General features: G+C 41.8%; 1 protein-coding gene across 1 annotated transcript; it reads left to right on the top strand.

The window, feature by feature from the left end:
- Window positions 1-6,527: 6,527 nt before the first annotated feature.
- Window positions 6,528-49,898, top strand: Etnk1 (ethanolamine kinase 1). Its single transcript, XM_036180439.1, has 8 exons — window positions 6,528-6,973; window positions 20,496-20,755; window positions 25,362-25,502; window positions 27,350-27,492; window positions 36,136-36,219; window positions 38,125-38,285; window positions 44,383-44,456; window positions 44,727-49,898. The coding sequence occupies exons 1-8, from the start codon at window positions 6,818-6,820 to the stop codon at window positions 44,797-44,799; spliced, it is 1,092 nt and encodes a 363-aa protein (XP_036036332.1). The 5' UTR covers window positions 6,528-6,817; the 3' UTR covers window positions 44,800-49,898.
- The last annotated feature ends 22,191 nt before the right edge of the window (window positions 49,899-72,089 follow it).

Here is a 72,089-nt window from a genome sequence, read left to right on the forward strand (position 1 = left end):
ATCCCATTATCCTCTCTCTTTCTCCTTCCCTTATCTTCTCTTTCCCTCTTATGATCTTACAGTTCACACACACACACACACACACACACACACACAAAGAAAGAGAGAGGAGAGAGACAGAGACAAACACAGAGACAGAGAGAGACAGAGAGAACACTGACTATGTCTCATTCTGGCTTATTTTGCTCAACACAATGATCTCCAGTTCTATGTTTTTCTCCAAATATTACAATTTCATTTTTCATTAGAGCTAAGCAAAATGGGTTGTGTATGTCTCCATATTTTCTTCACTCATTTGTCTTTTTGTCCCTATTTATTTATTTGGAGACAGGGCCTCACTTTGTAGCTCTGGCTGTCCTTGAACTTACTATGTAGATAGGCTCTTCCTTGAACTCACAGAGATCTTCCATTTGTCTTTTGATGGCCATCTAGGCTGGTTCCACTTCTCAGTATTGAGATTAGCTCAGCAATAAACATCAATGTGTGAGCGCCTCTGTGGTATGTTGATTCTGAATCCTCTGGGTAATAACCAATTAAACATGTTTTCAATTGGGCAGATGATGCAGCTGTTAGACATGCCTGCATAATTTGATTTCACAGAGTATTTTCTTCAGTAGATGCTTTATGTTGTTTCTATGGGAATGAAATCAGACTCCATTATAATAAAAATATTTATCACTGGAGCCTCTAGGTTTACTTGGTCATCCATTCCTTCCCTCATACAGAGTGCTTATTACATAGCAAGCTTTAAATACTTTCCCTCATCTCTTTTTGTTTGTTTGTTTGTTTGTTTGTTTGTTGTTGTTGTTGTTGTTTTTCAAGACAGGGTTTCTCTGTGTAGCTTTGTGCCTGTCCTGGAACTCACTCTGTAGCCCAGGCTGGCCCTGAACTCACAGAGATCCGCCTGCCTCTGCCTCTGCCTCCCTAGTGCTGGGATTAAAGGAGTGCACCCCCACCCGGCTCCCTCATCTCTTATATGTGGTATAATTGTTATGACTTAACAACACAATGTAGGTGTCACAAAAGCAGTTTTTAAGGATGTTTTAACATGTGTAAAAGCAAGAAACAGAAACAGGGCCAGCAATATGGTTCAGCAGGCAAAGGTATTTGCTACCAGGCTTTATGAATGGAGTTCCAACCCTAGGTTCCACATGTGAGAAGGAGAGGACAGACATCTACAAATTGTCCTCTGCTACGAGCACTTCATCCCCTCACAAAATAAATATGATGTAATAAAACAATTCAAAGCAAGGCACCAGGATTATCGGAAACTCATAAAGTGTTTGCCCAGGGTGCACCTGAGGTTGCCCCTGACACCAACAGCAGCAGCAGCAGCAGCAGCAATTGAGAAGGAAAAAAAGAAATGAGTTTGCCACAGAAGAACCAGAATAAGTCTCATGATGAATATTGCTGGAGCACTAGTCCTTGAAGTGAGATTGAATTGGGTGAGATTTCAAGGAACAGAGGAGGAGGCAGTGATTCCAGGAACTGGGAGACAGACCTATGCCACACGACACACAGAAAGCAACTAGTGAGAACTGGATGCTTCCTAGTGATGTGTGTTTCGACAACTGTCTTATAAGGTGCTACACAGTTTTACTGACACACTGGAACTAAGACCAGCCCAAAGGTAAGTGAGCTAGCCACCAAAGCATTCAGTATCATCTACAGGGATCAGACAATACAATCCTTGGCAAAGGCTGTCCTTACATCGGGCTGGCAGAGTTTCAAGAACTAACTAGCTTGGCTTACAGGTTGATTAGCATCATTTATGTCATGGCTGCTATTTTAAGCAGTGGAAATGTGGCAATAGATAAGATAAGCTGTACCTTTTTTTCTCCTGGGGCCAGCTTTCTAGTACAAAAGATGAACTTGCAAGAGGTAAACACACGGACTCCACGTGAGGAGGTAGAGACAGAGAGACGGGGGATAACTGCACGTTCAAGATCAGCCCCCCTCAGCTAGGGCTACATAGCAAGACTGGCTCAAACAAACCAACCGACTGACAACCCCACAGATTTCTGTGATGGAAGCAGTGGGAACAGCATCTGGGAACAAGTTGTGTGTAAGGTCTTCCTGATGAGCTGAGCAGATGCAACCAAGAAACCAGCAGGCAGAGATCATGAGGGAAAAACCAAAACCCACACCAAGCTGAAAGAAAAGGCACAGACATGAGTTTGCCAACTGAGGTTTTTTTTTTTCCCCTTGGTTTTTTGAGGCAGGGTTTCTCTGTGTAGCTTTGCACCTTTCCTGGAACTCGCTTTGGAGACCAGGCTGGCCTCGAATTCACAGAGATCCACCTGCCTCTGCTGGGATTAAAAGCGTACGCCACCACCGCCCTGCTGCCAACTGAGTTTTAGTTCATGGATATAGCACTTTTTTTTCATTCATATGTTGAAAGACATCTTGATTGCTTTCCAACTTATGCATAAAGGTTCCTATACACACTCATAATCCAGTTATGTGGACATAACTTTCCACCTCATTTAGGTAAGTATCAAGGAGTGGCATCCTACCTTTAATGGATACATGCTGCCTGTCCCACCAACATTTGGTCTTTTCAGTCTTTTGAATTTAGCTGCATCTCATTGTTTAAAGTTATAATCCTCAGTGACGAGGATGCCGCACATACTCTCAGCAGATGCTTGCAGTCCATGTATCTTCTTGGTAAGTGTTCACTATGCTCCTCTGCACATTTTTCCTAGGTGTGGTAGCACGTTTTAAATCCCAGCACTCAGGAGCCAGAGGCCAATGGATCTCTGTGAGTTCCACGCTAGCTTGATCTACCTAGTGAATTCCAGGCCACTTAGGGCTGAATAGGGAGAATTCTTCTTCTTCTTGTTCTTGTTCTTCTTCCTCTTCTTCTTCATATATATATATATATATATAGAGAGAGAGAGAGAGAGAGGTTTGTTTTCTATGGAGTTTGCTGGGAATCTGAAAACTGCGTCTATGAACTCACAAGTGCTAGGCAGGTGCTCTATCACTACAGTATGGAGTTTGAAGACTACACAGTGTATTTTAGAGACAAGTATCTTATTAGATATATGTTTTGTACGTATTTTCCTTTAGTCTGAGACTTACTTTTTCACTCTTTTTTTGTTTTGTTTTGTTTTGTTGTTGTTGTTATTGTTGATACGGGGTTTCTCTGCATAGTTTTGGTGCCTGTCCTGGAACTCACTCTGTAGCCTAGGCTGGCCTCAAACTCACAGAGATCCATCTGTCTTAGCGCCGCTACCACCGCCCGGCCCTTTTTCACTGTCTTAATGAGATTTATAGAGTAAAAGTTTTCAGTTGTTATGAAGTACAACATAACAATATTTCATGAATTGTGCTTTTGAGTAATAGGGTTTTTTTTTTTAATAGATTCTGATTTTGATTTCTTACATCTAAAATGTCATGGTCAATCCCAAACATAGCTAGATTTTCAACTCTGTTACTTTCTAAGAGCACATATGTGCATATGCATATGCTCATACATGTGCACACACAGACACAAACACAGGCATGTCCACACATGAATGCACACACACAGACCTGTGCTAATACATGTGCACACACACAGGCACATAGGTAGGCACGTACACAGACATGTATACACACAGACATGCATAAACACATTTATATTCTGTAGTGCTGGGGATCAACCCAAGGCCTCACACAACCTATTACAAATCTTGTCTTATGTGTTCTCTTTAGATCTATGATCCAGTCAGTTAATTTTTGTGAAGGTTGTTAAGTCTGTATCTAGACTCCTTTGTACAGGGACAAGCCCAGTCATCCATCACTAGCCACTGGAGAGATGGCCCTTTCTCTGTTAAGCTCCTTGGCTCTTTGTCTGTCTTCAGGTAACTGAACCGTACAGTTCTATTTCTCCACTATGATTTCATTTCTCTATCCATTTAACAACACCATATTCTCTCAGTTACTATTACCGTACAGGAAATCTGGTAGCTGTGTACTGTCTGTCTTTTAACTTAAAAAAAAAAAAAAATGTTCTTTTGGCTGTTGGTGTCCTGTCTTTGCATCTAGCTGGGCAATTGTTTCAGTTTAAAAAAGGATTTATTTTTAATTGTGTATATTTGTATACTTCTGTGCCCACGACTGCAGTGCCCATGGAGGCTGGAAGAGGGTGTCAATCCCCTGGCTCTACAGTTGTGAGCCATCTGCTGTGGGTGCCGGGACCTGAACTTGTCCTCTATGGAGGTCTTCCACAAGGGCAGTGCAGGCTCTTAACCTGAGACTTCTTTTCAGCACTGGCAATTAGTTTCTTGATATTCATAAAATAACTTATTGAGATTTTGATAGGAAGTGCATTGTATCTCTAGATGTAAGTCAGTAAGAATTGGTCTTAGGCTGGGTGTGGTGGTGTATGCCTTTAATTCCAGCACTCAGGAGGCAAAGGCAGGAAGATCTCTGTGAGTTCCAGCCCAGCCTGATCTCAAAAGAATTGGCATTGTTTTTTGTTTTTATTTGAAATCGGTTCTCATATAGCCCGTGTAGCTGAGGCTGACTTTGAATTCCTGATCCCTCTGCACCTCCTCCCAAGCCCTCCCAGGCATGTGTGCCAACATGCCAGAATTTTTAAATACTTTTTAAAGTTTTATTTTTAATTGTTAAATTGTTGATAATTTAGTTATAAATTTTTCCCATATAATTCTTAAAATGTCATGGTTTAATAAAACATCCAAGAGTTACTACTTAAAACATGGACTATTAGTGTGTTCTGTTTTTTATCAACTAAATGGAATGCATAATCTAGTGTTTCCTGTAATACTTTTCCCCTTTTCGTGGGAGCGCGTGTGCTTGGGTGTGTGTGTGTGTGTGTGTGTGTGTGTGTGTGTGTGTGTGTGTGTGTAACAGGATACTGAAAACTGGGCCTTCCATAGTGATTTTTTTTTTTTTTTTTTTTTCGAGACAGGGTTTCTCTGTGTAGCTTCGTGCCTTTCCTGGAACTCACTTGGTAGCCCAGGCTGGCCTCGAACTCACAGAGATCTGCCTGGCTCTGCCTCCCAAGTGCTGGGATTAAAGGCGTTAGCCACCACCGGCTGGCCCATAGTGATTTTTAAAACAACATACCTGGCCAGGTGGCCCTGGTGCACTCCTTTAATCCCAGCACTCGGGAGGCAGAAACAGGCGGATCTCTGAGTTTGAGGCCAGCCTGGTCTACAGCGCGAGATCCAGGACAGGTATCAAAACTACACAGAGAAACCCTGTCTCGAGAAAACCAAAACAAACAAACAAACAAAAAGCCAACAACGTAACTGTCTGGAAAATGTTCAGTAAATTATGTTGCAAAACTGCAAAAGTGGATTTCCTTTTAGGAAGTTTATCATTATTTCTGACGCATTTGTTTTGTGACTTACAAAGGTAAGTAGGCTCATTCAAAACAATGAGAATAGGAATGTATCCTAATAGGTAATAAAACATTTTGACCATTTACGAACAAACGTGTTCATTTTGTTCTCAGCCCCAGGAAAGCCAGAAGCCTGGGTGAAACTCCTCCTTTGTTTCCGTCATAAAAGGAAACTGGGAAGTGCAGACCAAATAGTTGTAGATGATGCGGTTTCCCACGACATTCTTCCAACAGACACGAGGGTTCACGCAGCCCGCCCAGTCCTAGGGCCCCCTGTGACTTATCCTATGGTAGTTAATTTTCTTTCCTCTCCATCTCTCTCCCAGTCTCTACCTTGTTTTTACAGGCTGTGAGTAATTCTCAGCAAGGTCAAGTATCTGACCCTTAAAGTGAGTGTTGCAGTTGTCTTACTTTATTTGATGGTTAAGTAGCCCTGGCAGACCTGGAACTCACTATACAGCTCAGGCTGGCTTCAAACTCGTGGCAATCCTCCTGCCTTAGCCTTCTGGGAGCTAGGATAACAGGTGTACGTCATCACACCCACCATCGTCAGTTTACTCTTATTAAAGTTATCCTAAATACTGTGATCTCTATGTACCGCCTGGGAATTTGGTTGCTAAACCTAGCATGTGGGTTTCGTGTACACAGCTTCAGGAATAAGACGAACAAATTAATCCAGCTTGGCCGGACTGTGCCCAAGCTCACAGTCTAAGTTTAGGGTTATTTCCGGACATGCCCTCTGCACCCCGCAAAAACCTCAGCCCTAAGTAAGGCCGGAGCCCATGACCCTATTGATCTAGAAATGTGTCGCTCTATTAGCGCCAGACAGGGCTGGGTATCGCTCCACAGGACATCAGTAGAGTTCGGCAGGGCTCGGCAAAGCTCGACGGTACTCCGGCAGGGCTCGGCTGAGTTCGGCAGGACCCCGGGAGGGCTCGGGCAAGGCTCGTTAGAGCTCCGGCAGGGTTCGGCACAGTTCGGCCAGGCTCGTTAGCGCTCCGGCAGGGCTCGGCAACATTCGGGCTCCTTCGGGTGCAGAAGCCCAGCCTGCCCCCCAGTAGCGGAGCGCCTGGCAGTGCGCGCTCCCCGAGACCCCAATCCCCGAGAGCCCCGCGGCCCGCCCATTGTGCCGCGGGGTTCGCCACCCCGCCGACCGCCTGACGCAGCCGAGGCTCCGCCCCCGGCGTGACGCCAGCGTCAGGCCAGTCCCGGCATGCTCCGCGGCTGCCCGCGGACGAGAGCACTGAGGCATCTTCCCGAGAGCGGCCGGTCCTCCGCGTCGCTGCACTGCGCACCCCGGCCGTCCGCCCCGTCGCCTCCGCCGCCCGCCCGTGCGTCCGAGCGGCCGCAGCCCTCCGCCGAGGGCGCCCCGGGACGGAAGGGTCCAGCAGCCTGCCGGCGCCCGTCGCGCTCGTGGTCGCCGTCGCCGTGGTCGTGGTCGTGTCCGCCGTCGCCTGGGCCATGGCCAATTACATCCACGTCCCGCCCGGCTCGCCCGAGGTGCCGAAGCTCGACGTGACGGTGCAGGACCAGGAGGAGCAGCGCTGCCGCGACGGCGCCCTGAGCCTGCTGCGGCACCTGCGGCCGCACTGGGACCCCCGCGAGGTGACCCTGCAGGTGAGGCCGGGCGGGTACCGCGTTTCCTCCCGGAGCCGCCGCGTCAGCGACGCCTGCCCGGCCCCCGGGAGAGGCTCCCGGGGATGGCTGCCCCTGCCCTTGTCGTGAGGGCTCCTTCCTCTCCTCCCCAGACCCCGCTGCCCATCCGCCTCCCGCGGTCCTCACGGCGCTGCCCTCCCTCCCCTGCGCTTCCCTCCCATCCCTGCCTTATCCAGCCTGGGATCTTCCCACATCCTCCGAGCAGAGGGAGAACCCCATTCCAAAGCGGAGTGACCGTGGACCTGCTGCCCACGCCAAGGATGCTAGGGAACGCTGTTCTGTACGTTTATTTGAAGGCTTGAGTTGGTGTTTCTAAATTTGTAAAGTCTTAGTAAAATTAAAGCCTTAGGTTAGAGTGACCTGGGGATATTTTCGTGAGCCAGTGTGTTTAAAGACAAAAATTCTCAGGAGAAAAATCCCGAAAACTCTAGGATTAAAACAAGAACAACAACAAAACACTTGTAAGTTATAATTCCTCATACCCAGAGTTTATTTGATGTGATTTGGTTTTAGTTTTTGCAGTACACTTCTTTAGGAATTACCAAGATGAACTTCCTTTTTTTCTTGCAAACAGACAGAAAACCAAATTAGTATTTTTTTTTTTTTTAACGGCTTGTTTTAGATTTGAGCAATAATGGGGGAACATTTATTTGGATTATTCGAGTCATCTGCTTTATTTTCATGACTCCAATAAATTGTGGGGTTTATACAAGGTTTATTAATTTAATTTTGTTGAATTATTTTTAGTATATTTAAAACATGAGCAGTATCTAGGGTTCAGAGGAGTTCCTGACACTTGGGACTTTCATGAGTTTTAGTTTCGGTTCTTGCTAGAAGAGTTCTGAGCAGATTAAAGGGACCCATATGTTGTGGGGAAGAAACTTGTTAGACAGAAGACTTTGAATTTTAAGGCAAGCTTGTTAGCTAAGTATAGAAGAAATAGTGGATTCAAAATGATTTTTTTTAAAAATTGTGTTTTGCCTACGTATTTTTTGGGGGGGAGGTAGATCTTGGAGTTACAGACAGTTGTTAGTTGCCATGTGGGTGCTAGGAATTGAACCCCAGATCCTCTAGAAGAGCAGGCGACGCTCCCAACCACTGAGCCATCTCTCCTGCCCCTCTAAATGATTTTTATATATAACTTGGAAAATTATTACATTTCCTTCAAGGAAGTGCTTTTCAAATGGAAACGTGTTTATGTGTGTATTTTTTGCAGTGCTGGGAATGCAGAGGCTGTTTGAGTTCCCAGGCAAATGCCACTGAGCTGGTCTGTAGCCCACATGCTGCACTATAGTGCGTATTCACTTGAATACTATAGTGCGTATTCACTTGTTTGAGAGGGTTTTAAAATGTAATGAAATTTACTTCTGGAAAATATTTTACTAATTAAAAGCAGTGCTGCTTCCTGGTAAACTGCAGTGCTGGCAACTGTTATTTTTCATCAGTGACTTCTAAAGTTTGAAACTTTGAAGCTTGGAATTTCCTTTGATTTCCTTGTGTGTAGAATAGTGGTAATAGCTATTGGATGGAGTGCTGTGTGCCAGATTGAGCTATATTCTTTTAAATCGTTGCCTAGGAAACCATATTAGGTAGGTGCCTTCTCTTAGTTCATGTGAAATTTAGTGAAGGAAAGCAGGGTACATGTAAAAAAAAAAAAAAAAAAGTGGGGGGGCGGGAGACATAAAACTATTTTGGTTATTGTACAGGAAATCAGGTTAAGTAATTTATATGTAGCAATTTTATTTTTTTATTTATTTTTTATTTTTTTTAATTTTTTTTTGAGACAAGGTGGCTAGATTGTTCACTCAGCTGGCAATCCTGTTTCAGGCTTCCATTGTCGTGAGATGTAGGTTTTTGCCACTGTTATTGGCCTGTGTTGTGACTATTAACTTTAACCTTTGGGTTCATAACCTGAACATGTAACCTGTATATTTGAGAGTGACATCACTCACTTCTCTCTAGAATTGATAATTAGAAATTCATTTCCTCCTGTGCAAGCAGAACTCATGGATCAGAAGCTGAGCCATTAGTAAGCCAAGGTTATGGTTATTTATTTACCTCCCAGCTCAATAGAGTGGACTTTACACATACTAGGGCATTATAAACTAATGATGCCTTGGGGCTTTGTTTAGTAATTCTGTTTTTGTTGTTTCTATCTGGTCTGGAAACTGGCCCTGTAGACCAGGCTGGCTTTGGCTTCCTGAGTGTTGGGCTTAAAGGTTTTTGTCACTACAGCCTGCCTGTATTTCTTAATGGTTATAGTTCTTTTTGACATTTTATGTCTCTTGCACTGTAAAGATGATAATCCTACCTCACTTCAGAAAGGGAAGCATGTATGCTGTAGCCAAAAAAAAGTCTAATTTCTGGTCAGCTGGAATCAATAATAGCCTTTTTTGGTATGTTCCCCCCTCCCCTTTCTGTGTCTGCTTATGGGAATGAAGCCTAGTACATACTACATAAGCTTTCTACCACTGGCCTATGCCCCCAAGTTCTCACCTGTTTTTTCCCCCCCAAACTAACATTTTTCTTGGCTGCATGTAGTGGAGACTGGATCAGGAGTTCAAGGTTGTTCCTAAGGCTTTACATTAGGAGTTCCAGGCCAGCATGAGCTACTTGAGACTCTGTCTTACCACCACCACCACCCCAGAAAAAAACATACTAAAAATATTCTCTAAATATATTTTAGAAGCTTTTTTTTTTTTTTTTTTTTGACAACCCTTATCTTTCCTGGGAGTTACTCCTATAATAGCAACATGTAGAATAGGAAAACATGTAGAAACAGGCCAAGATCCAAGAAGAGTTAGATGCGGTCCCAGTGATAGAGTTAGTCTCCACTCGGAACTCACTGGGTTTTAGATGAAGCTGTCCTCATTAGAAGTAACAACACACTATAAGGAGGGCTTTCATGTGTTTTTGGGAGTTAGATTTCTGCATAGGTAGAGTAGTTCTGTTTCATACTGCCTTGTCTAAAAAGCCCTTCCCCCTGCATTCTCCAACTGTCCTGTGAGGGTATTATAGTGAAACTGAGCCCTGTGTAGGTGACAGATCTGGAGGGACTTATCTTAGGAATTACTGCTCCTTGACCTAGAAAGGTTATGTGTATATGTGGTGATTGAGGCAGGGAAGCCATGCCTGTGCAAGATTAATTTCTTAAACAACTGCCATAGTTCAGAGGAAGACTGCTTTGAGCTCTCCTGAACACATTTGCATTTCCTTTCACATATGCTACAGTTTTAGAAAAAGGCAGGAACTCCTTTTGTTATGCAGCATCTCCCTCATTTGACTGTGGCTTTTTCATGTGTCTACATTTTGGGAGATAGTTATTATGTCTAAAGGAACAGAGACTTAATTGTTTTTTCTTTCTATTGTTATTTTCTTAGATCTTCCTGCCTCAGCCTTAGAAATTGACAAGTTACCATGCACAGCCAGTTTTTTTTTTTTTGAGCTGAGGATCGAACCCAGGGCCTTGAGCTTGCTAGGCAAGTACTCTACCACTGAGCTAAATCCCCAACCCCTCAGTTTTTTTTCCCCTTTGAAAAAGCTGGCTTAGTGTCTTGAATGTTCACTGGGTCACTTTAGGGCTTCCTGAGTGCAGTGTTTGAGCAGCGTTAAGTTCTTCCTTAGTTTGTAGCTAACGATGTACTAGCAAAGGCTTGATAGGCTAGGGAGACCATTTTAGTTACAGAGGTTGTAGTGAACATCTCTCTTCCCCAGCACTTGGAGGCAGAGAGAGAGGATTCCTGGAGCATCCAGCTCAGGGTTCAGTGAGGGATCCTGGTTTAATGAATACAGTGGAGCTTGATTGAAGTAGACACCTGATGTCAATTCCGGGCTTCCCTACACACTTGCGTCATGCCTGTACATGTTTCTACCCTCGCACATATGTGAGCTCATACATAATGATGATGTAGTTGTGGTGGACACACACCTAACCACCCCCCAACATCTGTCTGCTATAGCATCTCAGGAAACTTGCTTGGGAATTGTTTCCTCTAGTAGCTGGCTGTTGTGAAGATGGGGTTGTGTCTGTGCCCTCACTTTATTAGCTTGTTTCACTGCTCAAGTTTTGTTCTATTTCTTTCTGAGACAGTCTCATTCAATTGCCCAGGCTAGACAGGAACTTACAAGGCAGTCCTTCAGCCTCTGAAATGTTGGTATTATAGGTATGAGTTACAAAACTTGCCTTCTGGCCAGCTTTCTTAACCTTTCTAAGCTTTATTATCCTTAGCTGTAAAATGGATCCAATAAACAATTCCCTTACCCCTGAGGCTTGTGAGGGTGAAATAAATGCTAGTTCATGATAATTAACGCTGCTGAGCACAGGCTGTGTAGGGCCTAAATCAAAAACATCTGCTCTTTGAAATTCCCAACCCGAGACAAATCAGAATATGTATGTGATGTTTTTGAATGACTATTCAAATGGTTTCACATGCAAAGACGAGACAAGAACACAAGGAAGCGACTCCTGTGACACAAGTCTGTGCCTCCCTGTGCTGCTGAGATCAGTGTTTGCTGTTAAGCTCTTCCATTAAGCTGCACCCCCAGCCTTGTCCATATTTCTCTATGTGTTTGAAATCTCTGACTTTGAAGCATAAGCCAGATTTATAATTCCAGCACACAAAATTATTGTTTTATTGTGGTTTTCCATTTATACATTTTTTTTTAAAACCTTGCTCATTTTTCTGCCTTTACTCAAGTTCAATTGTTTGTTTCCTATTTGTTTCCCCCCCCCCCCCCCCCCTGGTTTTTCGAGACAGGGTTTCTCTGTCTTAACAGTCCTGGCTGTCCTGGAACTCAACTTTGTAGCCCAGGCTGGCCTTGAACTCACAGAGATCAGCCTGCCTCTGCCTCCCGAGTCCCGGGATTAAAGGCGTCTACTACCATCACCTAGCTTCCTATTCTGTTTTTAATCTTAGAAAAATAATGTACAAAGGTGGGAGAGATAGGTGCAATTGATTTTTTTTTCTTTTCGGTTTTTCAAGACAGGGTTTCTCTGTGTAGCTTTACACCTTTCCTGGATCTTGCTCTGTAGACCAGGCTGACCTCGAACTCACAGAGTTCTGTCTCTGCCTCCTGAGTGCTGGGATTAAAGGTGTGTGCCACCACTGCCCTGCTTTGATTTGTTTTTTAAAAACTATCCATGCATTTTTGATGTAATGATTTAACTGTGGTTAGGGGACTTAATTACTAGTGACTTCTCAGATACTAACACCTGTGATCTGGCTCAAGCAAACCGTGTCCTCTCCTTGGGTCATCACTGTTGGTGGTGGATAGGGGATGATGTTGTAATCTTCGGCAAGTATTTTAATCTATATAAAATGAATTGTTTGGAGAGGTGATACATGTCTGTGATCCCAGCATATAGCAGCTCTAGGTGGTAGGATTTTGACTTCCGTGTCAGTTTGGATTACAGGGTTAAGACCCAGCCCCCAAAACCTAAAAGAAACCCAAATGAAAACAACAAAACACAACATAAGTAGTACTGTGTATCTTAGAAAGCACTCAGGAAAGTGAATACAAAATTCTAAAAATAAGTGTGTTTCAGTATGGTATTTTCTATTTCATCTCCTACTCCCTTCATTGGTAAATGGGAGATTGAACAGAAGGAATCATGTTTCAGGGATCAGTAGGTAGCTCATAGTAGAGTACTTGCCTATTGTGTGCTGCCTAGGGGTCAGTTCCCAGTACCACAAAAAGATTAAAGACCTAAGTTCCTAAAATTCAGTAATTGATAGTATACTTTTTTTTGTTTGTTTGTTTTTTTCGAGACAGGGTTTCTCTGTGTAGCTTTGTGCCTTTCCTGGATCTCGATTGGTAGACCAGGCTGGCCTCGAACTGACAGAGATCCGCCTGCCTCTGCCTTCCTAGTGCTGGGATTAAAGGTGTGCGCCACCAATGCCTGGCTGATAGTGTACTTGTAAAGTAAAGATAATGTTAAGTTTTAGCTGGGCTCCTTTGTGCTGTGAGCTGGAGTACAAAGCAGGCCCAGGAGAATTTTAGGAAGATGCTTCATAGATGTGGGGGAACCCAGTCTCAGCCTTTGTGGGGTGTGTGTATGTGGGGTGCCAGGCATTGGAGATTGAACCCATGGTCTTGTGCATATTAGGCAAACCCTGTGCTTTGAGCTACCCTCAACCCCTGAGCTAAGCTTTGAAGGAAAGATGTGATTTTAGACAAGCAAGCAGTATTTCACAAGGACATTTAAGCTAGGCCCTAAGTAGTTTGGGGCAGAGTAGAGGAAGCGGGAGTTTTTCTGGAAGGAGAGGTGGGCACTTAGGATCTGTGCCTCACTAGGCACACCAGGAAATTACTGAATTATCTCTAGCAGGTGAGTTCTACCCTCTTCTTTGTTAAGAGAAGTGTCACATTACAGTGCAGAGAAACATTGGTTGAGAAAAATTTGTATGGCTTTAAAGCAAAATACCAGAGAGGGGTGTGCCTTGGGTTACCTATGTCCTGAGTAGCATGCATACCTGTGTGCCCATGCGAAGTATGTATCGACAGACTGGGAAGTTAACTCTGCCCAACACTTGAGAACTTCAGCTTAATAGAAAACTATTTGTGTGCTGGTAGGTTATTCCTTCTCAAGTCTTTGAAAAGCGTCATATTTCTCCATCCTGGAGAAACATGCTACCATTAGAGGCTTCAGACACCGAAGTCTTCCTCCTGCCACATATGGTCGTGATGGATTGTATCTAACAGTTGTCATACTTAGGGAGTATGACCCTGAGTAGTTTATTTTAGGCCTATTTAAGCACAGGACAATTTGGAGAAAACTTTCCTGGTGATGATTAACTCAATCCCATGTGCACAATAAAGCACAAAGTAAGCCAAATAAAGATCAGACATGACTTCATCCAGATTGTTTGTAAACTATATACGATACCTCTATAGAGGTAGGCTCTATAGATTGGTTACATGTGACAACTATAAAGATGGGCTCTGTAGATTGAACACATGTGACACCTATAAAGATGTGTTCTGTAGATTGACTGAGAAGAACAAGTTTACAGTAATGGTCTGGGGGAGGATCCGGTGTGGTCCAATAGCACTGAAGTCACTAGGCTGTTAACCAAGGCAAGCCAGCCTTCTGGGTGGATAACAGGTTATGCATCCCTTCCTTTGAAGGAACAACCCCATGTGTTTAACATTCCTTTTCCCTAGTGCTTACCTGTGAGCACAAGACCTCTGTGCCTCCTACACACTGAGGCTGCAGGATAAATGTGACTTGGGGAATAAGTGATTACTGTGGATGGATTTAGGGTCCTATGACTATCATACACTGATAGAATGTCGAGTAGATATTGTGGCTGAGACAAATTTAATTTTATTTACGTGTGCATGTTTCTGTGTGCGTAATGGCATGTGTGTACAGGTACCTGTGGAGGGCAGAAGATGGTGTTGCATCCCTGGAGCTGTGTGGCTTCTGGGAACCAGACTGTTCAGTGGAAGAACAGCTTTTAACTGCTGAGCAGTCTCCAGTCCTGACAGCTACAGTATGCAAATTTTGTTAAGGACTGGTAAGGTGCCTCAGCTGGTAAAGAAGGCACTTACTTGCTGCCAAGCCTCATGAACTGAGTTCAGTCCCAGAATCCATGCTGGCTAGAAGGGGAGGACTGCTGAGTCCTGCAAACTGGTCTATGACAGTTACATGTGTGTGTTCGTGTGCGTGCACACACACAGACAGATAATTATAAAAATCGTTTTTGAAAAAAATTGAGTTACAGTAAGATAGATAAGAGCGGTTGGATAGATGGCTCAGCTGTTAGGAGCACATGTTTTTTTGTTTTGTTTTTTCTTTTTTTCCCAGAGGTCCTGTGTTTGGTTTCCAGCACCCACACTGCACCTCACAGCTGTCTGTAACTCTAATCTCAGAGGATCTGAAACTTTTCTTCTGGCCTCCTATGGGCACAAGGTACACATGTGCACAGACAGTCACAGCAGAATGCATTTTTAAAACGAAGAGAACATAGTATAAGATCAGGGCTGAGAAGAAGGCTCAGCAGGTAAAATGGCTAAAATGCTTGCTCTGTAAGTGACCCCCAGTACCAATAGAAATGTTGAGTGCATATGTAGGGCTGCTTGTGCTCCTAGCAATCAGAAGGTTGAGATGGATTCCTGGGACAAGTTAGCCAGCTAGACTACCTGTATGGGCTAGTTCTTGGTTCAGTTGAGAGATGCCGCCTCAGTGAACTAAGGGGGAGTGGCCGAGGAAGACAATCAGTCTCCATGTGACGCACACATGTACATGGCTCATGCAACAAAAGAAGGTGCATCTGGAAACTTCATATAATGTTAGGTATTTTGCCCTGAGAGGCTTGTTTTATATTTAAATAAAAGTATATGCTTCATTAGGTAGTGTCTTTGTATATATGTCATTGAAAGTAAGCTTAGCACATGGCCATGCTCACCTATAGGGTTAAACTCAGGGATGGGAGGGTGGGGAGGTTGCTTGAGTTCAGGAGTCCAAGGCCTGCCTACGCCACACAGCAAAATTCTTTCTCAAAAATAAGTTTGAGAAAAATTCATGAAACAAATTTACTTATGTAGCCCCAGCACTTCCTCTTTCCCCCCCTTCTTCCGGAAAATGGACTGTTTTGGATTAGTCCTTTTTCACAAGTGAAGCTCGTAGAGAAAATAGTAAGCCCGATGTGTATCATTTTCTAAGAGTCTGCATGAACATGCCATCTCACTAAAGAGACCCAGTGTTAAACCATGAGAGTAGGGGAAGGAGGCCTACTTTCTGCATTCCTACACCACTAATCTTTCTTTGCTGTTTTTTTTTTTTTTTAAACTGTGGTCTACTCAAACATTTTATAGAGTTAAACTCTATACTCATGTATACAATTTCATATATATACATATACATATATATAAAAAAGAAAAACCCTCTGGGCGGTTGTGTCAGGTCTTTAATCCCAGCATTTGGGAAGCAGAGGCAGGTGGATCTCTGAGTTCGAGGCCAGCCCTGGTCTATAGAGTGAGTTCTAGGACAGCCAGGGCTGTTATACAGAGAAACCCTGTCTTCAGAAACAAAAATAAAACAACTATAAGAAAAAACAGTCAATGACATTGAATTTATTTGTATGAGGGGAAGGGAAGAGTATCAGTTCTTTCCTGCTATCATGTGGTTCCTGGGGATTGAATTTAGGTCCTCAGGCTTGGCAGCAAGTACCTTTACCCACTGAGTCATCTTGTCATTCCCTTGGCCTTTTCACAAGAAGTCACTCATGAGTGATAGCTGCAAACTTTTTTTTTCCCCCTCGAGACAGGATTTTTCCGTGTTGTTTTGATGCCTGTCCTGGATCTTGCTCTATAAACCAGGCTAGCCTCGAACTCACAGAGATCCACCTGGCTGTGCCTCCCGAGTGCTGGGATTAAAGGCATGCGTCACCACTGCTTGATTTAGCTGCAAACATTTGATCATGTAAAAAACATGTGATTTGCCAAGTGTGGTTGGTGTATGCCTTTAATCCCAACACTTGAGGCAGAGGCTGTGAGTCTGAGGCCAGCCTGGTCTACATAGTGAGTTCCAGGACAACCAGGGTTATGTAGAGAGACCCTTTCTCAAAAAATGGGGGTGGGGTGGGTGACTAAGTGTGTAATTTATGTTTTCTTGTGACAGGTCTTATGTAGGCCATACTGCCCTTGAACGTAAGATCCCCTTGCCTCTCCCTCCCAAATGTTGGGATCACAAGCATTTGATCCATGACTTGTCCTTTCATTTATTTATTTTTCCTTTAATATCGTTGAAGCTGTTTCAGCTTTTTGGCAGTTAAAACAGTATTCTAGCTGACTACTTAGATGTATATTTATGTGATTTGGATAAATGTTCTGAGTATTTCCATAGGGTAAGTTCTTATTGGAATGGGAAAGATGATAAACTATGTGTTGGGGATCTCTGGATTCCTTGATGAAGTAGCTTATGTGACGACTGGCAGGTCTGTAGTCCCTAAGATGGCAGCATGAAGCTTAGGTGTGGGTTGGTAGTGCAGTCTCAAAGCAGAATTTCTTTAGGGATGTTGGTTTTTTGTTTTTATGGCCCTTCAGCTGATTAGATGAGATCCATCCATGTTACATAGAATAGTAAGTCCACTAATTGTGTGTCCCCCCCATGAACAGAGAGCGTTTCACAGTGGCACCAAAAGATGGGTGGCGTTTGATCCCTGCCAAGATGTGGCCATAGTAAACCACTGAATTTTTGTTCTTATGAGGCCCAGCTGACACCTGTGTACACAGCTCAGCTACTTCACCTAGACAGGGTGTTCCATATTGTGTGCACAGAAGCAGCAGCACAGGTAGGTCCCTTTCCAAAATCTGGCCAATCCTATTCATTTTACCAGCTCGCAGTTCTGGGAATGACATTGCAGCATGCTGCCGTGTCACAGCTGTCAGACTCTTCAGTAGTGAGTTTTAGACTCCCCGTTATCCCAGCCATAACTGACTTGTTACATATGTGTATATTATACGCATCCATGTATGTGTGTGGAATTGATCTGACTCTGTCGTTCAGGCTTGCCAGTAGCTCACTGTAGCTTAGGCTGGCCTCAGTCTTGTGTCACTTCCCTTGTCCCAGCGGATGTAGAGAGAGGCAGCTCCTTTACCCTGGGTTGCCTGTTCTCTAGTGACACCCCTCCCTCCCAGATGTAGTCTTCATAGCAGGGAGCTGTCAGCCAAGTGCAGTTTTTCTCCATTGTGATGGTTCTGAGATTAGCAGCCCCAGATTATGTTTGGCTAAGTCCCCATCCATTCCTGCTTTACCTTTCGTGTCTATTCCTAGTCAGCCTTTGTCCTTTTTCTTAGTTGTTTGGCTAACAGCCAGGGAGTCAAGCACTTTGTCAGTGCTGTGAACATTTTGTAGATGCAGTGACCCAACTCTTGTGGAGTTGGAGTTGGTCCTGTCACTGCTGGATTCTGCTCACCTTGAAATCTGTTAGCAGTTTCAGTGTTCCGACAGTACAGCCTCGGTGCTCAGGATCCGCGCTCTCTGCCCGCTTGCCCAGGTAAGGGCTGGTCTTGTGTTGCTGACCTAGACATTTGACTCAGCAGCAGGCTTCCATGGGTTCCATTACTCTCTGGTTTAGATAAATAGGGCAGCTTTACCAGTAACGTGGTTTTCTCTTCATACAAATTGATCATTTCCAAGGTTGTGTTCAGAATCACAAACCATTGAAATAGTGAAAAATTTCTGCCCTTCAGGAATGAAGCTTTCCTCCTTTCATACATCCTCCAATTTTTGTGGGGATGTTCCAGGGTTCCTCAGATGTCTAAAGATCTTGCGTGTAATGGACTTCCTCTCCTACTTTAACTGACCTAGGTTACTCTTGTCTAGTATAGTGTAATGCTGTCATGTGCAGGGAATGATGCCCTACAACGTCTATTGAGTGTGGGTGTGGTTTCTTTTCTTCAGATACTTTTGATCTAGGTTGTTTGAGGTCACAGATAGGTAACTCATAGATGCAGACTGCTCTATCTGTGTAAATTATATACAAGTACATATGTTTGTGTACACATGTATTTTCCTTCTTTAAAATAGTAAGATGTGGCTAGAGTGATGGCTTAGTGATCCAGAGCTCTTGTTGCCCTTCCAGAGGACCCAGGTTCAGTTCTCAGCACCCACATGGTAACTCACAACCGTCTGTAACTCCAGTTCCAGGGGATTTGATGTCCTCTTCTGGTCTCTACAGGCACTAGGCACATACATGGTGCATAGACATACATGTAGACAGAATATTTATACATATAAAATAACTAAAAATAAGGAAACCAGAGACAGCTAGGCATGATGACATGTCTGTAATCTCAACACTGATGAAACAGAAGTGGCATGATGGAGTTCAAGGTCATCCTCAACTACATAGTGCAAGGCTACATTAGACCTTGTCTTAAACACAGAGAAACTTAATATATTCAGTACATTCATACTTTGTTATTTTGGTGTATGCATCAATTTTGAAAATTTGAAGATTAAACCATCTTTACATTCCTAGAGTAAATCAAATTTAGTTGAGATGTCATATTATTTTGAAATGTCTCTGTATTGGTTATTAATACTTTTAAGATTTTTGGTTTTGTGTTGTTTTTTTCTATTGAGACAAGGTCAGCACAGGTTGGCCTTCCCAGTCATTTTGCTTGCCGTGGTGACACCAATACCAGCATACAGTGGACTAACCCTCAGACTTCTGCTCCTGATGATTGGAGACACATGCCACTTGCTTGACAATGTGTTTATTGCTGCTCAGTTTGACATGTTTCTTAATTATAGGGTAGGTGGGAGACTGGACACTTTCACTCTGCCTATGTAACCCAGGCTAGCCTTGAACTCAAGATTTTCCTGGGTGCTGTTATTACAGTGTGAGTCATCACACCTGGACTTTATTAGGTATCTGAGGCAATAACTCTTTATTATATTTTGTGGTGATATTTTGTTTGCGCTCTTAGCAAATAAAGTTTACCTGAAGATCACAGGACAGAGCCAGCCATAGAGGTCAGGCAGTGGTGGCACACTACTTTAATCATAGCACTTGAAGGCAGAGGCAGAGATCTGTCTGGATTTCTGTGAGTTCAAGGCCACACTGGCTACATAAGATTAATCCAGTCTAAAAGAGAAACAGAGCCAGGCAGTGGTGGCACACATCTTTAATTCCAGCACTAGAAAGCTTGAAACAGGAAGTGATATGGCTAGACAGAGAAAGGAATATAAGGCAAGAGGAGACAGGAGTTCATTCTCTTTCAGGCTACTATTTCAGGCGGAGTAGTTGGTGAAGTAAGAGGTGGTAGCTGTGGCTTGCTCAGCTTCTCTGGTCTTTCACCTTGATATCTGGCTCTGGGTTTTTATTAAGACCAGTTAGGATTCATATAACAATATTTTTTTGTGTATATATGTGGGTACAGACATGCTGTCACCCATGAGCAGAGGTCAGGGGCAGCTGTCAGTATGCTCTCCTTTCCCTACTAGCTTCTGGGATTGAACTCTGCTGTCAGGACGTGCTGTTAAATGTTCTCACCCTCTGAGCCATCTTGCTGACTGGAGCCATATATATTTTTTTTCTTTAATCAATATTTTAAGCTTCTAAGCACCGAGTCTTCTTCCCCCTCCTTTGTCTTGTCATATTGCTATACATGCATATCAAGCTTGTCTGTCTTCTGCAAGTGAGCTCACTCACTGGTGCTTCTTAGGCTCTTTCCCCAGTGGTGCTAGGGATCAAAGAAGGACTTACCTGCTAAGGAAGCACTTTACTTCTAAGCTATGGTCTCTTGTTCTCCAAAAGAATCTTTGATAATTAAAAAGTAGGTGTTTTTCTTATGGTGTTCCTGGGTTTGGGAGATTGAGCCCATGATCTGGTGTATGCCATCTACACTAAGCTATACCCAAACCTCTGGTGTTTCCAATTGCCATTTTACTCACATACCAAGTTATCTTCAGTCCCATCCTTATAAATGTATAATTGAATTTTTCTGTCTTTTCTGTGTTCCCTGGCAGCTCTTCACAGATGGGATCACAAACAAGCTCATTGCCTGCTATGTGGGTGACACCATGGAAGATGTGGTTCTGGTGAGAATTTACGGCAACAAGACTGAACTGTTAGTCGACCGAGATGAAGAAGTGAAGAGTTTCCGTGTGTTGCAGGCTCATGGCTGTGCACCTCAACTCTATTGTACCTTTAATAATGGACTGTGCTATGAGTTTATACAAGGTGAAGCTTTGGACCCACAGCATGTCTGCAACCCAGCCATTTTCAGGTCATTCCTTTTCCAAAAAAAAATTTTTTTTTTTTTGGGTTTTTCGAGACAGGGTTTCTCTATAACAGTCTTGGCTGTCCTGGAACTCTGTGTAGACCATACTGGCTTTGAACTCATTGGGATCTGCTTGCCTCTCCCTCCCAAGTGCTGGGATTAATGGTGTGTGCCATCATTGCCTGGCACTTTTCTAAATTTTTCCCTTAGAAAAGAATATTATGTGCGCTGAGGAAATAATACTAAATTTTTTTAAAAATTACATTTGTATGTGTGTGGAGGGGAGAAGTGTGTGTGTATATGAGTTTGGTTGTTTTTGTGCCACAGCACATTTTTAGTGGTCAGAGGACAACTTGCTGGAGTGGGTTCTCTCCTTCACTGTGGATTTCTGGAGTCAGATCCAGGCCATTTGCTGGCCTCTTACAAGTTTTTAACAGCTGGGTATGGTAGTCCACACTTGTAATCCCAGGAGGATCTGTTCAGGGTCATCCTCAGCCACTTAGAGAGTTTGATGTCAGCCTGGGCTACATGAAACCCTGTGTACTTCCCCTTGAAGAAAGAAAGTTTTTGAACACCCTGCAGACTTGTTTTATTGTCTGATCTATTTTTCTCAATATCTATATTAGAAGTCGAAACACTTTAGAATATTAAGAATATCAGGTGGACATCTTGTTTTAGCCGTCAATATGGTGATTGGCAGGTAGACTCAACTGCACTTGAGAACAAGAGTGGGCATGGTAAATAATGTCTCATGAAAGAGCTTTACAATGGAGCCTTCCTGAAAGGAATCCGTGGATTGTATTTTAAACAGTTTGAAGTGAAAACTGATTAGAAATGAAGTGTGCCAAATCATTTGCCTGTGCTGAAATTCTGTTAAAAAATATAGAAAAAAATTTCTTTTTTTTTTTGCTTATTGTTTTTTGAGACAGGGTTTCTCTATGTAACTGCCCTGCCTGTCCTGGAACTCACTCTGTAGACCAGGTTGGCTTTGAATTCACAGAGTTCTACCTGCTTCTGCCTCCCAAATACTGGGATTAAAGGTATGCGACACCACTCCCAGCTTTGTTCTTGTTTTTTTAATTAAAAATAAATCTTCACAGAGGATACTATGAGATTTAAATTTATTTAAATTTTATTTTGTAATAGTATAAAATTTGTAACAGGTAGATTACAATTCTAAAAATGTCAGAATGCAGTTACTAAAATTGGAACTTTGTAGTGCTTAAATCTAATTTAATAAAATTGATGCAGAATAACCCTAAGGAATAGATGTTACTAAGCCTGCTTAAGTAAATGAAGAACTAAGGTATAAAGACAATTCAGTTATTAACCTTTGATCCACATGGCTAATACAAGTAGATGATGAAAAAATACCATTGATGGGTGACTGAGTCCTTATATAGTAAAATAGAATATAAAGGAAAATAGGGCTCTGTTGTATGTACTGCTTAGAAATTACACTGTTAGACTTAAAGTGACTAGAGGAAATGAAAGTAGACCATTCTGTTACTGTCTTAGAGTTTATAATTATGTAATAATTGAGCCTGCTTATAGTTTCTTTTTTACCAAGGAAACATTGTAATCTTTGTGAGCAACCTCTTGGAAAGAGTTGAATGTTTACATAGTTGTTCCTTTATGTCCTTGAGAGACTCATTTCAAGATTTCCTCCTCTCCACTGGTTCTAAGTCTGGATGCTCAGTTGAGTCCCTTGTGTGAGATGATAGGTATCTAGAACATGTGTGCCTCCCAGTACAGTCATCTCTGTGAGTGCAAACACTCCAAAGCTGTTAAGCTTTACTTAATAGATGTTTTCAGCATCTGAGAACAAGGTAGCTCCACGGTCAGTCCAGAGCTGCCAGCGTGGATCAGTCCAGTGTACAGTATGTGACAGTGACAGCAGTGCCTGGAGGACAGAGACGGAGCAGCTGGGATGGGGGACAGCTCCATCACCGCACTCCGAGCAGTAGTGTTTTGTGGAGATTATGTAGGACTTGGTGTGTAGCAAGGTGTGACATGGTGAGATTGTTTTCTCAGTCATTTTGGTTGTGCCTGGTTGGATCCGTGGACCTACATAGATAGAGGGGCTGATTACAATTTTTACTCAGTAAAGGTTTGTCAAAGCACATTTTGGCATTTATTTATAATTATGTTTGACTAAAATGGTCTTACACTTTTAGTTAGACCTACTCATTTAGAATATATGTGAATGATACTAGAGAGGTCATGTCCTCAGCACGAAGGTAAATTGTGTACTGGTAGAAACTAGATATCAGCCAGGCAATGGTGGCACATGCCTGTAATCCCAGCACTTGGGAAGCAGAGGCAGGTGAATCTCTTGAGTTCGAGGCCAGCCTGGTCTACAGAGTGAGTTCCAGGACAGCCAGAGCAGTTACATAGAAAAACCATGTCTCAGAAAGAAACCAGATATCAACTTGACTCTTTGAAGTATACTGTGTGACAACTGACTTGCAGTAAGTGACATATTGAATTGATTGACTTTTTTTGAAAAGGAGGGTAAAAGAGCAAAAGAACCTGGTTTGCTATTCAGTTTATTTCAGATAGTGTTGTAACTTTTTAATGGCATTTTTAAGTGCTTATCAGGTTTTCTTTTTTCTTCTTTTTTCCCCCTGAGCTGAGGATCGAACCCAGGGCCTTGCGCTTGCTAGGCAAGTGCTCTACCACTGAGCTAAATCCCCAACTCCTCTTACCAGGTTTTCTTAAGCACTAGAAAAAAAGAAACTACCAAAATCAGAAAAGACATGTTTGAATCACTAATAATGTCTGAACCATAAATTATTTTGAAAAAGATTATGGATGGGAAGTTTTGCTCATCTTTACTGAACTTGAAAGAAATGAAGGATAAGCCAAATTCCCTCACCCAGCAGAAGAGAACAAATAACAGCTAGTGAGGATGACCCAACCTCCTCACCCAACAAGAGAAGAAATAGAATAGGAATGATTCCTTGCTGGCATGGAGCACACCTGTGCTTGGGAGGTGGCACCAGGAGGTCAGGAGTTCAGAGATCATCCTCAGCTACATAGGAAGTTCCAGGCCTGTCTATACTTCTTCCACCTGAAATGCATACATGCACACATATGACGCACATGAACATCAACAACAAAATACATAATTTTTTAAAGCTGTTTGGTGCTGGAGATGATGACTCAATAGTTAAAGGCATGTACCTTTTGCAGAGGGACCTGAGTTTGGTTCCTAGCACCCATGTCAGGCAGCTCACAACTGCCTGTAACTCCAGCTCCAGGGGATACAATGCCTCTGGCCTCTGGGCACTCACAGGCACATAGCCACACATATGCATATACATATACAGATAATTAAACTTTAAAAAAAAAATCAGAAAACTGAGCAAGGTGGCTCATGCCTGTTTTGCCAGTGGGCAGAGACAGGAGGATTGCACCAAGTTCAAGGCCAATCTGGGTTACAGTTGAGTTCTAAGTCAACCATTATAACAGTGTGTGGTCTGTCTCAAAAAAAAATCAGAAAAAATTGAGGGTGTAGGAATATTTGCCTAGGTTTGGTCACTAGCATGAAAATAAGTCAAAAACTGCAGCAAAAGAGGGTTATGCTTTATTGCTTTGAAAAGTATACTATGATACACTTGGATCCTGCTTCTTCATACATCCTGGGCAAGTACTATACCACTGAGCTGTGTTCCTCCCACAGGCTTGAGTCAGTCTGTGCTCCTAAATTTGGCGATGCGCATGGGTTAGAGTTTTAGGATTAAGATCAGCATTATATAAGCCACATGAATAAAACTCAAGAATATTCATGATAGAGGGCTGGGGATGTAGCTCAGTTTGTAAAGTGCTTGCGGAACATGGGTGAAGCCCTGGGTTGGTTCCCTAACACTGCTAAACTGGGCATGGTGGCACTTGTCTGTAGTCCCATTAGGTGGCACAAAAAGGTCGGAAGTTCAATAACATCCTCTGCTACATAGTCCAAGGCCCACCTAGGGTACAGGGCACTCCATCTCAAAAAAATCAGACAAGAACAATAAATGTAGTAGAAACTTCTAGTTAAAGTGTTTAATCGTACGCTTATGACAATTGTTTCTCTGTTTCTTAGTTTGAGTTCTCAAATATTTTTGTATGTTAAGATTATCAGGGAAGCTTTTAAATTCTCATTCATTGGCTAGATCCCAGCCAAGACCATTAAATCAGATTTTGTGGGGATAATATTTTTTTTTCCCCGAAATAACCATTGGTGAGGATAGCTTTTACTTCTGGGATCATATTACTGTAGTATCTTACTGTAACAAGTATCTTGACTGTGGTGATGTTATTTTTCAGAGGGAGAAGAGAAACTGGGTTTAACATGAATGGAAGTGTGCCAGTGGGAATTTGTAGCCAAGGAGCAGGATGTGATGTTAATAGGTCAGACATTTCTGTAGTGTAGCATCAGGAGGCAGGGATGTTGGCGCTGCAGCAAGGGTGCAGGCCAGCCAGTCTGGCAGAGTCACTGTTACATTGAGAACTCAGAAGGAAATGCCACAGAGATGTGGAGACAGTTGTGATACCTGACTAACGGTGATAAGTGAGGGTCAGCTTTATTACACTTATAACATTTTTGTGCTGTTTTGTTTTTGAACAGGCTAATAGCTCGTCAGCTTGCTAAAATCCATGCTATCCATGCACACAATGGCTGGATCCCCAAATCTAACCTATGGCTAAAGATGGGAAAATACTTCTCTCTCATTCCCACAGGATTTGCTGATGAAGACATTAATAAAAGGTAAATTACTAAGGTATTTCATTAAGTACTTATTTCAGTAAGTGCTGCAAGATCACAAAGCCTATATAAAATCTGGTTTGCTTTCCTCTCTGCAGTAAAGTGAACAAAAGCATTGACCCTGTGGCTCTCTGAACACATTGCAGAAATGGCCTCCCTATCATTTTGAAGGTCCCTACCCCTGAAAAAATGTCCCTACATTAAAGGGAGGGTGGAGAGGAGACAAATACTAAATATTTATGAATAATTACAAAGAATACTGTGAAAGGGTATGGTGGTACCAATTATGCTTGACCATAGAGACCTTTTAAGTGTTTCCATTTATAAACATCTAGGGATGTATATTGGGACTGTAAAAACGTAGGTTATCTTACTTTACTGTGTTTATTTAAATGACAGATTGTCAGGTTGAAAATTCTCTTTCTGGGATCTTAGCTTTTCCAGTTTGACTCCCACGTTCAAACTGCCTAGGTGTTTTATTATTTTTTATATAAGATTTTTAAAGATTAGTCTTTAGAATTTAAATCATGAATATTGTGATTATTACTAATATAAAAGTGGAAAATTTTATTATGTCTTATCTAAAGTGTGTTAAGGCTGCATCTTTGTGTAGGAAGTCTGTTTCTAGAATGACAGAGGCAAACTATCTGAAGTTCACAGTGTGCTTGAACATGGACACACACACACACACACACACACACACACACACACAATCTATAAATTTACAGTGTGTCACATGCATATGCACACAGAAAGAATAAATGTAAGTAAGTGGAGCAGGGGGCAGCAGACTCTGGGTCCAGACTAGCTGGGTTACCAGGTCCTGTTCCTGTCATGTCCCCTTGGCAAGTGCTCGGCTCTATGTGATTGTCTGTGTAAAGGGAATACTGTAGGTTATTAGCTGGGTGTTCTGGTGATCTCCCCATGTAGATAATTTGTGGGAAGTAAGGAGTCATTGATAGACTTTGGATGAAGAACCAAGAGAACAGGTAGCTCTTTGGCAAGGAGTACTTGACTACCAGTTTGAGTTTTGGTGTGGTGCTCTTAGTAAGCTGGGGGAGTAGCTCATTGTATTTGTATCATTTTATTTTCCATCAAATTTATACAAATAGATCACCCACACCCATACTTTTGGGTTCTTTTCCCCAGGCACCTTTTTATTAACCCTTGTGCTTAAAATCTGTGTTAAAGGGTCTTAAAAAAAACTCTATCCCCACTGCACTAAGGCAAACTGTAGAGCTTTGCTGTTAAGATAACTAGGCAATGTGAGTGTGCCATCTCCATTTCAGACCCTGGTCTGGGATTTTCTGAAAACGGAACTCTTTTGTTGCATTCATCTTTCTGTGCTTACAATAAGTATTTTCTTCAGTCTGTAACTTTACACACTACACTTAACCCTCTTAACGCATTCATTGTGTCCCAGTCCCTTACCTGTACAAAGTGACAGTAAAGTGAGGTGTTCAGAAGGGTGCATCATAGCTGGTCACGACTCACATCATCCCTCCCCCAACTTTGAAGTGGCAGAGTTTTTCTTTTTTGCTCTGCATTTTTGTTTTTTTGAGGCAGGGTTTCTCTGTGTAGCCCTGGCTGTCCTGTCACTCATTCTGTAGACCAGGTTGGCTTCAAACTTAGAGATCCACTTGCTTCTGCTTCCAAAGTGCTGGGATTAAAGGGTGACTTATGTTTAAATTATTATAAAGGTTTCCTTTATTCAAGTTTTGGAACACATTGATCTGTTGTTGAATTCACGAATATATGCTTATTCAGTGGAAACCTTTGAAGTAGATTTTTAACTTGAAAGAAGTTTCAGTTACATAAACAAGCTCTAACTCTTCTTTTAAAATGGAAAGGTTCCTAAGCGATATCCCAAGCCCTCAGCTTCTTCAGGAGGAGATGACTTGGATGAAGGAGATTCTGTCCAACCTGGGCTCCCCTGTGGTGCTTTGCCATAATGACCTGTTGTGTAAGAATATAATCTACAACGAGAAACAAGGTAGGCATTTGACCTTAGCAGTAAGGAAGTTGATTGCTCGTATGCTCTTAATGGTTCCTTGTCTTTGTATCAGTAAATAAGGATTAAAAACATACACAGAGATTTTTTTCTTGAAGTTATAAAAATCATTGTAATTGCTATGAGGGATATATACATAAATGGATAAAATATCTTCATCAGATTTATTAGAAACAGTTGATGGTTCTTGTTTTTTAAGTGTAAAATGATGAAATGATTGTGTGTACATATATATATTTATAAATATATATATGTAAATGTATATATTTTTAAAAGCTGTTTGGGTATTTGAGTTGAAAGCATGTCTGCTGTAATGGGGAGGAGTGTGGGATCAACAGATTGCTGCTGCACTGCCGGTTTCTGTGGGAACCCTCTCAGTGCCGTGAGCTTAGCAGCAGTAATACCTCCAGGCTTTTGAATTCCTGTGTATATGCTGATGTAGGAGAGAGGCTTAGATGTTGAAAATACTGCCTTTGTTCATATTTATAGCAAGTGAAGTAACAAAAAAGAAAATAGCCTTGGTAAATAGATTTAAAATATTCGGAGGCAAAAGTTGATACTTTTGGTGTAACTTTTTGTGTGACTGTTCATATCTTGATTCTCTGTGTTCATATCAAATTCACTGGTTGCATTATTAGCTCATTGGATAAAGTGGTTTGAGGTTTGGTTGCTAAACAATAAACACCTTTAAATTTAAAAAAATTAAAAGTACAATTTGTGTTAAAAAATAAATATTTGAAGAGTATCCTTAAAACTGTGAAGCTGCTACTTTTCACAGGAAACCCATTTTGAAACAAGTCATATTTGGAAGACCATATTTTAAAATAAAAAAAAAGTGCTTTTGTGAATATGCTAAAGCCAAAGAATTACTATCGATATTGTCATCAATATATTAAATTCACCATTAGTGACCTTCTATTCAAAGTTGGAACTGTTCTAATAAAAGAATTATTAGTAATTATGGCTAACTTACCCAGAAACCCAACTAAAGGGTCAAGGATGGTAGCCTTATATTTTCAAAAACATTTGTCTTTCATATTTGATATTTTAATGTGTGGAGATTGTTTGAAAAATACTGAGCTAAAGTCTTTGTTTTGGATCATGTTAATTCTTGTGTGGAATCACTTTTTTTAAACCTTAGGTATGCCCTAAAGCATGAACTCTGACAGTTTCTTTTAATGGGTTACTGTCCTGATTATGCAGTTGTTACAGTAAATAGTGGTGACCAAATCTCAATGCCATAAGAGACAGGAACGTTAGGTATGCCAAAGAGTGTGCTAACTTAAGTTCAGTGCGAGACCTGAGAACACATTATGTAATGGAGTTTGAAGAAGGGACTTCATCTTACATTTGAAGTGGACACTCAGCTTTATCTTTAACTGCAACTTAAAGGGAATTTGTTACTTCTTTGGAATATAATTTTAACTTGTCATATTTTTATTTTTATGTTTCTTTTGCATATTCATTTCATAGAACAAACTTGTTTATAAAACTAAAAAATAAGGGACCAAAAAAATCAGATTACTCTGTTATAGGTGCTTTCTTATCATTTAAACAGCTGTCAGTCTCTGCTGTTGATAACTCACATGTGAAGTGCTGTGTTTCAAAGAGAACAAACAGTTCAACTTTAATTTGGCATTGGAGGTCAAAGTGCCCCTCTATGTTTCTCTGTTCTTCTCTTTTTAGTAGGAGTCCATGTTGTATTGCTTGCTCCTTGTCTTTGTGGGTGTTTGAGTGTTCGTTTTCCCTTTATCAGTAAAGTTGTTTTATGTCTAATAGGAAGGCTATTTGGATCTTGTGGCATCCTTTTGTAAGATTTCTGTTAATATTTGATGCATAAACACTAAGACACACACTGTGGTTGAACTGTTCAGATAATCCCTAAAATTTATGAACATCTGACCAGAAGTTATACTGTTACTATCCTTTGATGGTGTTTCAGGTGAAGAGCTGGTAGTTTTGAGATAATGAAACCATAATGACCTGTTTGAATCTATAGTTGCAAATAGAAGATACCATGCCTTGCTCCAACAATTTGTAAGCTTAATGCATAAGAAATGGTGCGATTGCCCCTGGAGCATTCTTTTGACACTCCAGAGGTGATCTTAGAAAGGGCAGTGTGGGAGCCAGGTGTGTGTAGTGGTGCACATCTCTAATCAAATCACTTGGGAGGCAGAAACAGGCATATCTCTGAGTTTGAGGCCAGCCTGGTCTCCTTAGTTCTGTGATAGCCAGGGCTACATAGTGAGTCTCCATCTCTAGGATATGTGCGTATATTTACACACACACACACACACACACACACACACACACACACACACACACACACAGCAGGAGAGATGGCTCAGCCATTAAAGTCTAGGCTCACAGGCAAAAAGAAAGAGTACTGAGTGGACTACACATCTTAGCTGTCTGCTTCCTGTGCTGTAGCAAATGAAAGCTAAGCTGAGCTTTTTGAAGGGAGGATAACTTACACATACAATAATGAATTAAAATTTGCATTTATATTCACATACACATTTGATCTGTTGCTCTAAGGTCATTCATATAACTTGAGTTCAGGCCCTCACTGTTTTCTGGTTATCTTATGAGATACAAATAGATAAAAATAATGGATGAAGTGAAGGGACTGGCCTTGATGTCATCAAGCTGTCTTGGTCATATGCTTTAACTTAATTTCTCAGAAGTGTACATTTGAAGCTAACTTAGTAAATTTGTACAGTATCATCTTGAGGTGCCTATATACATTTAAAAATAATAATGCGATGAGCTGGCTTTTGCATTAATATGCATACATAGTTTGCCAGCCCTTATATCTGTTTGTAGCATGCATTTTATACAATGTATCTCATCAAAAGAATGAAGGATAGTTTTTAAGCACTGTGGCCTGTGTGTCTGAGATGACACTCAGTTTTTAAGCGCGCCCAATGTTTATTTGGCATTCTCCTGTGTAAATGTTAGAGGAATGCATAGGTATTATAGCAAAAAAATTTGCACACTTAACATCCTTAAAGAGAGCCTCATGTTCTTTTGAAGAGTAATTCTAACCCTGTATTGATGCTTTCCCTGTCAGAAGACAACACTTAGGGGACACAAGACAAGGTAGGTGTCCTCCTGGGATGAATTGGTATGGGGATTTTGAAAAGTTAGCCCCAGAGTTCAGATGTTTGTTAAGCAATGATGAGATAGAATTTGGAATAAATAAGATGGAAAGCAGTCATTCTTCTTCCAGAGCTACAGGCAGCATTATGTATTTATCTGTTAATTTGTTTATTGACTGGCTTCCAATGTAATATTTTGATCCTAATTCTTTAGTTGCTGACATGTCAGCTTTGAGATTGCTTTCATGTCTCTACTTCTGTCAGATGACGTTCTTTGGTTTGACGATGACTTCTGGTAGTTCATTCATTTCTTTCTTCATTCCCATTTCTTCCTAAGAGCCTACATATGAGGCTTACATATCTTTAGTAATCATTGTCCGTTTTCTCTTGAGTAAAACAAAAGAAGTTGGTTGGTAAGCATTTAGGCAGTTCAGAGGAATAGGAGAAAAGACCTTTTCTTGGAATTTCTTTAGTTGTGCACACTGCAGGTAGGAAAGTCACCACTACTCTGCGTTACCTGATCGGCTCTAAGCCAGATCCTTTCTGCTGTTACTAATGCAGACCTTTGTTGTTTTAATGACTTAGAAGATAGTTTTCTGTTGATTTTATTTTAAAATTTCAACAAAGATCTGACTTGTTAGGAGAGTTGTAGAGATTTCTTTTAGTACCTTCTTGCTAGACTGAGACAGCCCTCCATGGCCTCCTTATGAAAACTGTCACTGTAGATGTCGTTCAGTTGGTATATTGCTGGCATAATATGCTTAAAGCTGGGTGCCGTCCTCAGTATTGCATATATGGGTGTGACGGCCCTCTAATCCAGTATTTGGAGGGTAGAGGAAAGGGGATGGGAAATTCAAGGCCATTATCCTGAGGGCCACTTGAGTTTCTATATTTTTAAAAAATAACAGAAGCAAAACAAATCCTGTCTTCATTTGAAAGATAATCTCATATACAGACAAATATAAACATCTATTGATGAAACAACTAGAAATAGGTATATAGTCATATAAACATGTTTGCTTATAAAAACCAATATATTATACATATACAGCTTTGCTTACCCGCTTGGAGTACCACTGTACTCATTAAAATAAAAGCTGTTTATATATTATTTTATTTAAATATTTACAAATACAGATATAAAAGTCATTTTTTCTAGTAAATAGCACATATCTGAATGTATAGTGACTACCCGTGTAATCTGCCACCTAGAATCTAGAATTGACAAGTTTGTGCTTTCTCACCCCACTTCATCTGTCCATCCATCAGTTCATCTTACTTTCTTTTATATGTATTAATGAGTTGCAGATATGATTGCTCTTCATGCTTAAGCTCTTTAGCAGCATAGCATCTCTAGAGCCCGGTCTTTCACTGAAGTGTTTTGTGCCAATCTTAGCACATTGAGTTGGGTGTGATGATGTGTACCTAGAATTGCAGCCATTTAGGAAACTGAGGTGTAGGAGCCTGAGAAGTTTAGGGCCAACCTAAGCAACATAGTGGAATCCTGCCTTTAAAAACAAAAGGGAGTTTTAAGCATGCTACTTGGTTTACACTCCCACAACTGGAACGCCTTAAGTGTAGAACATTTCTACCATCTTGGAGAGAGCCTTGTGTTCCTGTGACGAGTAATACTCACCCTGTAGTGATTTGTTCTAGACTACTGCATAGGGAGAGAAACCACCCCAAAGTCAGGCAAGCAGCCTGACTCAACCCTAGCCAGGTGCCTAGCTCTCAGAAGGCAAAGGCATGAAGATTGCCATGTGAGGCTTGTGTGGTCTATATTGTGAATACCAGGCCAGTCAGGACTGCATAGCAAGACCCTGTTTAAAAACCAGCCAAACCATTCCTGAACTGTTAAGGAACAATGACTAAGATATTACTAGATCTTTGTTTTCAGTGTCTGTTTTACTCTTAGTTTCATACTTGTTTATAATGTACTTTGGTCATTTCCCTCTCAATTATTCTCTCATTCTCTTACCATTCCTGCTGAATCCTTTCTTCAGCCTTCCCCTCCTCTTTGTGTGTGGCCCACCAAATTTAATAAGGGTTGTTTGCATGCACACAGGCAGAGGCTTAGAGCTTTTTTACAGCCTGTGTATTCAGGTCCACTATATTGATTCATACTTGAATGAGAATGTTAGAAATACCATCTTTTTCTTCTGTTAATGCTCTTTTGCAACCCCTCCTCATTTGTTCCTGTGTCTCGGTGTTCTCTGTAGACTCCACTTCTCTCCTAGCATTTGACTCCTTCTCATATGCCAGGAAGGCCCTTCTGGCCCTTCTGTCCCTTCCTCCAGGCTCTGTGTCACATAGCAATTGCCACTCCCTAGCCCTTGACTTTAGAGTGATTTATGCTCTGAGGGAGGTGATACAGAGCAGAACTGGATGTTTCCCATCATAGATTTTCCTGTCTGGGTCTGTGTGAGACAGACAATGTTTTTGCAGAATTCCTGTGAAGATCATTACTTTTCCTTATAGATGTTGCTATGTGTCTAACAGCAGAGCAGGTGCAGTGAGCTGGAAGGGTATTCACATTCTCATATTGATAACTTTATTTCTTGTTTTTTATCTTTTTATTTTTAACAAAATAAGGTCGAGACAAATGTGTCTTGCTATTATTAAATAGCCTTGGGTAGTTATCCAGTTTTGGCTTTAAAGTGCTTTGCGTTTATTATTAGAAGACTTTTTCTTGTATTGAGATTTGAACAGTATAACTTGATTTTTCCTGTAGTATTGAAGGGCTTCAAATAAGTAAAAAACAAAAATATAGCTTTAAAATTTTAAATTCATCCATCATTTGCTTTATGTGTGTCGCTGATGTAATTATCTAAGGTAATTAAATCAATGCTAGCCCTTAAGCCGGTTGTTGTTTTTAAAGGTTAAGGATGTCTTGAGAATCTGGATGATCGAGAAGCCTCTCCGTAGGAAGTGAGTGTGCACATACAGTTCTAGGGAATATTCTCATTATCTGTCTACCCCTGAGACCCCAATAAGAAATTTTTATCTTAAAGAATTATTTATCAATAGTGATATGAACATTCTTAATATTAGGAAGTATTAGAAATAAGAATTAAACTTACTGGATAAAGAAATTGCATGTTCATGTTTCTTTTGCTAGGAGAGCAATTTCCAATACCGTAATTTGATTTTTCTGGCACCCTAAAATAGACATCTGTAATTTTATGTTATTGCAGAATTTTAAATTTAAGGTTGAGTTCCACTTTGTATAACTTGAAAAGAATAGTTAATGCAGATTTTTAAAAATTTCTTTCCTTTAAAGCTTTGTGTCTTGTACAATGTGAGTTTGCCAAATTCTCTTCATCTGCTACAGATTAGGTATGCCATTGCTGCTGCCATGTGGCGGCGCACCCGTGCTTCTTAAACGCACTGACTGGAGCTTTGTCGCCTCACTTGTTCACATGCACGGAGCCTGGTAACAGCCCCATCTGTACTTTGTTAGCTTCATTTTCTTATCTTTAGATTTCATTATAAACTCAACATAGCATTTAAACATAAAGGCCAGTGTTAATGAGTTAACGCTACTACAAAAGTCACTGCTAAAACTTTTCATGCTGAAACAGATTTTAACTTTTCTTAAAATGATTTATGTTATAATTAAATTATGTGTATAAGCAGGTCTGTTTTTACCTGCCATTTTAACTATTTGCCAAATTCTAAATGTAATTTTGAAAATTGAAGCTGTTTTGTATGTGGAACAGTAAGCTTCGGGACTGGGCTGTGTATTTTATTGGCATTTAACTGTAACATGAGCTCTACAAGGAGTTGTGCTAACGAATCAGAGCCATCAACAGCTGCATGTAAAGCTATGTGTGTTAAACACGTTTGCTGGGTTCAGGTAGGAACCCTGGGAAGTGTATTTTGTTCTTAGAAGGCTTGTGGAGGAATAGGCGTGTTCTGGACCATTCTGTTCAGTTTTCTTTGTTGGCAGTTTCGTATAGAATATCCATAGAAGAATATTTTTCCTTCAGAAATCCTCATTGTAAAGAAGTTAAAAAAAATAGTTAAAGGGAATATCACTTGTCTATCACCTGTAGTAAAAGGAGCTGAACATTTTGTTAGGGTTTATTTCAATTCATCTTTGCCCTGTATTCAGCATACTCTTCTTGTTCTAGACATATTTTAATCAATTGTATCACAGTGTAATGGTTGATTCAGTATCCATATTCATTACTCTTATATTTTGACTATTAGTTTTGAAAGCTGTTTAACGCCTTTGTGTGAGTCAAAGGCTTGCCATGGTACTTGTCTGCAGCCTCTCATTGCCAGCTTGTCCTGGTTCCCTTCTGTTGCTCAGTGAAGTCCTTCAGTGAGGGTGTGCTTGTCCAGTAGTGCTGGGCTTGCAGCAGGCCACTCGAGGCTAAATTGCAGTGTGATTTATTCTCACTAATATTTAAGAAACCTTCTATTTATTGTAACAATATATGTCCAGTTTTGCACACTGAAATATTCTTTGATCATTGTAATTTTTTGCAATAGAGCTTTCTCTCCCTAGTATTGGGCATCAACCCCAGGCGCACCCCACCACCAAGCTATTCCCCAGCCCCTTGCCATTCTCAGAGTTTTAGAGTTATATTAAATATAGTTGTTGCCCCCAAAATTTTACATTTGCCACAACATTTTTGGTCATATGTTTTTGGTTTTCTTATGATTGAATATGTTCAATATACTTTTTTGGCTTAACTGTACAAATCTCTATTAAGACCTTAACATTCAGATGCCGTTTTATTTAGGAAATGCCACTGTGTGTAGACCAAGAGTCTGTTTTGTCACCAGTGCTCACTGGGGTGTCTCTCTCTCTCTGTCTCTCTCTCTGTCTCTCTCTCTGTCTCTCTCTCTCTCTCACTCACACACACACACACACACACACACACACACACACACAAAATCTTAATTTAACTCATATAAAAATAAATTTTTTAAATGTTAGAAACTGTATCATTACTCGTTTTAAAAGGTGAAAGCACTACTGTAATATCCCTAAGACATGGAAAACTCAGTTGTGTAATTATGCCAAAAATAAGAATTTGATAGCAACTCACGTCTTATACTGTTCAGTCACAGAATTCAGGTTTTCAGAGTTTGTTTGATTTTTATATGTAGTTAAGCTTGCTATACAGTGTGTCATAGGTGATATTTCGTTAAGATAGGCTCTTAACAATTTCCAAAGAATTATTTCTAATTAAACATGAATTTTTAAGTTACTGATGCCCCCATGTGGCGAAAAACATCTTCCTTCTATTAGAACTTGGAAATGACTATATTTTCATTTAAACAAAAGTGAACAGTAGTGTTTTTGAAATGCTGTTGATCAAGAGACATATTTGAATTTTGTAAAGCTCATTGCCATAAAATTCACAGCCTCACCCTGTGTTGTCTCAGAAGTGCATGTAACCAAGCACACGCATTGAGACAAAGTATGAGAAGGATTGAATTACAGATAGCATAGGGGTCTTCAGATCATGTATATGATTTCTTATCTGCTTTGTTTTTGTGTCTCACATAGGTGACGTACAGTTCATCGATTATGAGTATTCTGGATACAACTACCTGGCATATGATATTGGAAATCATTTCAATGAATTTGCAGGTGAGACCCACACGTCACTGTTGGGGCTCCTACTCACAGTGTTGTTTTAAAGGATGAGTACCTGGATAGGAGTGGCACACCTGCCCACCAGCTTGACCTGCTGGCTTTGTTTACTTGGAGAAAAGAGCTTTTCCTTTAGTTGCCATCAGAAAATACTGCACAAGAGGGAGATGGTCATGGCTTGTGTGAGAAGACACTAATACTGCAGGGAAAGAGCCCAGGTTTTGATCCTGTGACGACCTCTGTTGGGACTGGGCTTTCAGCTCTGCTTCCATATCACATGTGCACGTGAATTTTATTCTGTCATTACTTAAAGAATGGAAGGTGCTTTCTATATAAATTAATAGATAATTAACATGACTGTATTTGGAATTTTCCTAAAAGTAAAGATTAGAAAATGCTTTGGGTGTTCTTTCCTAGTGAGGATATTTCATCACTGAACTTGCACTTGTAACAGATTCCTGTCTTTTTACATATTTCAGGTTACCAGGCTAGGTGAAAGTTTGGTTTCTAGTTACTTAGTTCCACCAAATTTACCATACATGTATGTGCCAGTGCTTATGTATGTGCTGCACATATCTTCACATGTCCCATAGGCAGGAATGGGTTTGTGTAGGATAAGAATCCACCCTTTCAAGCCAGCACTTAGGAGGCAGAGGCAGGTGGATCTCTTGAGTTCAAGGCCAGCCTGCTCTACAAAGTAAGTTCCAGGGCTACACAGAGAAACCCTGTCTTAAATCCCTCCCCCCCGCCCCCCCTCCCCCCGACTTCACCCATAAAAAAGAATTCACCTTTCATGACAAACACAGTGTTGTAGCTATGAAGGAGGAAGCCAAAATTGTCTTAGAACTTCTGTGGGGAAAAGCTGAATTAAAACCTGAATGTTAGGTAGTATTTGGATGTGCAAATGGAAGAGGAGGGAGGCAGCATTAAGATGAGTGTCTTAGTTAGGGTTTTTCTTGCTGTGAAGAGACACCATGACCACAACTCCCACAAAAAAAAACAAAAAATGAACAAAAATATTTAACTGAGGAGGCAGCTTACAGTTTCAGGTTTAGTCCATTATCATCATGGTGGGACATGGCAGCATGCAGGAAGACATGGTTCTGGAGAAGCAGCTGAGAGTTCTACATCTTTGAGGCAACAGGAAGTGGTCTGAGACACTGGGCGGTATCTTGAGCATATATGAGACCTCAAATCCTGCCTTCCCAAACAAGACCACACCTCCTAATAGTGCTATTCCCTTTGAGGGCTGCTTTTTTCTTTTTTCTTTTTTTCCAACCACCACAGTGAGATTGCTGTCTGTAGGATAGAAAGCTCTGGAAGGAGAAGCAAAGGTTACATTAGAGAGAGAGGTGGGTTTAGAGTGTTTATGAAGAGCCTGAATGCCAGTTAGGAATAGTGGAAGCTTTAGGTAGGTCATGAGACTGTAATAATTAATGGCCCACCTAACTTCCTTATTCCTTTCTTCTCCCCCATCCTCCTTTCAAACAAAATGGAAAAGGTAGAAATAGAAAATATCAGAGTGGGATGATAAATGGGAGCAAATATATTGTTTTCTGAAACTTTATAGCAGTTTAACATAGGGATATGTTCACCCTGAGTGTGGTCAAAAACTGAAGAGAGACAGGGCTTGTACCTCTGTTCACCTCATTGTACTTACAGTCACCCAGGGCCTTATTCAAATGTAGATTGGGGCTACTGCTGAGAACTCCATCAGTTTCCTAAGATGAGCAGCAGCTGTGTGCCTTAGATTTAAGCTGGGATTCTGAACGCCTAGTCCATTGTTGAGTGATAAGGTTTTGCTAGCTGAAGTGAAAGTTTTCGTTACTTTCCAGTTAGAAAGTTGGCTGGTAGTACTTAGGCCTTCGTAAGGGTGTTTCTCAATAGTCTGTCTCTCCTCAGGTGTCAGTGATGTAGACTATAGTCTTTATCCAGATAGAGAACTCCAGGGCCAGTGGTTGCGCTCTTACCTTGAAGCCTACAAGGAGTTTAAGGGCTTTGGCAGTGAAGTCACTGAAAAGGAAGTAGAGACACTCTTCATTCAAGTCAACCAGTTTGCATTGGTAAGTTCAAATAGAATCAGTGACCATTTTCTAATGCACCTAACTAAATTTTGACCATTGTATAACTCAGTTTTTAGTTTTGTCAATTCTGTTTTAAATAATGAAAAAACATGATTGCTTACAGCTTGCCTCTTAGTTTATTACCTTGCTTTAAGGACATACTGGTTGTTGTTTTATCCACTTATTTATCTTAACATGCGTTTAGTTTGAAAATATTTCATCTTCTGAGAATATTGTAGTTCATTAGCATAGCTTGCAGCTAATGTGTTAAAGCATTCCTGAGTAACTAGATCAATTCCTTCAGCTACGTTATAGGCTTTAATATGACTGTAAAATTGGCTTTGGGAGCATTGGCCATCTTGTTTTTTTCAGTGATGGCCCCCAGCTAGACTGTTGATAGTTTTGTGCAGCACAGATTCCACAGATAGACTCAGAGCACTCAAATGAGAGGATGTGTTCAGATGTGGTAGCTGCTGTCTGATGCTCATGTAGTAGAGCTGCTGGGCAGCTAAAGAGGCTGCCATTGGAGTCCTTGATGTCTGTGTAACGATACTCACCCGCAGACTTCCTGCAGTGTTTACATGCTTTTTTTGATTCTGGAATTGTGTCTGTATATGGTTCATTAATCACATGCCAAGCATTTACTGCTATGCTAGTTTAGGAGGATTGGAAGTGTACTATTAAAGTCCTTCAAAATGCTTATAGCTTAAAATGAAAAGATAACATATTTTGGTAAAACTTAGCACCCATATCTATTTAAAATTCCTAGCAAAGGGATTAGAAATACACTTAAATGTGATTTAAGGGGAAAACACCTTCATGGTGGTGCATGCCTCCAGTTCCAGCTCTTGAGAAGCAGATGCAGTAGCATCTAGAGTTCACTACCAGGCTGGCCAACACAGCAAGGAAGGCTAGCCTGGATTATATTACCTTAAAATACTAAACCAAACCAAAGTAAACAAAAAGCTTACTGTACTTTAAACATATTTATTTGGACCCATGTGTCCCCTAGCCTTGTTGTCCAGGCCCCTTGTGTTAGGATTACAGGTGCAGTTGGCCACGGTGGCTACAGCAGACAGAATGTCATTTATATGAGAACTGCAGAGATGGCTCAGTGAGCAGAGTGCTTGTTGTGCGAGAGGACTTGAGTTTGGATCCTTCACACCCATGTAAAAGTGGGTGTGGCGTACACTTGTCACCCCAGTGCTAGAGAGAGGACGCAGGTGACTCTCTGGGCTGCTGGCCAGACAGCCAATCTTGGTGGTTAGCTCCTGTCTTCAAGAAATGTCTCAGTGAGTAAAGTGCTCACTGTGTAAGCATTAGGACCAGAGTTAGGATCCACAGAAGCCAGTGGAAAAAGCTAGGTGGGTATGGTAGCCCTGCAGTAACCCAGTGCATGGGATTCCTGGAACCATCTAGACTAGCTCAGTTGGTGAGCTCTGGGTTCAGAGAGCTGGGAAGACACCGTAGACAATGGCGTCCACACACATGCATCCGCGTACACATATGCCCACACACCTGTATTCACAGATACATACAAAGAAATGAGGTGGAGAATCTTAGCATCTCCTTGTGTACATTGCCCCCACATCATTTATTACGTTCTGATAGAAAAAAGTTAAAGGACAAATGATAGAAACATCAAACTTCAAAATTATTTTTGAAAATATTTTATTGTGTATGTGTGTGCGTGTATGTATGCATGCATACCTGCCACACATGGTACACATGTGGAGATCAGAGGATAACTTGCAGGTATGAGTTCTCACCACCACATGGGACCAGGCATTGAACTCAGGTCCTCAGGCATGATGGCAAACACCTTTGTTCACTGAGCCATCTCATTGGTTAGTTGTTCTAATAATGTTACTCATTTAGCATTTCCTCTAAATTTATGTGTGTTTTTCAAAAAACAAAAGAGTGTATAGTAAGTTTATATATTGTGAGGTCTAATACCAACTTCTGGTGGTTTGTGAATAAAACTTGTTCTGAATTCCTTTTTTTTTTTAACCAAAATTCTGATGACCTCTTATGTGAATTTTTTTCTTTCATTTCTTGCTTTCTGCAGAATAGAAAGACTTGTGGTAGGACCTGTATAGAAGTGTGCACAGATATGTCCAGGCACACACTCCACTTTCCCTTTAAGACTTTGCTAGCTTCCTTTCTTTTTGTCTTTGTTTGTTTGTATTTTTTTTTTTTTTTTTAATTGTGTTTTTAGACCAGGCTGGTCTTGAACTCATGGAGATCTTCCTACCTCTGCCTCTCAAGTGCTGGGATTAAAGGCATGGGTACCACTGCCCCGCTGCTAGCTTCCTTTTAGCCAGATTGCTTTGCTTTTAGAGACTCTCATTTCCTCTTGCTCATACCTGAAGTATTTATCACATTTTACATGTGTGAATGGATGAGTGACCTTCTCAGTTCTTCTTGCCTTAGAGTTTAAGGTCTTTCTCCAGGTGTCTTTTTCATCATTGGTGCAGAACCAAGAGTCCTGCATAGGGTTTCTAGTAACAGTGATGATCAGTCTCATCTCCTTAGCCCCTGTTTCGCAGAATCCCCGTGACTTGCTATAAGGATCTGAATGGTGAAAATAATGTTGAGGCTTATTTCATGAATCACAAATAAGAGCCCTTCTCTTTGGGATCACAGGACTTTAAGAGAGGGGGAATGAGAGGAGATCTCACAGGGAATGTGCCTTATAGATGAGATAAAGATCAACATGGTGAGTGAGTTTGAAGGTGATTAATCTTCAGTTAGGATTAAAACATCAGTGGAAATTAGTCATTAAATAGTCATTAAAGACTTCTGATGTTCCTTTCTTACCAATGGCATCTTTGGAGAAACTGGATTGATCTGTGCCTTAGTGTTAGTGGCACTGGGAGGTCCAGTGGCTTGTGAGGCTTGAGAGTCCCATGGCCTGTCACAGCCTGTGCTCTGGAGTGTGTGTGGAAGCAGCCAGGATGAGCATGGCCTGTCACAGTCTGAGGGCTCATGATGAGTATTTTTCTCGTTGCTGCCACAAAGGGCCTGACAGAAATGACCTAAGGAAGGTTAATTGTAACCCCTGGTTTTAATGGTGCACCATTCTATCATCTTTGGGAGAGACAGTGCCTGTGAGGTGTTACATAGGAAGCAGAGCGCTCAGGCCAGAACCTTGGAAGGTTTACCCGTAGTCACTGTCAGAAGAATGGTGTGCTCACTGCATGCATGGCCAAACATAAGTTATCTGGCTGACCTGAGTCAGGCCAGAGAGTCCTCAAAGTTAAAGACTTGATTTTGTCCATGTATTCTGAAGTACTATACTGAAAGTTAGTAATCCACCTGTAGAATATAATAAGGTGTTCCTTATCCCAAGAGTGAGAGAAGTCTTCACATGTGGGACCACTAGGACTTAACATTCTTTTGATTGGGGGGGCGGTGGCGGGAATGGGTGGGTGGTGGGGGTGGATGGTATGGGGGTAGTGGACTTTGTCTTAACTCTGACTCAAGCTGTCCTGGAACTTGGCCAAATTCACTTGGAATTTGTAGTAATCCTCCTGTCTCAGCCTCTCAATTTTTAATTTAAATTTAAACTTTAATTTTTTAAGTTTAGATTTTTACTTATTTTTTAAATTTTTTAAATTTTTTTGAGACAGGGTTTCTCTGTGTAGTTTTGGTGCCTTTCCTGGAACTCACTCTGTAGCCCAGGCTGGCCTCGAACTCAGAGATCCACCTGCCTCTGCCTCCTGAGTGCTGGGATTAAAGGCGTGTGCCACCACTGCCTGGCCCAATTTTTTTTATTTTATGTGTTGAGTATTTTGCCTGCATATATGCATGTGTACCATGTGTGTTGCAGTGCCCATGGGGGCCAGAAGAGGGCATCAGAAGCCTTAGAATTGGGAGTTACAGGTTGTGAGCTACCATGTAGGTGCTGCAATAGAACTAACTGGTCCTCTACAAGAACAATACGGGTTATTAACATTGAAACATTTTCCCAGCCCCAGTTTTTAAAAAGAAATATTTTTAATATACAGGGTTACATAAGGCTATTACATGCGTGTATACAGTGTGCTTGGAGTGTGTTAACATCCCTCTTCCCTTCATCACCCTTCCATTAGTCCTTTGTTTTGTAAACAGTGTTGCTTCTATTTTTATGTCGTCAATACATAATGATTTTATGTTCCTATAAAATCTAGGACCTACACATGAGAGAAAACATGCAGGATTTGTCTTCGTAAGACTGGCTTAATGCATTTAACATGATGATCTCTACTGACTCAGTTCTCCTGCATCTGATGGAACTTCACCCTTTATGATTGCAGAAATACCATTGATACTCTGTCTGTCCATCCTCTGTTGTTGGACACCTAGATTGGTTCCATAATTTGGCTGCTGTGAGTCTTGTTGTATGGAACATGGGATCTTGGGTTGACTACTGAGAAGTAGTATACATAGCTGGGCCATATAGTAGACCAATTTGTAACTTTTTGAGAAACCTCCATGCTGATTTCCATACTGGCTTGGCAAATTTACACTCCCACCAGTAATACAGAAGGGTTCCTTCTGTCTCGCAGGTTCTCTGGCATTTGCTGTCATTTGCTTTTAGATAACTGCACTGTGACTTAGTGAGGATCTCTGTTGTGTTTATTTGCATTTCTCTATGGCTGTTGATGTTGACAGGTGCTGAAAATTTGAGGAGAGTTCGCCATCACCATTACACCATGCCTGGCTAACACTGCACACTAAAACAATTGTTACATGTATCTATTTACTTTGTGTGGGCATGAACATGCTCATGCTACAGGACCTGTGGATTCGGAGGACAACCTACTAGAATTATTTCCTTCTGCCATATAGGTCCTGGATATTTAAACTTAGATTGTCAGACGTGGTTAGTAGCAAGCTACTTTACTCTGTGAGCAAGCGGTCCTCAACACCTAATGCTGTGACCCTTTACTACAGTTCCTCATGTTATGGTGACCACCACCCATAAAATTATTTTCGTTGCTACTTTATAACTATAGTTTTACTACTGTTATAAATCATAATGCAAATGTCTATGATTCCTGATGGTCTTAGGTGATTCCTGTGAAAGGGTAGTTCTACCTATCCCAAAGTGGTCTTGATACGTAGGTTCAGAACGACTGCTCTGAGCAATCTCATTGACCCTTTTGTCTTTTGTCTTATAGGATATACCAGAAATAAAACCTGGTTCTTAACATTGTTTTTCTAGAGCATCTCTAGTAAAAGTAGAATATTTCTGGGAAAGTAAAACTTTATTTTTGTAACCTGCATTAAAAAAAAAAGTGTGTATGAGTGTTTTGCCTGTGCCACTTGTATGCCTGGTGCCCACAGAAGCAGGGAGAAGACATCAGATCCCCTGAGTTACAGATGGCTATGAGCTTCTGTCTGTGTGGGTAGGTGGTAGGTGCTGGGAATCTCATCTGGGTCCTCTGGAAGAACATCCCCATGTTACCAGAATTTACATTCTAAGTTATCGTGTGTGTGTGTGTGTGTGTGTGTGTGTGTGTGTGTGTGTGTGTGTACACACGTGCGCATGTGCGCACACACTCAAGAGTCATTCAAACAAACATGTAAAACAAAAATGCTAATCATTTAAAAAATAGTTGTAAGGCATGCATACAATTACGTTTCAGTTTCTAATCACATTAGTTTTAAGTTCTAGGATCTAGTTTTCCCTGATAAACTTGTTAATCAGTGTTGTAAATTTGTGTGTATAATGGAACCAATAAAATAGAGGGGTGTGAGCCACTACTCGTGTCTGTATGCTATGTGGAGTCCTAAATTCTACATTGGGCAAAGGCTATAGAAACTGCTAGACTTCAGTTTTCAAGTCATTCTGACTGTCATTTCCTATATAGATAGTCATCAGTGGTGATCCAGTAACTACCCTGCTTCCGCATGTTCTCTTCTGGCTGTGTTGTGTAAAATTAACAGAAGAAGATGCTTGTGGGGCTAGAGATTGTTGGAACTCAGTAGTCCTAAGCTCAGTGTTTACCAAGAAAATACCTTGCATGTAACTGATGAAAAGCATAGAATTAACAATTTTGTATTGTGTACAAAAATTTGTTTCATAATTCTTTCTTTTTTTCTCTTTAAGGCTTCTCATTTCTTCTGGGGACTCTGGGCTTTGATCCAAGCCAAGTACTCCACAATTGAGTTTGATTTCCTTGGGTAAGATGATGTGTTGACTGTGAGGTGCTATCTGTCTCTTCTTGGTTGAACTAGTGTGTAGAAATGACAGGAGCATCACATTCTTGTTCTCAGGCAGCGCTTTAAGGCCACATCCATTTAAGCCATATGGAAGCTTCTAGGCTGGCAGGTGCTCAGCATAGGAAGTGTCCAGTAGGTGGCGCAGCAGGCTAAATGTGCACTTTGAAATCTTAAACTTCTGGAAGTAGGGACTGAGTCAGCTCTGAGTTTTCCTTGTTCTTTGCTCACTAGGTATGCCGTTGTTCGTTTTAAGCAGTACTTTAAAATGAAGCCCGAGGTCACAGCACTAAAGATGCCTGAGTAAAGAAGAGGCCTCCTTGTTCTCCAGGAGCTGAGCAGTGCTTGTGGATGTTTCCTGAGAAGTTCCAAAAGCCAGGATTTGTTAACACTCATTTAATTTGGTTATCTTGCTTTATAAATCATGCCTCTAAACAACCAATTTATTTCTAAATAGAATGATGTTAAAAAATATGCTTACCATTGTGAGTATGCTGCAGGCTAGAGATTTGTCCATCAGCAGAAAGAGTAGAGTCGGCTTTAGCCTTTGGCAATACAGTCCATGTTACATGTGAATTATTTATTATAGATTTGACATGACTGACTACTTTCATCTTTTCATTTGTTGGTTCAGTGTATGCAACGAGAATGTTGTAGAAATCTTTTAAAAGTTTTGTTAATAGGGTTAATTTTAGAAAAACATTCTTGTTCATTGTAACCTTTGTAAAATGAATCATTTACTCTGGAGATGGCAGTCATTGCCTGGGTAGTAACTTAGGTTGTTCTAGAGTTTTCTAGAGAAGTGTCCGTTGAGGAGGGAGCAAGGCAGTCACTGTCTCTAGGAGGTATACTTCTTTTAATTGGAAATTGGAAATAATTTCTTTGAAGAATACAACTTAGAATTAAATTGTCTCTTTACATAGCCTGACAATATAAAATATATTTACTGTATAATCCTGGAATATAAGTATAACAATTTAATGTTAAAATCTGTATTAAGTCATGTTTTAAAATACTAGATATGGTCATTTAAGGTAATAGTCTCAGTTTTTAGAATTTACCTATCAAATTGTTTCTAACTCAAAATTTTGTTTAACTTGAGAGACTCTGTTTTTCTTCATTAAATAATAGCTTATATTGTTAGTATTTGAAACATACAGAGTTCATCATACTTGGAAGCAAGGAATATCATTTAGATGCTTTCTGTTCAGATTCATTCCTTAGGTTGGTTTTCTGTCTGTAGAGTCAGCAAATGATTGCTTATACATGTAATTTCAGAGTAATATTGTTAAAGCAGTTAGAAGAATCAGTAAGGAACATTTAGGTAGGTCATTGAGCTTGAATACTTAAACTCTTAACCAATAAGGAAATGTGAATTAAATAGTAGTCGTGGTAGGAGGACTTGTTTATCTTGTTTTTTGTAAGTCTAGTTTTTATTTTTGTATAGGTGGAAGAGGGAGGCAACTGTTATATAGAAGGAAGTTAGGTCTTTGAGGTAGACAAGAAGGCTTTAGTCTTTGAAGACTGTGGGCTTGAGCAGTCACGGCTAACTTAGATTAGGCAGACAGGCTTTGCACTTTGGTCACTTAAGTGCTTTTGTACAAAGTTGGCTCCATGGATCTGCGTATGTAAAGTATGCAATGCAGATCTAAGACATCGTCTGGTATATTGTCCACATGACTTATGTTCTCAGACAAGTGCTTTAAAATACTTGGATTGTCTCAACGTGTTCAAAGTTAATAAAGTAAGTAGGAACACTTACAGCCATGGCCATTTGAGATGGTAAATTCTAGCCACATAAATAGACTCCTAAGTATGTGTCTCTAACAGTGTTAGACCTGGATTTGGTTTCTACCTCCCCAATGTTGTAATGTTGTTTTGCTTTTATGAACCACATTACTGTAAGATCATTACAGTTCTGCCGACTTCCTTGAATGGAAATAATGACTAGCTCTTTTCAACGTTAGAGCAAACCTACAGAAAGTGGCCTAGTGGAATTTTCATCCGTGGTTGGAACATTGCCATAGAATGATAAAAGATGTGAGCCTCCTGATTCTTTGCTTTCCTTCTCTCAAAATCCACGAGTATGTGTCACGTGAGAACACTGGAGAAGACAGTGTTTGCTAGTCTGTTCCTGTTCTTACTTGAGAGTGCTTTGAATGGAGGCTCACCAGCTGCGGCTGCTGGTGGACTGCATAGCAGCCGGCTGAGACACAGCTGCCGAAGACTCCTGTGGCAGTGACTGCAGCGAGGCTTCCTGGGTCACCCTGCCAGCATGCAAGAGATCTTGGGAAAAGACTAGCACATGTAAACTGTTGTCCCCATTCCTTGGCCAGATTTGGGTGCTCTGATGCGCCTGCTTCCCATATAGCTTTTGGGGATCATGGTGTAGACTATCAACAGGATTCAAAATGTCTTTCCTTTGTATTGACCATGTAAGGGATTCTAAAGAGGGTGCATTGGGACAGCTCTGAAGAGCATCCCTCTAAAATGTGTCCTGTGGCTTGCTAGGATATCAGTTGCCTTCTTTTGTTAAGCTAAGGAACTTGAATGCCTTACCTAATCACTCAACTGGTGGTAAGCTCATTTTGTAAATAGGAAAGTGAATGTTAGAAGTGGCATTCATGGATGTTCAATGTTAATCAATAGACCGTAGTGGCCTGGATGCTGTAACAAGCAAAATTCCTCATTTCTGCCCTCTACCCCGATCCTGTCTCCCTGGCACACCTGTATGATCTTGAACCTGACCAATGATATTTGATTTCCCTCCCTCTTCTAATCCTGCACTACCACCATTTTCCGGAAATGAGATGTGGTGGCCACATCTTACTGTTGACATGATCTGCCTGAGATCAACATGAGCACAAACCTCATCAACTAGGTCTGCCTGGAGTGTAAATAGGACAGTGTAAATAAGCAGCTGTAATTAGTGTGAGTTGTGTCCTGCATCCAAGAGTGTGTCGTTCTGCATTCTCCTTTGTGGAAGTTTTTCTGTCATTAGGTGATCCAGCCTGTTGATGTTGGGCTGGGAACAGTGCACCTCTAGCTGTGTGGTGAGATAGCAAGAACTGGAAGGAAGGTTTATTTGGTTTAGTTAATGTTGCTCTTTATTTATTTAGCCTCTCAGTGCCTAATAAGACTTTCTTCCAATTTTTACTTAGTTATTAATTTCTTGTGGATTAGATTCTGGGAAGCAGTGAATTTGTAAAGCTCATTCTTTGAGTCATAATTTGAAGATAAAGGAAACTAAAAATATTATTTGGTGTTTATAAACGGAAGTGTGGTCCCCTTTTCTATTTTCAGAGTTTGTTGACACTTTCAACAAAAACTTGAAATTCAATGTGAATGTAAATCCCATCCATACAAGTCATAGGGCAAATGATGTCTCTTAGTTTGTCGGGTGGTTTCTCTGGAGTGGTTCACTTTGGGATTGTGAGAAAAAAGGTGTCTTTTGTGACACCCTCCCCCATGTTTGTTTTAACTTCACGAGTTTAGACTTTAGACTTAAAGAATTCCCCAAACACTCTAAAGACAAGTTAGAAACCTCTACTTTGAACAGTACTCAGTTCTCTGCATTAAGCAGAAGCCACCTGTACCTCTTGATCTCACTAGCTGATGTATAAAGGGCAGTGTGTCAGGTTGATTTTTCCCCCCCTCTTACTTGCTTTTAAGCATTTTATACTGCATTCCAGAGTACTGTAGACTTAGCTGTTTCCATATGAATCTGTCATCCTGTTGACAAAGTGGACAGTGCTTTGTCTTAGGGTTTTCCTAGTGGCAGCAGCGTGTGCTACCTCACACAGAAGGTGAGCGCAGGTGGAGACAAGCCTCTTGAGTGTCTCTCCCTTCAGGGCTGGTGGCTGTGGGTTTTCTTCTCCATCACATTTCATGATGGCCTTTACTGTGAAGCTGAGCGCCATCTTCAGGCACGTTTCTGTTCTGAAACGCAAGATGAAGGATGGTGTGCTGCCTTCCTCATAGTGAGGGCAGTGTTAAATCTTGGGTTTGACAGATGTTATCAGCTGATCCAGATAAAACATCCCTGTTTGGAACTTCAGCCCTTGTTTCTGTAAAAGAAAATACTTGAGGTTTTTGTATTACCTTGAATTCTTGCAGGCTAAATTCAGTGACATGTTACAAAATGAGTTAGATTTGTTTGAATAGTTTTTATGCTGAAAATTTTCAATTTTGGCTCAATTTGATATGGGAAGAAACCCAAAGTATTTGGATTAGAAACAAATCTGATGCTTCACTCATAAGCACTTTAAACTCCTGTGTTGAAGTCTTCTCTCCTGGACTGTGTGCTATGGTACCAACACATCTTTGTCCATTGTGCATTGTATGGCCTATGTACTTGCAAAACACTTTTAAAATAGTTATAATTTTATCTCTCAGTTATCTTACCCCTGTGGTAATTTGGATCCCATTAATATGTTAATAAAACACTAGATACTTACAGAACTGAAACATTACATTGTATTTTGACTAGTTTGTGGAAGTGGAGCAGGAAATTACAGGCTTCCTAGCCAGGAACTTTGAGAGCTGGGTTGAAACCCAGTGACACCTGCCGAGCAGTGGAGGGACAGAGTACCTGCTCGACATGCCTGCACTGTGGCATGCTGCTGCTTGTTTGTAGGTAGTGTTCATTGTCAATAATCTAAAGTTGTCCTCTGTATTTACCTGTACTAAAGTAACTGTAAACTAAGGGAACCTACAAGAACTTTTCTGTATTTAGGAGCTTTTGTACAGCAAGGTCAAATGTCCTGAGTGAAGATAGAAGACATGGTGTTACCCATAACACAAGGGAAAAAAGCTGAAATGAGTTAACTGTTGTTGCATTTAGCTGTCTGTTGAATTGGGAAGCTGTGGCATAGATCCTAAATTTGTGTTGCTCCAATGTGAATTGTAGTCTAATGCTGCTTTGTGTAGACTGTAAGTGCTACGGATAGTCTCAGCACTGAACATGCATCGATACCTCGCAGATGAATGCAGCTTTTGTCCTACGTTTCCCTATGCCTCAGCCAGGGGTCTGAGTGCCGGAGAACTTGCTCATCTGTTTGCTAGCGAGATACTTCCTGCTTTTTCCTTTGTTGTTACATATTTTTATGTTTGAAATTGAAGTTTTACTACTGTTAATTTAAGTAAAATTTGTTCCGTGGATAAAATGGCATTGCCAGTGAAATCAACAGCCTCATTCATGTAGCTGCTGAAGTGACATTTGTGTTCTGTGTTCATGAACTTGCAATGAAGCCGTGTTTCTGTTAAGATACAAGTGCGGCTTAGGCTTTATTTCTGTTTAATAAGGCTTTCTACCATTGATTAAATGAAGGAATGTATCTTTTTGAAGAGATTTATATTCTGTAAATAAACCTTGGTTGTAACAATAAAGTTGAGTTCTAACTATAATGTGTCCATGTTGTTCATACTCAATTTGGAAATTGTCTCGTGTAGACTATGGAGATACAAGACTTTAAAGGATCGAAGCTTAGTGGTGATTGTTTGCCTAGCAAGTGCCCTGTCTTAAGATGATCCCTCACACTAGAGGAAAACAAAGGCTTTCCAAGTCAGTAATAAGAACTGGGGAGTGGTCTGCTTAGGAGAGTAGTTACTGAGCAATCATGAGGCCTGGAGTTTAGATCCTAGTACCCCCATAACAAGCCAGGTGCTCCACACCCATAACCCCAGCTGGCTCTCAGTCTAGCCAAGAAAATGTGAGCCCAGGTTCAAAGGAACAGGTGAAGCATGACAGGATACCTCTGGCTTCCTCATGTAAACATTCACCCAGTTTTGTTGTTTGTGTAATTTTGTTTTCTTTAAAAAAGGCATGCAACTATATATATGGGGCAATTTTAAGTTTTTCATTGTGTTACTGTTCTGTTGCCATGATAATAATATACCACAGCCAGAAAGCAACCTCAGAATCTACTTTGTCTTACAGTTCCTGAGGGATAGACAGTCATGTGGGAATACATGGGGAAGGTAGAAGTTGGAAGCTTAGCTGATCGCCTTTTCCTCCCTCCCTCCCTTCCCCTCCCTCTTCCTTCCCTCCTTATTTGTTTTTTAAGACACGGTTTCTCTGTGTAGCCTGGCTGTCCTGGAACTCTCTCTTGTAGACCAGGCTCGCCTTGAACTCTGGGATCCATCTTCCTTTGTCTTTGCCTCCTGGGTGCTGGGATTAAAGGTGTGCACCACTATGGCCCACCAGGCTGATCATACTTCAACCACATAGAAAAAGCATTGGCTGTGGGCTGAGGCTGTACACTCAAAGTCCACTCAGTGATATACTTCTTCCTGCAAGCCTTTACTAAATGTTCCTTAACGTTTCCAGATAGCCTCCAGCTGGACAGAGTGTTCAAACACATGAGTGTGTGGAGGGGAATAGCTCATTCAGACCACCACCCTGCTACTCTGGTTTGCAGTATGCTGTGAAAACGTTGAAATCTGCTTTTGGAAGTTTAGTTGCAGATGTGTGCCTCCACCATCTCTACATGATACTGGATATTAAACCTGCACTTTGAGTGCTACACAAACTCTGCCAACTGAGCCACACCCCTAGCCTCTGGATAACTGCTGCTCATTGTTTCCACTTGTGGTGGTTTGAATGTAATTGGCACCCATAATCTGATAGGGAGTGGCACTATTAGGAGGTGTGGCTTTGTTGAAGTGGGTATGGCCTTGTTGGAGGAAGTGTGTCACTGTGGGGGTGGGCTTTGAAGTTTCCTATGCTCGGGATACTACCCACTGTCACAGTTGACTTCCTGTTGCCTGCAAGATTAGCACTCAGCTCCAGCACCGCATATGTCTGCGTGCTGCCATGTTCCCCCGTCATGATAAAGGACTGAACCTCTGAAACTATAAGCGAGCCAATCCAGTTAAATGTTTTCTTTATGAGTTGCCATGATCATGGTTTCTTCACAGCAACAGAACACTAAGACACCACCAGACTAATTTTAAAAGTTGTACCCAAACGACTTGGGAAGTTTCACTTTCAGAAAGCCATCTTTATGCTCGGCCTATTGTGCTTCTCTCCCTTCCCTGCCTCACTGCAGTACCCCTTGGGCACCTCTTGGGGTACTTACTCATCTTTACAGTTCTCTGCTTTAGGGATCTGTCTTGTGGCACCCATGCTCCCTAGCAAGTGAACATTATTTCTCCAGTCTCAAAACATTACAGTACTTCGAGGTACACGATGAACTTTTCACTTCCCACATGAAGAAAAGTATGGAAAGTAGAGAAACGTTTTTATACAAAACAGAAAGAGGCAGCATTTGGCATTGCAGGGAGGCTAACATCTGGGCAAAGGTGTCCAGGGTAACTTACCTGAGCCAGGGTGATGCCCACAAAGAGAAAACCTAGTCTGCTGTCTTGGAAGTAGAAATCAATACCATATCTTGTTCCTCCTCTTGATTTGGTTTGGTATTAATTATTTGAGCTTCAATTGAGGAAAATATGTATAAAAACTGCAGTTGATTTTCTCAGGTGATCAGAATTCAGGGTTCTTAGATTTTGGAATCCTAAAAGCTTTCTAAGTCCCAATTTTTAAATATTGTGTTTGTGTGATGTAGATGGAGGTGCCATTCTGTAGAGGTCAAAGGACAATTTTGCGGAGTCAGTTCTCTCCTTCCACCTTTACATATGTGGTGTATAGTGTGATGTTTAAAGGAGAATGCCGCCTCCACCCTGTAGGCTCAGACGTTCGAATACGTGGTCCTTGGTGACACTGTTTGGGTATATTTAGGAACTTTGGCCTTGCTGGAGAAAGTAGTCACTCGGGGTGGGCTTTGATGTTTAAGAACCTCACACTGTTCTCAGTGCTTACTCTGCTGTTTGCTCATGGTTCAAGATGTGAGCTCTGCAGTTTGCTGCTTTAGAAGCATGTTTCCCTGCCATGGTGGACTCATCCCTCTGGCACTGTAAGCCTAAATAAGTTTTCCTTAATAAGTTGTCTGGTCATGGTGTTTCATCACGACAATGAACATGGCTTGCAGAGATCCAGCTCAGGGTCATTAGACTTACACAGCGCTGAACCTGCTGAGACATCTCACCTACCCAGTTCTGAGACAGGGTCTCTCTATGTAGCCCTGGCTGTCCTAGAAGTCCTTATATAGATCAAGCTGGCATCAAACTCAGAGATCCCTGTCTCTACCTCACAAACACTGGGATTAAAGAAGTGTGTCACAATGGCTGGCTCAGCCTAGTTTTTAAAAAGTTGTGCCCCTAACAGTGAAAGAAACAGTAAGTGGTCTTTTTCACTCGAGTTAAAGCTAAAGCCTACAGTCAGTTTTCTTATAATATTTTATAAAATTCAGGAAAACCCAAAGCAGATGTTATTGACTTAAAACACTAAAACTCTTATCTTGAAAGATATTAATAGCTGTCAGTAATGACTTGCATTGTGTATCACCTTTGGAACAAAAAGGGGAGCCAGCCTGTCTTTGTTACTCTGTCACTATGATACGGTACCCTGACAAAAGCAACTTGAGGAAGAAAGGTTTGGCTCAGAGTGGAAGTGCAGTTCATGGCAATGATGTCACAGTGGGAGCTGCTGTGAAACAGAGATAAAGCCTCCTATCAGCTCACTTCCTGTCTATACCTAGGATTCCATCCCAGGGGATAGTGTCATCCGTAGTGATTAGGTCTTCCCAACTTACCCTAATGGAGATAACTGCCCATAGATACACCCAGAGGTGATCCTACGTCTCACAAAACTGACAACTGAGGTTAGCTTTACAGCCTACAATTTCTCCAGACACATCAGGCATTTTTCTCGAATTACTTAAATTCAGCATAAGACTATGAATTAAAATCAAACACCCGTCTCTACTAAGATCTCTCTAGTTGGTTTTCTCAACTTCTCATTTGTACTGTGAATCTTAATAGCTCAAGAAATTAATCCTTTTTACAAAAATGCTATATTTAGTAATTAGTTGCTGAAGAATGCTATTTCAATCTTCACACCACACCAAAGATGCTAATTCAAACTGCTCTCTTTTCCTCATTTTGTAACACTAGGAGAGAATTTAAAATATTATTGTGCTTCTTGCATATTTCTTTTCTCATGGTGGCAGAAGCTGTGTAGGTGCCTTGAAAAAGGCTGTCTTGCTGACATCCCTAACAAGAGCCTAAAGCCATCCTGCTCAAAGATTTGTGAGTTTCAACTTTGGAATCTAACGGAACTTAACGAGAAGGAAAAGCTAAGTATTTGATATCGTTTGCCAGCACTCACTTCCTTATCAGTATAACAGAATCCTGTTGTCTTCAGTGTTGACAGCACCATTTCATCTATCTTTCAAAATAAAAACGAAACACCAGGGCAGGGTGTTGCATGAGTCTCTGAAATGTGAAGACTCCACTATTGCAGTCTTTTGTCTACACATTCTGGTATGTCCAGCTTTGGCCATATTCTTCCCCCACCTCTGTAAGTACTCTTTAAGACCTCCATCCCAGGGACCTCTTCATTTGTTTTTCTCTTCTGGCCTTCGTTAGGGACCCTGAACTCCCTTCGGTCATCTTGGGCCCTCCTGCCAGGGTCTTTTTTTTTTTTTTTTTTTTTTTTTTTTGGTTTTTCGAGACAGGGTCTTTAACAAGTCACGACTCTCCAAAGTTTCCAGCTGCCATCTAGAAAATAAGCTTGAATGGGTCCAATGTCTCCCTGTTTACTCCTGTTTAGGCAGCTGACTTTGTGTGTGTGTGGTTTTTCAATACAGGGTTTCTCTGTGTAACTTTGCTGGCTGTCCTGGAACTCACCCTGTAGACCAGGCTGGCCTCGAACTTAGGGTTCTGCCTGCGGCTGCCTCCTGAGTGCTGGGATTAAAGGTGTGCACCACCATGCTTGGCTATTGTCTCTTGAAGCAGTGCTGTGTGTTTAAGCAAATGCTCACCAAGCTTTATCCCCGACCCAACTCATTCTTTTTTCATCCCTATTCTCTTTCCTTATTCCTCATGAGCAACCATTTTACAGTGTTTAGTGTGGTTTTATGATGTGCATAGTTTTGTGGTCATATTTTTATCTTCAAACAAACAAACAAACAAACAAACAAACAAACCCAAGGCCTTAGGCACAGAAGGCCTGTACTCTGCAGCTGAGTAGCTGAGGGGCCTGGTCATTTATCCTCCTCGCCCTCAGAGATTATTGTTTGCACATGTGTGATGGTTTGAACATGAATGAACCCTGTAGACTCATATATTTGAATGTTTAGTCATTAGAGAATAGCACTACTTGAGTAGGACTAGGAGGTATGGCTTTGTTGAAGTAGGTGTGGTCACTCATATGCAGACTATAATGAAAAGAAGAAGCTGAGCAGGGAAAAATAAAAGATGTATGGTTTGAGGAGAAAAGGGACACCAGGAAGTGTAATGGAGCTGAGTCCAGTGTGCAAGGAGATAAAAAGTTTAAACAAAAGCCTGATGCTAAATGGATAAATGGAGTGATGACCTCAGGGCAAGACTCCACTCAGTTTGGCTTCCAACCTGTGAAAAGTAATTTAGAAAAACTTAAGCAGTGAAGGAAACCATGGAAAACAAAGCAGATGAAAATATATTTGAAAGAGAAGGCCATGTTCCAGCTCCAACAAGTAGAAGAACTTGGCAGCTTCAGCCACGTGATTCTGGCTTTGGAGTCAAAACAAGAGAGTGGTTGTGGAATCTCCCTCTGCTGCTAAGGAAAGCCACTGAGGCCAGGCATGTGTCAGGGGTGTCGATTCATGGAGGCCCAGAGTAACCATTGTGTGAAGCTGTGAGGGTGAAGCCTGGATTGCCTTGGAGACTCCAGATGTTGGAGCTACCAGAGTTGTGGGATACCTGCCAAGGAGAGCTGCTAGTAGGGTATGGAATCAGCCTAAGAAAGAAGTGTGCTGCAGTCAACAGAGCTGAAAGGAGTTGGAGATCTGAAGAGCCCTCTGACATTTTCTTTTTACTAAGCATGCTATTTTAAAGATCAGTTTGTATAGTACTAACTATATATGTAGCTCAATTGGTAGAATGCCTACCTAGCATGCACCAAGCCATGGTTTCAGTTGCTAGCACTGACTAAGTTGGATATGGTGGCACATGTCTATGATCCTAGCACCTGGGAACTGAAGCCAGAAGGATCAGAAGTTCAAGGCTGGGCTGCAAGATGGTTGAAGGTGCTTGCTGCCAGGCCTGGGGATCTGAGTTCAGTTCCTGGAACCCACATATAGAAGAACTGGCTTCTACAAGTTGCCCTCTGACGGATAAGTGTACATCATGGCATGTGTGTGCCCCCTCCTCCCATGCTGAATAAAAGCTAAAAATTGAAAGAAAGTAAGAGCTTCAAGGTCATCCTTGGTTACATAATGAATCAGCCTGAGGTACTTGAGATACTGCAACAGATAAGTAATTGAAAGAAAAAGGAAATGAAAACTAAGTAAAGAATGAGTCTGTTTGGACACACATAGGTAGGCTTATTGCAGGGAAGATCCTCTCAGAATGTACATTTCCTTGTAAGGGGCCAGGAAAGGCAGCAAACTGGCTCCCAGTTGGGGTTCCCAGGAAGCAATTTACTGGCTAAGCCGTCACCCCACCCCCAGTATTCCTTTTTACCAAGGAATTTTTCTTGTAAACCAGTGCATGAGAATGTTTGCTGAAATCTAACCTTAGGTAAAAAAGTCAGTCTGGTTAAAGGCAGGAAGTCCCAATAGAAGGGGGACACACAGCATGGATTCCCCTGTGACTTTTTCCCCCATAGATGCCCTTCAAAATTCTCCAGGTCCCTGCAGTCAGGTGTGATGGGGCAACGCCAGCTGGAACAAAGATTCTGTGAATAGCCTGACCCAAGATATGCACAAATAACACCTTTTCCTCAGCCTCCTCCTCGCCAAGCAATTTCCATTCTCAAACATTGACTTCAAATGCACATTGACCTGAGTACTTGACACTCAGACACCTGGGACCAATTGGTTTAACCTCTGTACTGCTCCACAGGCCTTTTGGGAAGAGGTGGGGGCTTTTAAAACCCAGGCAAGCTTCTTTTAGTCTTTTTTATGGCCCCCAGGACACAGACTCCATACCTGTTCACTACAGAAAAGGAACTGTAGAGAAACCAGAGGTTCAATTGTAGCCCTCTGTAAATAACATATGTATATTTCAATTTTTCATTATGCATCTATATATTAGTGTGTGTGTATCAAGTAGTTAATAGAAATAAACACACAAATTAGAAAATGACCACAGTTATTTCATACTAGTATTTTTTCTTTTTAAAGTTTAAAGAGATTATTTTAAATTGTATGTGTGTGCAAATGTGAGAATCTATGTGTATGTGCAAATGATAGAGTATGTGTATGCATGCGTGTGAGTATATATGTGTGTGTGCATGTAAGAGTGTATGTGTGTGAGTGAGTGTGTGTGAGAATGAGTGTGTGTGAGAATGAGTGTGTATATGTGTGTAAGTATGAGAATATGTATGCAAGTGTGTATAAGTGTGTGTGCGCGTGCACGCACGTGTAAGCCCATGGAGGCCAGAGGCTTGGGGATGTTCCCGGAGCTGGAGGTACAGCTGTTCCTGATGGGGTGCTGGGAACAGAACTCATTTTCTCTGCAAGAACAGTACATGCTCTTAACCACTTAGCCGTCTCTCCAGCCCCTGTTTTTTCCTTTTTCAAAGGAAAACTTTCAGTCTTCTTTTCTCTTCCATTTTCTTCCCCTCCCCTACTCCCGTCTCACTTCCTTTCTTCAGAGTGATTCTGAAGGTTTTGTTCAGCCTAAGCAGGTTTTGTTCACCCTAAGCAGTGCTCATCCGCTGAGCTCCGTGCATTGCTACCTTCGAATTTCCTTGTGGGTAGTTAAGCTCCACTGTCGATCACACCACAGCTCACAGTGGAGCATCTCCTCCCAACATGTGTTTAGACTCCCCAAATCATAGCACCACAGTTGTGAGACGTTCTTGCAACTAAATCTCTGTACACAGTGCAATTTTCAATTTGGGTTCTAATGTGCACAGTTTCAATGAACTTTCCTTTTTGTGCCATGATCAAGGACACTCAGGCTGTCCTTGAACTTGCTATGTAGCTGAGGATAAATTCAAACTCATTTCTTCTGCCTCCACCTCCGGATTGCTGGATAAAGGGAGTGCACTATCATCACATCTGGTTAATACTGGTTAATTATTTGTCTGAAATGGTATTTTGTTTTCTTCTTGAAAGTTCTGACCACCGTGTGTGTGTGTGTGTCCCCGTGTGTCCGTGTCCACATGTTAGGGGAACAACTTGACTGCTAGGCTGCATCCCAGCCAGCCCTTGCTAAGTGGTTTACAGAAAAACAGCAGATCGTTGTGATGGGCCTTGGATGTTGTCTACTGCTATTCTTAGCCTTTCGTTGCTGGAGTCCAGTGGTCGGTTTTATGTTCCAAAAGGATTTTACCTGATAATCACAAGGATGTTAGGTGCAACATAGGAGTGGGCAATGAAGGCCTGTTAAGGGGCTGAAAATAGCTCACATCCAATAGGAATTGACTCCAGACTTGCAGCTTGCCAAGTTTTTCCGACCGCACAAATTCTGGTCTGGCAGCACTTCTGGCACAGGTGCGCCTTTCCTCAGTGCACAGAATGCTCCAGGAGGTGAAAGAATTGAAGGCTAATCAGGCTTGAAGTGACCAGGGGATGTGGTAAGACCAAAGGCAAAGTGCCATCAACGTTTGTACAAAGTGAGCAAGGTTTTGTTCATGGAATCCTGAAATGTCAAATTAGGAGCTAATGAGGTAGGAAATTAGGACCATAAAGATTAGTAAATATGAGACTCATGACAAGAAGCAGAGATGAAGTTTGATTGGGAGAGTCAAGGGAGTTTGTGACATAGGTAAGCTCAGGTCCACTCTGTGTGGGTGTCTAGGTTATACACACAGCCAACTAACAGGTGAAGACGGCTCAATGTTGAGTACTTACTGGCAATATCCTAGTAGACCACAAGGTGGCGATAGAATGTCACAAGTCTGTCTTGGAATCTTGTTTTCATCCTGGCCACTTCTGTTTTTATTTAAGGCTTTTTAGACTGTGTTTTAGTCCTTTTAATTTTTTTGCACCCTTTCAAACTGTTTTCTCCTTTTAAATTTCTCCTTAGCTGTCCATTAAATTTTTCATGATGATTTTTACACTATTCACTGAATAGAATGCATTAAAATTTTAAATTCAATAAAATTTGTTACTGAACATTGAGGGAGGTCTGTGTGAAAGTGCAGAGAACAGCCGAACAAATCCCTCCATGTGCATCACTCAGCTTTAGAGTTCCCAACTCATGACAGCTCTGGGTCCCACCCTCACACTCCTCCTTCCCATGTTGGGAAGCTTGTTCAAGTTGATCTGGAAGGCCATCTCTTTTTCATGACTATGCTTCAGCATAACTACAATGCCAGCTTCATTCCTAAAATATTATCAATTCCTTAATATTACAAATCACAAAGGTAACATCCAAAGCACCACTGGCTCATAAGTTTAAAAAATTTAATTTATAATTTGATCCTTGGAATTAGCATCTAAATAAACCCACATATTGTGATTGGTTAATTTTTCTCTATTACTATTATCTGTGAGACAAGATTTCATTACATAGCCTAATTGGCCTCAAACTCATGTGGATCCTTCTGCCTCAGTCTCCTGAGTACTGGGGTTACAAGTGTGTACTGTGATCACACCAACTTCTTTTGTAGGTGTGTGTGTGTGTTGGGGGGGGGGGTTGTAGGCAGTGTTTCTCTGTGTAGCCCTGGCTGTCCTGGGACTCATTCTATAGACCAGCTTGGCCTCAAACTCACAGAGATCCACCTGCCTCTGCTTCCGGAGTGCTGGGATTAAGGGGCCACACCTTAAAGAAGGTTAAAGCTCCCTCTCCAGAAGCCCTCAGTGAGAGCAGCTCCTGAGCTAGCGGTGGAACTGTGCATACCCCTCCGACTCTCTGCTGGCATTTCTTCTGAGTTCAGCCTGGGTGGTGCTCCTCCCTCCCTCCCTCCCTCCGTCCCCCCTCCTTCCCCCCTCCCTTCCTCCATCCGTCTGTCCTTCTCTGCTCGTAGTTTATTTGTTGAGAGAACTAAGTTTGTGTGTGTGTGTGTGTGTGTGTGTGTGTGTGTGTGTGTGTGTGTGTGTGTTTGTAGTTTTCCGAAGTCTAGATTTTTCTGATTGCTGTCAACTCTTAAAACGGGTAGTGAAACATTTGGTAATTTTCTAAATAAAGTTTAAGTTGAAACTAAGCGCTCGCTTTCTTTGTTCCTGTTGCCGGGCCTCTAAACATTCGGGGGCGGGGAGTGGGGGAGATCCAGACCTTTACAGTGTGTCAGAACAGGCTCATTCGAACACATCCTATTTGTCCTTGTTTCGAATGCCTCCCCTGCTCCTTAAGCCCCAATTTCTCCTCAGTCTCTCTGGAATCTTGCCGACAGTTGAGAACCCTTTTGTCTTGCATCCCTGAACTAAGTCAGACACTTCAGCTGGCCTCTCGAGTAGTCCACTCTCTGGTCTCTCAGGTTTGCCCCATTCCTTCTAAACAAGCTTTGGGGCTTCTGTGAGGTCGTGTCCTGGGAAGTCGGTATTCCTCGGGAGTTCACGCCCTGTCAGGTGAGGCCGTGCACACCGGTGCTTACATCACTCCAGAGGACATTACAGGAAGTTCAAGAGTTCCAGGTCAGCCTGGGCTATGCCACAAGATACTGTCCGAGAAAACAAAAACAAAACAAAGCTCTACCCTCGTGGATCAATTACAAAGTAATTCGTGTATGTTTTGAATATGCAGTGTCCCCGTAGGCTCTGTTCAGTGCCTCCTTTCTAGAAGCACTTTCTGGGACCTGGTAGAAACTGTGAGGCCAGGCCCGGCAGGAGGAAGTACGTCACTGGGGGTGGGTCCTGTTTCCTGATAACTTTTTCCTCTGCTTCCTGGCAGCCTGGAAGCGATCTGCTGAGGCTGCTCTGTGCTCCTAGGAGCTTGCAGTCAGCCCCACCTGGGACTCGAGACTGGGAAGTTTCTCTCAGGAATGTTGGCTAACCAATACAAGGGACATGGGGAACATCTGCTGTTTCTCACAGTAGCCTGGACTTCCCCTTTGCTCTGCCATTGGTTCCAACTGGGGTCTTCCTGTGGATTCCTGTCACTTTTCTTCCAGCCTCCAAGCAGGTGCTCTTGCAGGGTTTTCTGCTCCAATCCACCCTCACACTTCCACTTAGTTAGTATTTGAAAAACAAACAAACAAACAAAAAACCAAACCACCCCCTCCCGCCCCCAGCAAAAACCAGCTTTTGACAGTGCGGTACGAGTGCAGAAGCAGTGGGCTCCCTTATCTCAACAGCAATGCCTATACTTGTGAGCTTTTAGGCCTTTCTGCCTCCTGACACCTCCCTCCCTTTGCTCTCAGCCTGGATGGCTATCATGTCAAATTCCCGGCCCTTCTCACGGTTCCCCTCCTCCACTCGCCCACTCCTTCCTTGCAGTGTGGAAGACACGTGTGTGAGTGAGTGCATGTGTGCTGAGGAACGGGTGGAGGGCAGAGGACAGCCTTGACGATGGACCTTATTTGAAGGAGACACTCTGTTCACCAAAGCACACACCAGGCTGGCTGTCCTGCTTGCTTCTGGATATTCTCCTGCCTCAGTTCCAATTACTGATGAGCAGCACTGCACCTGGCTTTATGTGGGTTCTGGGGATTTGAACTCAGGTCCCTGTGCAGCAAGTGCTTTATTTATTGAAACATCTCCCCAGATCTTTGTTTGTTTGTTTTGACTTTCCATATCTCGTGTCCCTTTCTCATGGCACTTCCACGCATGGCCTGGCCGTCCTCTCTGTGGGGTCACTCCTGGTGGCCCTCCTTCAGTGACACTTCCTCAGACCCTCTTCTTGCACACTTAGCTTCACAACTCCCATGCAGACCCCCACTCAGCTCTCCAATGGCTTTGAATATCTTTGTCTTGGAATTGAAGCCCAGGTGGGATGGAAGTATTGTCCAATGGAGCCATGTGACACGACTTCCATCTGCCTCTAGGACCAGGCTTCACTGGTGGTGATGGAGCAGGGAGTCTTTGAAGGAGTCCAGCTCAGGATATGGGAGACCAGGGTGTAACATAACCTTGTTACCACTGGCTTTGGGCCAGTTGTCTTCCTAACGTCAGCTTTCAGTGGATACCAGTAACTGAGTGCACCCCTAGTTGTAAATACTGACAAAAATAGGTGAATTAATCACTTCACGTAGTACCCGGTATCTGTAAAGACACAAGGTTTACTAGAGGGTGATAAAACTAATAGGATTTGTGTGGCCCACATTCTTATGACCCCCCAGTTAATGGTTACACCACAAGCTAGTGGCCCCCAAAGGAAAATGAAAGCTGTTTCTCCACCAGTTTGAAGAATCTGAAGGGACAATTTCATCAAGTGTAATAAGGGAGTCTGGGACACTGGTAGGTCACGTGCTGTTTTATGGCTCCATCTGGGTCTAACCTGTGCCTCTGAGTGGGTAGTGAGTCAAGGTGGCACTTCGTTGAGAATATCACCAGACCTGCTCTGAACCCAGGAGTACTTTGTTTTGGGGGCAGAAGATCCGAGGGGACCATTAACTCGCCCAGCTGCTGTTTCCCATGGAGGATCGGGTTCACAGTGTGCATCTTCCAGGAAGGAGGAGGGAAAATGTCAAGGGTGGTACTGGGGAAGTGCTGGAACATTCTGTGTGAATATGGCTATTTGGATGAAATGCCTCGGAGGCCCTAAGATAGCACCACAGGCTATAAATAGAAGGGGAGAAAGGAGGCAGAGCAGCAGGCTTCGTTGATGGGTATCTAGACCCAGAGTAGTGAAAATGGTACAGGGTCTTGGGATTAAAATACTAACCAAAGTTTTTCTCTTTCCCAGAACAGCATCATAGAAAAGCTATGACCAGTTTATTCTGGATTTCAGGTCTTATTCTATCGTTGCTACGGATTCCGCAGAAATGCCTTTTTAAAATATGAAACAAGGATGGGGAAGATGGCTGAGTCACTAAAGTGCCTCTTCACAAGCAAGAGGCACGCACACAAAAAGCAGGCATAGCAACATACGCCTGTAATCCCAGTGCTGTGGGGCAGAGACAGGTGGATTGCTGGAGCTTACTGACCAGCTAGTCTAGTTTGAACTAGTGAGCTGCAGGGTCTGTGAGAGACTGTATCAAAAGAGTGTCAATTGGTGGTATCTGTACATATGCACTCATGCACCTGCAACATGCATGTTTGCACACACATACACCGCCCACTCATACTAAAGCAAACAGCTGACACTATGAATTCCGTGTCACTGTACTGAAGAGTTCTGACACTTATGAAATTTTCTGGTATTCATGGAAAAGAAAATTCCTATGGATTTTTTAAGTGTTTACTGGGAATGCCCCATCCACACAGAGAACACTGGGTGTGCATTTTCTAACTTTGATCAGTAGCTGACTTATGCCACCATGTAGGGGAAATATCTGACCGCATCTCTCCCAGACCATGGATATCCACCATTAATCACTGCTGTTGCTGTCACCTCTGGTGTTTGGCCTAGCAGGATCTTCGAAAGGTTAATCTTCCAGAGTTCCTTGGGATTTGTAAGGCAGTATTCTGAAAACCTAGTTTTAATTTTGATAAATGAATTTAGTAAGTGGTTAGTCCCAGAAAAGGCTTATGATTTACAAGTCAGTCAAGAGATGAAGGTAGCAATTTATTATGCTTGTGGGTGATTCCAGTCACCCCTAAGCCCTTTGACAAATCAAATGAGCAGTAATCAGATGCCAGATTTATCACTAGCCATGGTGCCTCCCAGCTTTTATCAAGGGACCTTTTGGGGAAGGCCAACAATGTACTAGTAACTCATAGTTCTGACCTCTCTGACTTGTAGGGGTCTGCTTAAGATAACATGGTGGATCTATGGGAAAAATGTCTCTTAGTCTCACTGTCAAGAATGTTTGTTCTTCTCCTGAGCAATAATCCCATGAACACAAACTCTTTATCAAGTAAACCATCACTTGGAATTCAGAGAAAGGAAGCAATGGCATTTTGTCCTAACTGAAAGCCACAGTTTGAAGGCATTGCATGGATATCAGTACTATCTGTCTCCCCTAAATTTTAGCCTGTTTTGCCTTTTCATTCTGGCTGTATCTTAACTATTTTGCCATGTGTGTAGCTAGATGTCAGAGCACCTGCCTGTAATCCTGCCATTTTGGAGGTGGAGGCAGAGGAGTCAGGAGTTCAAGATCATCCTTGGCTATGTAGTGAATTCAAGGCTAGCCTGAGGTACATGAGACCCTGTTTCAACAGAACCAAAATGAAATCAGGAAAGAGAAAAGTCAGGCATGTATGTCATGGCTGGCTGAAGTGAAGTCTCAGGTTATTTGCTTTCTGATTAAAATTTTTTTTTCTGGACCTACAATAGATGTTCAGTAATGAATTCAAATTAAAAGGTTTCTGAGCACATGCCATAGTATTCTGTGGGCTATTTTATTCAGGTGTTTAAGTGTGACAACTTCTCTCTCTCTCTCTCTTTTCTTACTGTCTTCCCTTGCCATCTTTCTAAAATGCAGACTAAGTTCATTTGAGTCCAACGTTTTTCTTAAAAAAAACCCTCAACTCTTCAATGGCTTCTGACTGTTGCCAGGATAAAGGCTACATTCCATATGTGGTTTAGAGTCCTAGGGGACAGCCTTTATCTCTCTTCCTCTCTCCCTCTCACTACCACCTGTCAACTGTTTGTATCAAGCATGTTGAATCATTTGTGGTTTCTGGCTGTCATTAAGGCACTGGATCAGTTGATTTTGTGTTCATCAAAAGAGGGATTATCCAAAGAGGGCCTGACCTGACTGCAAGGCTTGCACCATGTGAGAGAAAATGGAAACAGGAAAGGGAGTCTCAGTGGACTTGGAAGAAGTTGCATGTTGTAGGAAGCCTGTGGAGCTGGGCACTGAGGTCATCTCTAGGGACCAACAGTGTGACCCTTAGTGAAGCCCAGCAAGGACGAGGGAGCTCAATTACAGCCACAGTAGCTAAACTGCCAGCCAGAGAAGTGAAGGAGCTTGGAGGAGAGAGCTGCAAGCTCTCACCAGCACCTTACAGCCACACTGCAAAAGCCTGAGCAGAGCCCAGTCCCTCTGCTCCCGAATGCCTGTCCCACAGAAACAGTGGGGACTGCTGATTTTTAAAAATTCATTATGCATGGATAGATGAACAATGTGAAAAAACAGAGAGGAAGGATGCAGAGAAGGAGACAGGAAGTAGAAGGGAAGGAAAAAGGATGGAGGGAGGAAGGGATGGGGGACAGAAGACATGTGGTCACTCTACTTTCATGTAAACTTTGAAACACATATTCATTTGTCACTCCACCAAATCTTAATTGCCTCAGAAAGCCCAGCACGATTGAGTGACTCCGTATGTCATGCTGTGGAACAATCTTTAGTTACAGCTGCCCTCTGTGACATCAGCTGTGCTCACACTTCCACTCTTTAGTTCTGTTTCCTAGGTCAGAAAGACACGATGATGCTTTATTCACTTTTGATGGAGAAAGCACCGGTCTTGAAGTTCCATGGGCTTTGTGAGCCTCCGAGCAGCATCTGCAAGCTTCACTAAACTTGTTCAGAGGCGTCTTTGTGTTAGCACTTTTCTTTTAAACTTGAGGGGCACAAAAAGCATGAATATTTGCTGAGGAGTTGCCGTCTTCTTTTTAATTAAGAATTTTTCTATTCGTTTTACATACCAACCACAGATTCCCCTGTCCTCCCTCCTCCTGTCCTCCCTCCTCTTGCCCCCGAGCCCCCCCCCCCACCTATCCCCCATTCCCACCTCCTTCAAGGCAAGGTCTCCCATCAGAGCCTGGTAATTCAGTTGAGGCAGGTCCAAGCCCCTCCTTCCTGCACGAAGGCTGCACAAAGTGTCTCACTATAGGCACTAGGTTCCAAAAAGCTGGCTCATGTACTAGCGACAGGTTCTGATCCCACTGTCTGGGGGTCCCTTTACAGTTCAAGCCCAACAACTGTCTCCCCTATCCAGAGGTCCCAGTCCGGTACCATGGGGCTCCACAGCCATTGGTCCACAGTTCATGTGTTTACACTAGTTTGGCTAGTTGTCTCTGTACTTTTTCCAGTTATGGTCTTGATATCCCTTGCTCACAGAATCCCTCCTCTCTCTCATCAATTGGACTCCTGGAGCTCCACCTGGGACCCGGCCAAGGATCTCTGCGTCTGTAGGAGTTGCCTTCTTTGTCCCTCTTAGATAAACATACTTTAGTGTGTGTGTGTGTGTGTGTGTGTGTGTGTGTGTGTGTGTTCGTGTACGTGTGTGTGCATATGCATTCATGTGTGTGTGTGTGCACATACCAGGGGTCTGTGTGGAGATCAACCTTGAGTGTCTGTCCTCTTCCACTTTGTTTGAAACAAAATCTGCTAGTGGGATGTCCCACGTCTAAGGCTTCTGCCTTTGTCTGCCTGCCTTCTCACTGTAGAAGCGCTGGGATTACAGAGGTGCACTCTGGAGTCCAGCTTTTATGTGAGACCTGGAGAATCCTAGCTCAAGTCCGTGTGTAGGCATAGTGAGTGGTTTATCTGCTAAGCCATCCTCCCAGAACTGGTTTGGTAAACTGCTTAGGTTTTTATTTCTGTCTTTCTCTTTTTAGCATCCTTCTGTACCTGTCTTTTTTTTTTTTTTAAGCTGTAAGGTAAATACAAATAGTATGTACTCACTTAGCAAGGCGCTCATAAAATGAACGTTTAGGTGCGCACACCCAATTAAAAGACCATTATTGATAGTTGTGTAGTTCATTGTGTTCATCTCACACTTTTTTCATCCCTGTGCCCCATACATTTTGTGTAAATAACATCTTGCTTGCCTTTAGTTTCTATATGTCCCTAATTCTGTATTGTTTAATTTAATCAGTTAGGAACATTTTGCAGGTAGTTAGAACCTATATTTTTGTGCCTTGGTTTACTGTTGGCTCAATATTCTATTTCTTCAGATACACATGGGTCATAGCCTATACATTTTCACAATTTTATAGTATTCAGTTTTCACAGATGACACAAGGCTTCAGTCAAGAGTTTTCTTTATATATAACCATGGCCAGCCATCATCATCATCATCATCATCATCATCATCATCATCATTTTATTGTAACTGGATTTTTTTTTTTCGAGACAGGGTTTCTCTGTGTAGCTTTGTGCCTTTCCTAGATCTCACTTTGTAGACCAGGCTGGCCTCAAACTCACAGAGATCTGCCTGCCTCTGCCTTCCGAGTGCTGGGATTAAAGGCGTGTGCCACTACCGCCTGGCTGAAATATTTTATTTTATTATTTACTTGTATGTATGTTTGTGGTTCTTAACAGAGGCCAGAAGAAGGCATTAATTAGGTCCTCTGGGGCTGAAGTTATAGGCAATTGTGAGCTGCTGAGCATAGTGCTGAGAACTGAACTCCTAACCACTGAGTCATCTCTCCAGCCCGTATTATTTAAAAATGTGTGTGTGTTTTTTTTTAAAATTGATTTTATGAGTGTGAATTTGCACATGTCACATCACATGTGTGGCAGTCAGAGGATAGCTCTCTGAAGTCATTTCCCCTACCATATGGAACTTGAGGATTGAACTCAGGTCATCAGTCTGGGAACAAACACCTTTAACGGCTGTGCCATTTTGTCCTCTCTAGCCTGGTAAACTCTGATGGAGCTGAGATGTTCTTGTGGCCTAGAGACATTCTGCTATACTACCTTGCCTGTCCTGTCCTGCAGCTCAGAGATTCCATGCAGGGGCACTGCTTACGATTCTGTGTTACTGCATCATTTGCCCACTGTGCAAGCTATACTTTTCCTCATTACCTCTGCTGACAAGAAATTTAGAAGGGTCTGGAGAGATGGCTCAGCAGTTGAGATTGCATGCAACTCTTGTAGAAGGGTTTTGGTTCTTAGCACACACATCAAGTGGCTCACCACTGCCTGTAACTCCAGCTCTAGAGGACCTAGTGCCTTCTTCTGGCCTACACACACACACACACACACACACACACACACACACACACACACACACACATTTTTAAAAAAGGAAAAAGACACTTAGGAGAAGATTACAAAGACAATTAGAAACAGCCCCTTCCATTGATAGCAGCCTTTCTTGTTCTTGATTTAATTTCCCATTACTTCTTCCTGTGGAACATTGGCTCTAAGTTATTATATGTTATGTCAGGCGATGCAGGGATGTTAGGTTATATTTGTAACACCCAGCCTGGGTGTGCAGCAGGCCCTGCATTTGTTTGTATAATTACTATACTAATTTACACAATGGACAATTTACCCAACAACACAGTTTCCAAACATTCCCTTTGCTAAGAGACATGTGTATATGAAAAGTCACTATTTTTAACTATCCTAATAGACATCAGACTTAGGGTTTTTTTTTTTTTGTTGTTGTTGTTGTTGTTGTTTTTTTTTTTTTACATCGGACTTGAGGGTTTTTTTTTTTAATAAAAAATTTTTATTTTTATGTGTGTGTGTGTGTACCTGCATGCATTCTTGTGTACCACACGTGTGCACTGATTGCCATGGAGGCCAGAAGAGGGTATTGGATGGCTGGAACTGGAGTTACAGGAGGTTTTGCACTGATATGTAGGTTCTGGGAAGTGAACTCAGGTCCTCTGCAAGAGCAGCACGTGCTCTTAGCTGATGAGGATCTCTCCAGCCCTTGGAGTTAAGATTTTATTAGTCCAAGCAATGCTGCTGTGATGTTTATGAACATAAACCATGAGCAACAGTTTCTCTAGAATGTATGCTTAGGGATGGGTTCCTCTGTGTCTTGGTCTCTTCTTTGGTTGCAATGAAATATCCCAACAGAAGCAACTTATGGGAGAAAAGAGTTATTTTAGTCACAGTTGGGGGTACAGCTCGTCATGGGGGGACGTCAAGGCAGTGGGAACTTGAAGCATCGGGTCACACTGAATCCACATTCAGGAAACAGGGGTGAATAAAAGCTAGCACTCAGTTCGCTTCCAGCACTTCAGTCAGGAGTCTCCTGGCCAGGAAAGGCATTACATCCACAGTGAAGAAGGGTCTTCCCCCATATGATCATGTGATCAAGATACCCCTCACATAGGGCTGGAGAGATGCTCATAGCATAAAAGCGTTCATTGCTCTTGCAGAGTTGAGGTTCCTAGCACCCACACGGCAGCTTGCAATCTCAGACGTGTCCAGAGGCTCATCTCTCAGCTATTTCTGTCAAGTTGACAGTTACCACTAACTGTCACACTGGGTTACAAAGAATGTGCCTGATTCTTATTACTAGGTGGCTTTACACTGTTTTTTTTTTTTTTTTTAAAGTGGTTGCCCCAATTTATGCTTGCGGTCATCCGTAAATTCTGGGTGCTCATCACTCTTGCTGTTGGGACTGTGAGTGGTTTCCTTTCTGTCCTGTATGGAATGAGATCCTGTGGTGGTTCTAATTCACATTTTACCTACACTTTATGGTTATAGATGAATCCTGTTTGCAGCTTCACCTTCTGAGAGATGCCTCCAGGTGTCTTGTGCTCAGTTTTTCCTGTAAGTTATTTTTGTCAAGAATTCATAAGCAAACTTTGTAAAATATAGGTATAAATCTTGGTTATGTGTGTTGAAAATGACTCCTCCTGAGCGGGATCATATTTCACTCCTTTATTGCTCTCTTTTGGTACATAGCAGTTTTTTTATGTTAGTATAATAATAATGACTAGTCTTTTACTTTAGGGTTTTTGCTCTTTATGTCATATTTTTAAAAAGTCTTACAATTATATCAAGATATTTAAGACACACTCTAATTTTCCAAGTAGCATACAGAACAGTGGGTTTCATCACTACATTTTCATATCCAAATAGCATCATTGTATTTTACTCATGTTCTTGACACAACTCTCCGGTGACACTCATCCACGCCCTTTAACGATCCCCTCCCTTCTGCCAATAGTTTTTATTTTTCTTTCATGTCACGTGTATATATGTATTTCATGGCGTATACATAACTCTGTATTTAAAGTTAGGTTCTATATATATATGAAAGAGAGCACATGCACTGTTTGTTTTTCTGATTTTGGCTTGTTTTGCTTAACACGGTGATTTCCAGTTCAGCCACGTTTCCTGAAGATGACACAATGACAATCTTCTTTACGGACAGATACGATGTCATTGTGTATGTGTGTATGTATTCTTGTTGCCCATCTGTTGATGAGTGCCTCGGCTGGCTCATTATTCTGGCCGTTGTGAATAGTACAGTAGTAAGCGTGGATGGGCAGATAGCCAAATAGCCTTTGAGTTCCCAGCCAGCAAGTAGGCTGACTTAGATGCCTGCGCTGCTCAGGAGTGGCTTAGCGGGACGGGTGGTGACTGCTCTCAGAGGCTTGAGGAAGATCCATACTAGCAGCTGCGGCAGTGCACAGTGCTGACCAGAGTCCTTTCTTCATCTGCTTTCCACCCCTTCCTTCCTTCCTTCCTTCCTTCCTTCCTTCCTCCCTCCCTCCCTCCCTCCCTCCCTCCCTCCCTCCCTCCCTTTCTTCCTTCCTTCCTTTCTTCCTTCCCTCCTCCAGTTATGAAGATTGAATTTAGGGTCTTGTGCTTACTAGGCAAGTGCTCTTACCACTGAGCCACCCCACCCCTCAGCCCCATTTGCTTTGGTGATAGGCATCTGACTGGGATAATGTGGAATTTCCACATAGTTTCTTAATTTGCATTTTCCTGGTGGCTATCACTTACATTTTAACATTCTGGCTTCAATATTTTGTTCTTTTCAATATCTATAACTGTTTTTCTCATACAGTTTTGAAATGTCCACCCTTTCCCCTGTGATCTATAATTTCAGATCCGACATAAGCCAGGTTTTCACAGACGGCCTCTGGTGTCAGTGACTCTTACCTGCTCCCACGTCATTATGGCACCTTCTTAATTATTGCAACTTTTATTTCAAGTTTCTTCAAGCAATACACACTTCATTCTTTTGGGGACTGTCTGTCTTACTTTTAGCCTTTGGTGTTTTAATAAGACTTTTTCTTTGGTTTCTATTATGACTCATTTAAAAATGAGATTATGAGTTTTTCCTAAGGTACTGTACAGTAGACAAACACCCTAAACGTCCTACTTCAGTTATACTGCTCTGCCATACAGCTCTCTCTCTGGCCATTCATTAATCTACAGTGTTTCTTGAAAATTGGCCTTTGAATTCCCAGAAAGTACTTGTTGGACTGCAATTAAAGTTAATTTAAATATATAAACAAGTTAGGAATAATTGTTATTGCTGTAATATACATGTATTGATATAATCTATGGTCATGGTAAATATGGCTTATCTAACTTACATTTTTCTTGATAGAAATCTTCAAAGCTTTTGTTAAATTTATTCACATGTATCATTATTTCAAAGATAATTTATTTTTATTTTATGTGTATGAATGTCTGAATGTATGTATGTACACCATGTGTATGCAATGTTCATACAAGCAAGAGAGCATTAGATCCCCAGGAACTGAAGTTACAGGTGTCCATGAACACCATATGGTTGCTTGGCTCTGAATCTGGGTCTCCTGCAAGAGCAGCCAGTGCTTTTCACTGTTGGGCCAGCTTTTCAGCCTCTTATTTTTACTCATGGTGTGTGTGTGTGTGTGTGTTTGCATGTGTGGGTGTGCACATTTGGAGGTCAGAGGTTGACACGTGGCTGTCTTCCTTAATTGATTTGCACCTTATATATTGAGGCAAGGTCTCTCTCACTTGAATCCAGAGCTAGGCATTGACTATTCATGTTAGCGAACTTCTCTGGGATCTAGTCTCCACCTCCCGAGTGCTGGGTGACTGGAGGTCTGGGGCTTTGGAACTCCAGTTCTCACATATTCTCTTAACCCATTACACCATCTCCCCAGCTCGGTTCAGTTTCTTTTGGCTCTTATTTTTCTGACTCTATTATCTTCTACAATAGGAACGTAAGTCATGATATCAGGCATTTTAGAAATCTTATTTCTAGTTTTAAAGTAAGTACTTCAAAATTTCCACCACTTGACTGATGTTTGCTAAAGGTTGTATTTTGAGGGAGGCATGGATGCTTTTATTAGCCAACTTGAGGTTTATTTTTGACTTTCTGTGCACTTCTGGATGTTTATTTTGGGTTTGAAACGTTGACCCTGGAGGAGCTTCAGAATGGGGACAACATCACTCAGAGGGAATTCTGCCTTTCAGAGTTTTGTTCTCAGCTACCATCCATCCTCATCCTGATGTGGCAGAAACACCCAATAAACACCCGTTGATCAAGGTCAAGGGTGTTTTCTTTAAATGTTTCTAATGGAAGGAGTTGGTTATTCTAGCCTGGTGATTTTGTCCATCCAGAAACTGACATATAATTTGAATCAGCCCATACTTGCCTTTTAGTTATCTGATTATTTCAGACAGTAAATACCATAAATAATGTGTGTGTGTGTGTGTGTGTGTGTGTTGTGTGAGACTGTGTGTATACATGTGCTCTCTTTGTGTGTGCATTTCATGTGTATATGTGTGTTCAAGCATGTTTTGTACATTTTTTAGCTCTTTCAGCCATTCAGAATTTTTGTGAGTTCTTTTTAGAACTCCTTTTCCAAATACAACATCTAATTTTTGCAGCGACAATAGTAGGAGCTGAGGTATCTAAA

This window comes from Onychomys torridus, chromosome 3 (assembly GCF_903995425.1).
Source record: "Onychomys torridus chromosome 3, mOncTor1.1, whole genome shotgun sequence".
NCBI classification, from domain to species: Eukaryota; Metazoa; Chordata; class Mammalia; order Rodentia; family Cricetidae; genus Onychomys; species Onychomys torridus.

Bases quoted from the DNA above. Each gene is read 5' to 3' on its own strand.
- Etnk1 (XM_036180439.1), top strand. From the start codon at position 6,818: ATGGCCAATTACATCCACGTCCCGCCCGGCTCGCCCGAGGTGCCGAAG. The intron at 25,503-27,349 runs GTAAATTACTAA...TAAAATGGAAAG, and splicing joins GATGAAGACATTAATAAAAG to GTTCCTAAGCGATATCCCAA. The intron at 36,220-38,124 runs GTGAGACCCACA...GTCTCTCCTCAG, and splicing joins TCATTTCAATGAATTTGCAG to GTGTCAGTGATGTAGACTAT.